This window comes from Triticum urartu, chromosome 2A (genome assembly GCF_056163025.1).
Source record: "Triticum urartu cultivar PI428250 chromosome 2A, HENAU_Tu73, whole genome shotgun sequence".
Classification (NCBI taxonomy): Eukaryota; Viridiplantae; Streptophyta; class Magnoliopsida; order Poales; family Poaceae; genus Triticum; species Triticum urartu.
This window is the reverse complement of record NC_141874.1, coordinates 546,366,380-546,435,154: the sequence shown is the minus strand read 5'-3', so window position 1 is coordinate 546,435,154 and position 68,775 is coordinate 546,366,380. Positions and strand designations below refer to the sequence as shown.

At 45.5% G+C, this 68,775-nt stretch overlaps 1 protein-coding gene and 3 long non-coding RNA genes across 5 annotated transcripts; 2 read left to right on the top strand and 2 right to left on the bottom strand.

The window, feature by feature from the left end:
• The first annotated feature begins 2,147 nt into the window (after positions 1–2,147).
• Positions 2,148–2,910, top strand: LOC147985828 (uncharacterized). The gene is made up of 2 exons (XR_015616916.1): positions 2,148–2,509; positions 2,616–2,910. It is a non-coding gene; the product is annotated as an uncharacterized LOC147985828 (long non-coding RNA).
• Positions 2,911–9,375: 6,465 nt separating this feature from the next.
• LOC147985827 (uncharacterized) lies at positions 9,376–10,928 on the bottom strand. The gene has a single exon (XM_087544333.1). The coding sequence runs from the start codon at positions 10,706–10,708 to the stop codon at positions 9,719–9,721; it is 990 nt and encodes a 329-aa protein (XP_087400459.1). The 5' UTR covers positions 10,709–10,928; the 3' UTR covers positions 9,376–9,718.
• Positions 10,929–11,322: 394 nt separating this feature from the next.
• Positions 11,323–16,369, top strand: LOC125541796 (uncharacterized). 2 transcript variants are annotated; one of them, XR_015616915.1, is made up of 7 exons: positions 11,323–11,977; positions 12,201–12,351; positions 12,450–12,528; positions 12,936–13,194; positions 13,692–14,354; positions 15,225–15,333; positions 16,097–16,369. It is a non-coding gene; the product is annotated as an uncharacterized LOC125541796 (long non-coding RNA). The 2 variants fall into 2 exon arrangements; XR_007297660.2 differs by having other exon boundaries at positions 15,225–16,369.
• A 3,111-nt stretch (positions 16,370–19,480) lies between these two features.
• LOC147985826 (uncharacterized) lies at positions 19,481–25,043 on the bottom strand. The gene is made up of 2 exons (XR_015616914.1): positions 23,678–25,043; positions 19,481–19,776 (listed from the first exon to the last, which is right to left on the bottom strand). It is a non-coding gene; the product is annotated as an uncharacterized LOC147985826 (long non-coding RNA).
• Positions 25,044–68,775: the final 43,732 nt, after the last annotated feature.

Genomic DNA, 68,775 nt, shown 5'->3' with positions numbered 1-68,775 from the left:
TAACGTGTACAATATGTAGTATCGTAAAATACCAGCAAATGAAAAATAATTAAATGGAAAATACAAAATTAAATGAAAAAGAAATCATAAACCCAAAAAACCCCCAACCTTTTAATACCGGTTGGTGACACCAACCGGTACTAAAGGGCTCCCTGCCCCCGAAGCTGGCTCGTGCCACGTGGTTGCCCTTTAGCACCGGTTCGTGCTGAACCGGTACTAAAGGGGGGGGGCTTTAGTGCCTACACTTTAGCACCGGTTACCAAACCGGCACTAAAGGGCCTTACGAATCGGTGCTATTGCCCGATTCTGCACTAGTGGAGTGAGATCAGACCCATGTGTGTACATGTGTACTTGGCGCGGTCATTGGAGACCCATGTGTGTACATGAGTGAGATCAAATTTTGTAACCTGTTGGATCCAATATGTCAGCCTCTCAACACATGAACCAGATTGTTAGACTAAATGTTTCTTTGCCTTATTCTCATGGTTGGTTGTTGAGCTAGCCTCGTTCTTATCCACGGCAAGATAGCATTGGCAAGTTGTGTGCATACTCTCTCTCTCTCTCTCTCTCTCTCTCTCTCTCTCTCTCTCTCTTCTCTGATTTATTGTTTATGTGCTTACCCCCTCGTAGATGAATCCAAGTGTACGTTGTTGAGTACTCGATATAATCCCATATGGTATCAGTTTGATTTGTGTTAGTAGTTGTGTGTGTATTGTCTGTGATGTACTTACTCAAGCATGCACTGTTGAGTACTCGATACAATCACATATGATATTTACACCATACGATGTTAGTGTCATACCAACCACTTCTTCCTCGGTCGCGGCTAATCAAAGACCCGGGAGGAGGGCTGGACAACCATCCTAGATACGATTAGACATAACCAGAGAGGCCTTGCCTTCTTCACTGAGACGACGATCTGATCCTCAATTCGTCGTCTTCGACTTCTTCTGGCTCTGGTAGGCGACTTCTTGGTTGTTGTGTCAACAACATTACCCTGGATCTGAAGGTGCTATGGAGATCCAAAGGCGGAATCGAGCTTTGCTCCCGACAAGTACAGAAGAAAGATGACGTTGATATATACAGAAGAACCTGTGTTTTTCTTGTAAGGATACTTTCATAAGGGTTCTACATTTTTCACATGTGACCATGGTCTTCTCGAAAAGAAGTTGTAATCCAAATACAATTTAGCGATTTGCCTTGCAAGTATTACAAAAAATATGTGTACTTCTTTTTAGTGGGCACAAGAGGAAGACCTGGATAACACGAGGCCTTCAAAGAGAGAAAGAAGTAACAGCTCCCGGTGCCCCTACACCCTCATGAACAGTAAATTCGTAAAAAAAATGAAAAAATCTGAAACTTCCAGGAACCAAAGATGATCACAGATTTGATGTTCTTGCAAATTTTCAGCAACAAATAACCTTCGTGGAGCCCTCACAAAAAAATCACCGCTCAAAAATGTACATAAACTTTAGGATTTTTTAGCTAAAACTTTGCAAGATCATCAAAAGTTTGATCATGTTTGATGTCCCAAAGTTTCATATTTTTTGATTTTTTTTAAATTTGTTTTGAATTTACTGTTCATAGAGGATGTAGGGGCACCCGGGTACTGAAAATAATCTTGTCTCCCTTTAAAATGCCCTAAATAAATAAATAAAGAGTAATGCTAGAGTCATGGATAGGTTTTTACAGGTTTTACGGTTGGCGTTAGGTGGCATTTTCTGGTTGGATTATGGAGGGAGGAGGGGGCCATCCGTGTGAAATTCAGGGGGGAGGTAATTAGTCTTAAATGTTCCCGTAAAAGCTCTGTTACTCTATGTAGACGTAGGATTATCGCTAAATAAAACCTTCTAGACTAGCCAAACCCCATCACCACCATCCATATCCAGCATCCACTAAGATCACCGTCACATCATGGGGGAGGGAGACCCCTGGAAAGAAGATGAAAAGCCCAAGAAATCAAGAGAGTCATTCCACACCATGTGATGCTAGGAGCGCCTCCCTTTCCTCCTCCTCCTCCCCCAACTTCCAAGAAGCAATCATGCTGCCTCGAGCACCTTGGGCCCTTCGCCATCATCACCACCACCTCCTCCTCTTTCCTCCGGCACCTACTTCCAAGAAGGAGAGGCCGGGGGAGCTATAGTTCATGAGGAAAGAGAATCTGCAGGTGTACGAGGGGGGCGGAGGAGACAGAAGATAAAAGGGGTCAGAGGTGAGGTGTTAGCTAGAGATATGGTGCATGATGATGATCTAGGTTTTGGGGTTATTCTAGTGCTCATGTGAGTCAAGAAGCCATTATCAGATCAGATCGATGCACCCGATCTCCTTCTAGCCTCCTCCTCCCTCCTCTCCTTCTTCCTCCAGAGCTGCGCTGCCTCTTCTTCGTACGCCACGCCGCCATGGCCATGGGGAATCAAGCGACTTGGTCCGAATCGACGTCCGTGTTATTTTCACAGGAACTATTACCTGCTTATGCAAGACAAGACGTGAGCTGCTGCTGGTTGCTAAAGTATGTCATGCCGCGTTATGTTATGTGCTACATCAGTCCTTTATTATATGATCTTATCGATCGATCTGTCCCCTATTTATCATGTGTATTCGTTCAAACACCACAGGTTTATCTATCCCTGCTTGTTTCGATCACTCTTTGGAGATCTGATGCGTTTGTATGTTCTTCGTTGGTTTTGTGGATCTCCTTGCGATGTTCTTATAGGTACTTCTGGGTCGATTAATACTTAATTTGTTTCTGGTGCTTGCTTCTTGATCCAAGCAATTGATGGCTAGCATCAATCGTTCTTCCTCCTTTTTTGAGTATTATGTACAGTATGATTTGGTTGCATATACTAGCAGGAAGAACATGAAATACCTCCATATATACCACCTGCTTAATGGAGAGCATAGATCTGTTCATACGTGCATGTCTAATTGTCTATACAAGTACACAACCATGCATTAATTAAAGCTCAACAATGCACGACAAAAGACCTGGCCTGTGAGGCCAGTCAATCAGGATCCTTTGGCCGCCTCAAATGATCTCTTGGGCATCGCATCTATGAGTACGAGTCTAGCAGCTAGCTAGCGCGCAGCTGCGCGCCAACTGTGTCATGATAGCTTGTTGGCCAATAGCTGAGGTAGTCAGTCTAGCTTCACATGCATGCTACTACCACCCCTTTCTTTTCCAATGCAATCCTTTGTAGGATTTGCAACAACTTCCGATGTGAGCATTTAACAGCTGCAGGTGTATCATAATATTTACATTATATAGGATTTTCTTGGGGAAAATACATTATATAGGGTTAGTAGAGTACTACCTCCGTTTTAGTTTACAAGTCTTGCGCGTATATCTAGGTTGTCAATTTTATCACCCTAATATAAACTATATAACACAAAAATTATATCTTTTGAAAGTAGAAACTCCAAAGTTTATGTTGGTATATTTTTTGTAATATATGACTTGTATTAGGTTGGTCAAATTGATGACCTAGGGATACACGCACGCCCTGTAAACTGAAAGAGAGGTAGTAGAAAGTATATACGGAGTAAAAATATGCATGTGGTCTACATGTTTATTCTTAGATTCATTGTGGAATGAAGTTTCTAAACATGTATTTTATGGTATACAAGCTTGTTACTTAAACTGAGTACCTAAAATCCGTGTCCGAGTTACAAACCCGGACTTAGGGAGTAGAAGTTCTCGATAGAGTGATGCGAGTATTCGGAGCTAAATTTTCATCTATTTAATCAAGCTAGAGATGTCCACACACTGAAATGATACATTTATAAATTTCCTAAGTGCCTAAATATATTTTGGAGGGCATGCTCAAATATATTTGTTAAACAACTCACAACTGCAACGCAACCATCAATTTTGTCCGATACATGCTCGACCATACTAAATATATGCAACATGCAAAGGCCCACAAACTGACTCATCTCTAATCGTATGGGTGTTCGACTGAAATATGTCGTACCTATAGCATTGTTTCTTTTAGCAAATACCTATAGCATTGTTGCAACTGCTCTTTCAAATACGAACCCAATGGTAGGTAGTAAACTGTGCCATATTACTCATAATTTCTTAGCCAAATACTCAAATTCACAGTCAAAGTTTGGTCCAAATTTTGAGGAGGGTTTGTGTACGTTTAATCAGGGGGAATGTTTGGCATGGCTTCATTAGTGTTTGACCCTTTTTTTTCCTTAGGTGCTTTGTGAACTCAGAAGGAGGGAGTAATTCTCATGATAGATTCCTAAACTATTTAGTCCAGAAATATGTGTGGTACTGAATAGATCACTGCCTTTAAGAAGTACTAGCAGGAATCAAAATTCAAAATAAAGTTTCCAAGTATTTAAACTGCACTACATGTTAGATATCCGTGATACCAACGATACCAGTAGTAGTTGAGTACTCGAGAAGAAGCGTTTGATGATGCACAAGTAAAAAACACAACATTTTTTTTAGATTATGCCTTACTTGCTTAGAGAGAGAAAGAAGAGAATGAGAGATGATGCATTATAACTTTCCAAGGAACAAATCTTTTTCATGAGGTTAGAGATAATGCCCTATCATGTGACTGTTGTTGGGCTTGGTGCAATACTGCAATTATGAATTAGTCGAAATTTACCCTTAAGCTCTGAGTCCTTTGTTTTCCTCCAAAGTATATTTTTGTCCAGAGGAGCCTCAACAATACACAAACCTTGACGTATCACTTTCTTTCTTGGCGTAAGTACACTTTGTATGGTCTATTTTTGTCTTGATTTACAACAAGAGTACATCATTTCACAGTGCATGACAGTACCTAGTCAATCGGTGTGAACATTGGAATATTTTTCATCTCCTTCAAACTGGCTACATACATTAATTTGATTCTATGTAATCAATGTTATTTTTCAGTTGCTATGTAGGGAAAGTTGTGGCTACACCAGACACACTGCACCCATGATGATTAGTAAAAAATAAAAAATAAAAAATAAATTGAAACGCCGTGGCTTCGATTATGACCAAATTTTGTAGGCTCTTGCAACATTTGGATAACAGCCGACGAGCTCCATATAAACAAAACAAAAAAAAGTGCTCAATAGTGCACAAAAGTTTGAGCACCAGTTTTGTTATTTTCTGCATGGAGCTCCTCGGATGTCATTTCGCCATCAAATTATGTAAGCACATACAACATTTGGTCATAATATAAGTCATAAAGTTCCATAATTTTTAATTTTGTTTGCTTTTTTACTGTTCATCATGGGTGCAGTGTGTCTGGATGTAGAACAACCACACTCATGCTATGTAACCACCCCTTGGCTCTTGGTGACTTTCCGGCTCCCCACTAATCCCATATTATGAGACTATTCAAAAAAGTGTACTTATCCTAATCTAAAACCATAAAGATTCAATTGGTGATGATGGTATGCCTGTCATCCACAACAATATTTAGAAAATAAATAAGCACAAGCCTAGAGAAATTCAAAGGGGCATTCAGATGTGGGGGCAAGCACCTGCCCAGCCATGCCTGGCCGCATGGTTGCTTCGTGATCCACAAAACCAATGGATTTCGCATGATGGCACATCAAGTTTTCAATTTTAGTTTCTGAAACTTGATGATTTTGGCATTCGTTCGTATTAAGTTTCGGCGGTTGAAACTTGATGAAGTTTTAAAAACTTGTCGAAACATATGCAAACTTGGCAAACTAGGGCAAAGACTAACCAACGGCCGTAAGCGTTGTAAGCTGGTAATAGAAGGACTTAGAGTGACAAAGCTATAGTTAATTAGCTACTTTTGTTTGATTTCCATGGCTCTTTTTTTAACTTGCTTTCATCTGTGAAACGCCATTCTAACTCGTTGTTTGCATATTTCGGTATTTAACATATTTTGGAGTAATTAATGTATGCTATATTTATGGTTAAAGTGCGAAAATTGCTTTTGGAGGACGAGCTCCATGGAGGCCTCCATTTGCAATTTTCAAAATTCATATTCCAAGTTTCAATTTTCAATTTTCTTTTGAAATAATACATATCACATCCTTGTCTACACTATACAAATTTTTTTCAGATTTTTTTGAAACAGAAAATTTTGAATTTTAAAATTTTCAAACATTTTGGCCTCCATGGAGGCCGAGCTCCAAAACGCCCCACTTGTCAAAGTGATGGTTTTAAATCTTAATGTGCGTGGATGCATTATAAATTAGATCAGATGGAGTATTTCCGTCGATGCAAATAGGTTCCTTGTTTTTCCCTAAAAAAGAAAGAGGTTCCTTGTTCATGATGAATTTTATTTTTTTTCGCGAGAACAGTTCGGTTTCTTTCTGAACTTTGGGTACTCTTATTAATTCCACTCGTTGGTGTACTCGTGCATTGCGGTTCAGTGCATGCAAGACACACTTGTTGGATCTCAAATCCCAGAAGGTACTACCATCATCTTGTTTCATTGATTGGAACTGACCGATTATCATAGTACCAGTACCTTGCCCAGTTTTAATGTGAAGAGAACATCGCCTATGGTCATCATGGAGCACGGGTCCAGGGTCAGGATGACCTGGTCTGATATGATCCGATCAGGTCGGGGTAGGCCAGCCTTGTCGCCTCCCCACTTTTCTGTTTGTCGTAAATAGATGAAGTCATTGGATTCTCTGCATTTACTCATACCGTTCCTTGCACCAGCTTACATCCGTGATTAGCGTGCACACGGGAAAGCAAAACAGTTGCTTGTTCACGTACTCCCTACATGATGGTAGTTCATCTCGGATGGATGGGCCGTACGTATGCGCTGCTTACGGACAAGCTTGCATTACGAAATGATCAGGCAGGCAGCTGTTCAGGCAAAAAAAAAAAGCGAAACAAGAAACAGCAGCCCAGACAGCACGTACGCCGGGCACGTCGTGACCGTGACCGGCGGGACGGGATCGAGGAACAGCAGGACGCCGCCCCACGAAGAACACGTCGTCTTGTGACTGATTGTGAGGCTCTCCGCGTGGGTATCGGACGGGACGTACAGTTGAGACCACCCACCGACCCCGCGGCGCTCCCACGGAAATTTACTGCCCTACCCGGACGGCCGAGACGATGCCCGCCGGCTTGGTGTCGGTGTGTCGGATCAGCGGGCTATACCTGCACTGCATGGCCGCTCTCCTACGGACGGATAGCGGTAGCAGCCTAGTAGGATCAGTCTCTCCCTCACCAAGAGCCGCCGGATCGATGGACACGCTGCCTACTGCCTACTGCTATCATAGCACCGGTACCTTGCGGAGTGCGCGGTGTGGTTCGCGTGCCAGACTACCAGTCATTCCTCCCAATCCACAGTGCGGTGTGCCAAGTCGCGCACCTGCAGTTCGACATTTTTATTTTTATTTTGAACACAAGGACAAGGAAGGACATCAAGTGCCACTATTTCATTCAACTCATAGACAATGCACAGCATGAGTTACATAGCCCTGAACCTGAAAGTTGAGAAAAAGATTGCATAAAAGGGCAAGATATATTGGCACGAGAAGAATGAGAACAACTAAAGACAGGTTCAACTCTTGAATTAGAGGTGAATGAACATCATGAGTAGAGGCTTGAATCAGAATTGTCGTTGGGGATGAGGATGTGATTTGTGAACTCCGATTCCAGTAGCTGGATTGGATTGCCTCCATACCCAGGAACATTTCTTCTTTTGCCAAGAAGCATCAGAATATATTTTGGTGCCTGTAATAACCAAGTCTGATCTGAGGGTGGAGCCTTGTTGAACTTGTTCTTGTCCTTGAGAGAGGATGGCTGTAGATTGCTCCTTTGAAGAAGGCAGCTGACTTTTAGGATTTTCTTGGTGGGGATCTTTTTTTTTCGAAACGGGAGCAAAAGTTTTGCCTCATCGATTAATTAAGAAGAAGAGAATTGCCCAGTTAATTTATGAAAAACTGAGCGAAAACCAATTGGTGGGGATCTTGCATATCTTGGACAGAGGCAATGGCAAGCATCGAGTTTTTCCTGCAAAAAAGAACATCATTTCTTGATTTCCACAAACACCACAAAAAGGTGAATATAATAGGAATAGAGGCTTGCCGATGGTTCGTGTTAATTAGATCCCGAATAATATCAAGAACAAAATTATGATTTTTTCGAAAAGGGGGGACTCCCCGGCCTCTGAAAAAACAAAATTATGATTGAGAGCAAGAATATCAGATTTAATATACCAAGGGCGCCTGAACCAAGAGGCTCTAGCAAAGTTGCAGAGATAGAAAAGGTGTATATCATCCTCATCTGAATCACATCTAGATGATGTAGAAGAAATATGAGAGGAAAAATCTGCCAGCTCTAAGACCAGTAGGGAGAGCATGCCTAAGTAAATGCCGAGCAAAAGTTTTGACCCTTGGACCCATGAATTTGTGCTTCCAGACCTGCTGCATAATATCTTGGGTTGATTGATTTACCTGCCTCGGTTGATTTGCCTGCACAGCATGAATTTGTTGTGAATACAACAAGTGCTCTTTGAATTGCATTTACCAGAAGGAGTGAGCTTCCTGCAAAGGATAGCAAAGGATATCCCTGTGATCACCAAGTACTACAGGAGTAGCAATAATAGCCGAAGCGGTAGGTTCCTGAAAAAGGTTAGTGACAGAATTATAAGTATGTATCCAGTTTACTGGCAATTACCTACAGAAAACCTTTCATCTCATAACTACTAGATGTACTATGATAAGCAAAGTGCAGCAGCGAGCAGGATTCATGTCTGTTGGAGATGATGCCTCCAGTTTCTAACTCTTCTGTATAGATTTCTAACTGATCAACTGTTCGCATAAGCCATGTGTAACATCACAATACTCCCTCCTGTCCTTTTTACTCTGCATATTAGGTTTGTCCGAAGTCAATTTCATCCAACTTTGACTAAGTTTATATAAAAAATTATAGACATTCACATATAACAACACCAATATCATTAGATTCATCTTGGAATATATTTTCATATTATATTTATTATATATTATAGATGCTAATAATTTCTAATATAAATTTAGTCAAACTTAGCAAAGTTTGACTTTCGGCAAATCCAATGTGCAGAGTAAAAAGGACCGGAGGGAGTATAAAATAAAGACCAAGTTTGTGGTGACCATGCAACAAATGGCAGTTCTACCGAATAAGCATTGAACTTGTAAGAAATCCAGTAAACTTTTTTTAGCTGTTGCTCACGCTGAATCATCCAGTAAAGAAATGGATGATTCAGTGTTGCTCACTCTACTCAGTATTAACAACGCTAACCATGCAACAAATGGCAGTTCTACCGAATAAGCATTGAACTTGTAAGAAATCCAGTAAACATTGTTTCACTGTAGCTCACGCTGAATCATCCAGTAAAGAAATGGATGATTCAGTGTCGCTCACTCTACTCAGTATTAACAACATTTCCGTAATCTGAAGTTACCACTGTCCTGTAGACAGATACCATTCTAATATATACTCGTATATAACAAACGAGTACAAAGGAGTAGAAATGATCTCAACGACAACGAACACACATTGCATACGAACGCAAGGGACCAGGATTGGTCATATCTTACACAAGTTCAGAGAGAGCTCAAATGATCTAAAGCAAAAGCTCTGCCTAGCATAGAACTTTGATTGAACTACTCATCCTTGCACTGCAAACAAATCATTGTTCAAAGATCTGATGGCGCCACTGGTGTAGCATAATCCACACTTGTTCTGTTCTCTGAAGGATCCCAACCCCCAAGCAGCAAATGAACAAGCACTTTATGTGCAAAGTGATGAGTCCTCGCCATCTGATTCCAGCTTCCACCATGGCTTTCCGTTTGCACTTCCCGCCAGCTCTTCTGAACCATCACCATCGCCGTCCTCCTCAAACACCACATCTTCCTCGTCGTCATCTTCATACCTCCACTCCAGCCTCTTAAGCACGTCCCTGTCGCGCCATTTCCCGGACATGGACGGCGCTGCCTTCCTGGCCTTTCCGGCGATCACCTCTGCCCAGGTGAAGCCTGTGTCTGACCACCTTGCCAGCCCTGACTCGCCGCCGACCACCACCGACCGCACGCCCTTCTCTTTCGCCAGTCGCAGCAGAGGGGAGAGCTCCTCCCGCCCCGAGACCAGCATCAGGCACCCCACGGACCCATCGTCGAGCACCTCTTGGGCGCGATCCCGGAGGGCGGTCGACGGGTACCTGGAGAGCTCGGCGTGGACTCCGGCTCGGCGCAGCTCGTCGGCTGGAGAGCCCGGGTTCACTCCGGCGGTGAGCTCGCGGGCGGCCCTGGTGTACTTGGAGAGCTTGAGAGACAGGGACGCGGCGAGGCGCACGCGGCGGTCCCCGCGGGAGGACTCGATTCGTTCGAGCCGCTTGGCGTGCTCGCGGGTGTGGATGGTGTCGAAGTGGCGGAGCAGCGCGTCGCGGGCGCGGAATTTGCGGCCGCAGACGCGGCAGAGATTGGTGGCGTCGGCGGACGGATCGGGGTCGGGGAGCCGGTGGCAGGGGTGGAGGAACGCGGCGGAGAAACGGAGGCGGCCGAAGGAGGAGGCGGCGAGGTGGAGGCGGACGGCGGAGTCGTAGAGGGGGAGCTTGGAGGGCGGGCGGGAGGCGGCCAGGTCCCAGAGGACGGCCACGGGGGTGGTAGGGGCGCGGGTTGCCGGAGTGGAGGTGGTGGTGGAGAGGCGGTGCGAGGGCGATGGGAGGACTCGAAGGGTTGAGGCGAGGAGGCGTCGCCGGAGATTGTAGAGCGGCCGGGACATGGGAAAGGGGAATCACACTGGGAGAAGGGAGTTTTATCAGCTTGAGGCGCACCGCCCGGGATCAAGGAGGGCGGCGCTGGCCTTGTGCGGGATGAGAAGAGGACGCGACGGGGAAGAAAGGAGAAGGGCTAGCATCTACAGCGGAAATCTCAAACCCGCCTCATACGCTCGATCATGTTTTTTTTATCTACTACTTCTATAAAAAAAAAAGAGGGCGGAGAACCACTCATCCTATTCATCGAAACCTGCAATCCGATGGTCTACATCCCTCCAGCCTACTAAACGTGTTTTATACTTTAATTACCCACCATGCCATCATTAACGAAATTGGCCACTTACGAAACATAATCCCCTCGCTAATGAAACGACTTAAGCCCCACGCTCGCGAAACAGACTCCCCGCCACGCTCGGGAACTGCACGCCCCCACGCTCGAGCCCACCACGCTCGGGAACCGCTGCGCCCCCGCCTCCCCATTCTCACCGTCAGTCGCCCCACCCCGCCCGCACCGGTCGCCCCACCCCGCCCGCACCGGTCGCCTCCCACCGCTCAGCGCCGCCGGTCGACAGGCTCCGCACCCGCCGCTAGCCCCCGCCCCGCCCGCTCAGCGCCGCCCCCGCCCGCACCAGCCGTCTCCCGCTGCTCAGCGCCGCTACTCGAGGATGCTTTGTCGGCTTCCCGCAGTTGCCATCGACATCAAGCCTGGAGGGAACGAGCTCCTCTTGGCTCCCATCTGCCTCGCCTTCGCGACCACGGTCCTCCGCTCCGCTCGCCCTCCGTCGCCGGCCGCCGATCCTCTCCTCGGACGCCGCCCCGTCGTTCCTCTTCTGCTTCCCCGCGAGTGTGAGCAGCCCCCGTCGGTTCTCCTCTTCTGCCCCAAGAAGGCGGGAGAGCGTGAGCATCCCGCCGCCGCTGCCAGCCGGCCTTCATCTGCTGCCCCACAGAAGGACGTAAGCGTGGGGTGGGGCGTTCTTTGAAATCCTTTAATTGGGTTACTGAGATTTAGTATTTCTAATCTTCTTCAGTCTTTCGAATAATCAATTGCTGAGATCTTGATCTTGATGTTGCATTTTTCTTGTTTTATTTAAGATTGGTTTTAGATGTAGAGTTGGGTTCATTTTGGATGTGAATGTTGGTTTTTAGATTACTCAATGGTTCATTGCAGAATGGTTTTGGTTGTTGGTGCAGGAAGCTTTGCATCAATGTTGGACCCCCATTCAAGGTCATGTTCATCCCGGAAGAGTGGAGGCAGATTGTGTTATTTGCACAAGGTATACACAGTATACGTCTCTAACATCATGTCAGTTGATTAAACAAGAGAAAAACTTCTGTTGTTTTGTGAAAGTACAGTCGTATGTCTTATAACATTGTATTCCGCTGTAATCCTTGGTGCAGAATGCCAATTTTATGCCATCGAGATCATCAACCTTCCGATGGATCTGAGAAAGACACCACCAATTGCTTGTCTGAACTTGTGTTGTTCATTGTTTGTAGGTTTCCCAATCTCTCCTGAAGCTTATCCTTTTTGATAGAATCGATCAATTAGCCCGTCTCAAGGTCTTCCCAGATATGCGGCCCTGTTGGAACAAATGGAGTTGGAAAATCCACATCACTTAAAGTCTTAGCTGGCAAGCTGAAACCTCATGTGGGATGATTCAAATTATATCTTCTAAAAGAAGATATTCCCTATATTGTGACCTGCTCAAGATAGTCTTATTTAGCTTTGCACTATTTTTTGTGCAGAATCCGGCAAGAGATCATTACATACTTCTAGGGTTCTGAGCTTCAGAATTATTTTACATGTATATTGGAAGACCTGAAGGTAATGCACCGCTACCTTAGATACTTCTTTGGACAATTTTCTAATTTGGCAGGTTTAATTCAAGACTACAATTTTCTAATTTTCTAATTTGGACAATGTATGTGCCCCTTAGAAGACGACTTTATAAAATTCATATGTAGCACTATTTTTTTCTGTGATGCATAGCCAGGACAACCTAACTATCTGATCTTTGGGATGCTACTTTTGTGCACATAGGCAACAAAAACCGGTAGCAACGACAGTGTTTGCTATGTAGATCAATACCTCCTACATATGCATTGTTTCCTGTTATGATCAATTCTTGCTACACCTACATTGGAACCTATGATGCATTGCGAGACCTGGAACGGCTTCAATTTTGTCTTTTTTTTTGTTTCAGAGTTGTTTAATCCAGCAATGAAACGCAGGTCATCGCCCATTCTATTCGCAGCATCGGCACACACTGCCGCTGTTGACCATCATTATTCGGTCGTAATCCCGACGTCCTCCTCCTGTTGTGCCCTTGGCTTATTGCCTCGAGGTGCCACCCAAATGCGCGTGGCTGCAAAACTGTTTCATCATGGTCAGGCGCAGGTAGATGACAACAAGCTGCAGAACAATGAGCAGCTCGACAGAGGAGTACCGACGCAACACTCGCCATAGGGAATTGGGAAGGTACAGAGTTGGGTACGTAATCTTCCTCGGTCGTCACTTTTTTTTAAACTATCTTCGCCATAGAATGATTCTTGATGGCACTACTTCTCATTTATGTTTCCTTTTCAGCATAATCATATCCCAGTGTGTTGTATATTCTTTTCTTCAATGAGGGTCTGTTGCATGACCAATTCATTTCGACCTTCTATCTGATTGCCAGTCTGGTGACAACTTTCTGATAATTTGTATGTCTTTTGGACTGGTTATTAGTTTCTGAAATTAAGGTACTGTGATTTGGGAGGAATAGATGCGTATGGACTGTTGTTACATTGCAGGAGAGTGAATTGTGATCATTTTCCTATTGTGTATACTCTGTTCTACGTAATCAGATTTTCCTTTAGCCTCTTAAAGATATTTCTCCACTTCTTTCTCATTGGTTTGTTTGCAGCCTGATTATATGTTGTATGTGCTCTCCCATTAATGTCTCAGGCCTATTAATCCATATATTAATTGTTCCTGAATTTCTGCAGGCTCCCCTGATCACTATATTTATTGGGAAGCTTGGTACAAGACAATCTTAGTTTGGGCTATGATGCAACAATAGGTATGTGCTTTTTAACCGTGTTTTGGGTGTTCATTTTTAAGTGCAGTACAAATGTCATGTTTCATATTTCTCCAACAGCGTAATAATATTTAGAGGTTCGGTAGTTAACTCTTGCATATAGGTACTCTCATATACATGTTTCTATCCTTTTACCTATTTTTGTTTGCCATTTGTTTACGCGGGCGCTTGCTAATTTTACAAGTTATCTATTGTATATTGCCATGATGCTTTTGATGCCAAAATCATGTTTTTTGCTGCTCATGTTGGCACTGTCCTCCCCATTCTTCAGGTAAAGTTTTAGTTCTAAGCTCCGATGTTCTATACAAATGGCAGATTTCAAAAATAATGAAGTATGATGTGCATGTTTCATGGATTATAACAACATCTTGGTTCTTTATTTTAGGTTCAAGCTGAGTGAACAGTATTTTTGATCCAAGTGACTGGTTTTAGCTTGTCAACTTGACATATGTATGCATGAATCCCACTTTTCACATCCTTTGACTCTGTGGGTCATTTTAGAACCTCCGATGTGTTTTTATTTGCAGTATACAGCGTCGACGAGCAGAAAAACACTTTTGCGTTGCACAAGGTATCTTATCTCTGAAGCTAAAAATAAAGAACCAAGATGTTGTTGCTGCCTTCATCCTCCTTAACATCCGTACAACAACAAGCACGACAACCTAACTTGCCTCTCTTTGTTTGTACTCCCTCCATCCAGAAATACTTGTCGGAAAAATGGATGTATCTAGAACTATTTTAGTTTTAGATACATCCATTTTTATCAATTCTAGGACAAGTATTTTCGGACGGAGGGAGTATTTCATAGGGGAAAGTAGTGGCTGCACCCACCTTCCGTGCACCCACGCAAGAAAACATAGCAAAAAAATAAAAAAAAATCTGAAACTTTGTGGGAATGATCATCAACAAATGTTATGGGGGCTTGCAAAGTTTTGGTGGTCAAATAAAATTCGAGGAGCTCTCTCCAAAAAAGATAAAATTACAAAATCTGCTCAAACAGTGCACTTGCATTTTGACTAATTTTCAGTGAATTTGTTTTTTTGTAGAGAGCTCCTTGAATGTTATTTGAGCACCAAATTTTGCAAGGACCCATAACATTTGTTGATAATCATTCACACAAAGTTTCAGAATTTTTTGAAATGTTTTGGTATGTTTTATTGCGTGGGTGCACCGTGGGTGCACCGAGCCTGGGTGTAGAAAAACTACTCTCTATTTTATAGTGACATGCCAAACTGTAATTGTTGGAGATGCTACAGGCACTCCAGGTCCAACAACCCACATCGTATCTGAAATTGAATATTAAAAGTGGTTAACTTATGGCCTTGCTATTTGGAATCTTGAACAACTTCATTTGTTGCCGACTATAGAAATATACAATCTACTGATTTAGCCACATTTGCAGATCTTATATTATTACTGCTAACATTCTTTTGATAAATAGGTTTTGATTGCCAAAGCTGGACTTGACTGAGCAGATACATTGACGATGTTCATCAAGGGGTTGTTGGATATCTTGACCGGTTTGCAGTACTTGGAAGAAAACTTCCTAGGTAACGTTCAGTAGATAAATGATTTTAATGTTACATAGCACACTCCTCTCTGCATGTTCCATGCCAAGTGGAGCAAACCCTGTTTTACTGCTTTTGTGTGACTGTAGTTCGGAACAAGATTCCTTCAGTGGGTTCTACATTTTAAGTTTAATATGAGAAATGCTGTCAAATTATCAATATGCACTTATTATTGTAACTCAATGTGAATCGAGTTCTTTGTATTTCTTTGTGCTTGTTACTGGGTATTATTTGTTAAGACCACTCTAAGCAGAGAGAATCAAAACAAAGGATGGTAAGCTGAAACTTACTGCATTTGTTTTTGAAAAACTACCACTGTTTCCAGAACACACATAAACTATAGCTTTTTAGTAGCAAGATCCATTCTTATTCTCAGATTCTCAAATGCAGTAGTGCATGAAAATAGATTCCTAGCCATAGGGAAAAACTATGTTGTGAAGCCCAATAAAACTTGAGAAAACGGGTTAATGATGTGGTCCAAGCAAGCTTAAATAAGAGGTAAAGACGCCCAGATCCTGGGATTACCAAAGTTAACGTTTACGTGGCATTCTCATGTGCCAATGCTCGTGTGACCATGGAGTTAATTGTAAGACGTACTAGAGGTGAGTTCATTATAGCAGCGTCTCAGAGGTATGCAAATATTCCAAACTCTCTGGTTGCTGAAACACTTCTCTCCAGGATGTGATACGTACGACCTGTGAAGGAGGAAGAATGGCCTGATGTTACCTTTCAATATGATTGTCAGGTACTGGTGGAGATGTGGAACTAATGAAAACAGAACATATCAGACATTATGGGCCTCCTGTGTGAAATTGAGGAGCCGAGCCAAGCCTTTTGTTCCTTACGGTGTCTTCTATTCTTAGAGGCTGATTTCTGTGTGCAAAGCTGCCCCTGCAGGTTAGTGACCGGAGACTGTGGCATAATGCTGCTCCGGATCAACTTGCTTTTTGATGCAAACTGACAGTAATCATGAGGAAGAGAGATGAGCTCCTTTAATTGTGAAAAAAGTCCCTTTGATCTTTTGGTGTTAAGAGGATTGTACTTCACAATATTGGTTCAATGCCATTGATATTTTTATGTGAGATATCTGCTTTCCATTTTAGTGCTCATTCAGGTGTGTTTTGAGTATCTGCAACATGTGATGGAGTGTCAGGATTTTCATAATACACTATCAATGCCTAGGCCATTTGCAACTTTACATAAGCATTTGGTTAGCAACCTCATCTAAGAAGTATGTGTTGATCTACTATCCCTTGTTCTTTTCCTCAAATTTTAGTTATGAATTGCTTACACACCATAATATTCAAGACCAAATGTAGGATTATGTCTCCATGTACTAAGCATAATGCAAGGCTTTTTTCAATCATAACTAGATTTCTTATTCTCTTTCAACATATAGAATATTCAATAGATTAAATATATTATTGTCTCTATGCAGAAGGAGGACCGCAATGATGTCCCACTTTTGAAAAAAAACAACTTGAGTGACATCACAATATAGTGTATCCATTTAACTCATACTCTCTCCGACCCATAATACAAGATTTTGTAAGCTATTTTTTATTGCATATAGGTGTGAATCTTATTTGGTCAACGTTTGAGACATGCGTTGCACGTGCAAGCTTACTAGTCTAGACAAACGCCTCAAAGGGGCCTTAAACGCTTGGTCTGACCGGCATCCCATATATACAGTTCAAATATGGGATGAATATGGGGCACCCGGACGAGTCCGCCACGTCGGACGCGGTCCATGCTGGCCCACCCTATCCCACTTAGGCCTTGTACGATGCAAGGTGCTTAGAAAATAAAACAGACTTTTCTTAAACACCGGTGCTTATTTGTACAGGGTAGATGCTTAGAAAAAATCTGGTTTATTTTTCTAAGCACCTTGCATTGTACAAGGCCTTATATTCGTCCCCATCCTCTCGTCGGAGCAAACCTTAACCACTTCACTCAACTCCCCTCCCCTCCGCCACCCAAACTCGTCTCCGGCATGGCGGGCAGCGGATCGGACTCCGACTAGTCCGGATCCGTCGACTGGGGTGTCATTTCGTGTGGGTTGGAGGAGGCAATGGCAGTCTACATTGCACTCTGCCGCTTCCAGGAGGACACTACCCGACCGATGGACGGATCCACCCGTCGCGACGCCATAGCGTCGGCTCAACGGGCGCTCGGGTCCTCTGGTGATGGATCCTCGCGGTCCCAGCACCCGGAACACCTCTCCTTCCCCATCACCGGTCGGGCAGGCTATGAGTCCCGCTGAGAATGGGCGGCCTGCCATGAGAAGGAGAGGATAAGGGCCGCTGAGGCCTGTATCACGGCGAAAATGGTGGCAGCGGAGGCGCCTGATGCGGCCGCAGAGGAGGAAGCCATCTGTGTTGGGGAACGTAGCATGCAATTTCAAAAAAATTCCTACGATCACGCAAGATCTATCTAGGAGATGCATAGCAACGAGATGGGAAGAGTGTGTCCATGTACCCTCGTAGACCGAAAGCGGAAGCGTTAGGTTAACGCGGTTGATGTAGTCGAACGTCTTCACGATCCAAGTACCAAACGCACGGCACCTCTGTGTTCAGCACACGTTCAGCTCGATGACGTCCCTCGAACTCTTGATCCAGCAGAGGGTCGAGGGAGAGTTCTGACAGCATGACGGCGTCGTGACGGTGATGGCGGTGTGATCTGCGCAGGGCTTTTCCTAAGCACTACGACGCTATGACCAGAGGAGTAAACTGTGGAGGGGGGCATCGCGCACGGCTAAGAGAATTCTTGGTGTGCCTTTGGGGTGCCCCCCGCTCCCGTATATAAAGAAGGGGAGGAGGTGGTGGCCGGCCAGGGGTGGCGCGCCATGGGGGAGTCCTACTAGGACTCCACTCCTAGTAGGATTCGCCCCCCTTTCCTTCCAACGGAGAGGGGAAAGGGGAAAGGAGGGAGAAGGAGAAGGAAAAGGGGGGGGGGCGCCCCCTCCCCTTGTCCAATTCGGATTGGGCAAGGGGGGTGCCCCACCTCCCGTGGCCTGCCTCCTCTCTTCCACTATGGCCCATTAGGCCCATTAACTTTTCCGGGGGTTCCGGTAACCTCCCGGTACTCCAAAAAATCCCCGAACCTCTTCGGAACCATTCTGGTGTCCATATATAACCTTTCAATATATGAATCTTTACCCCTCGACCATCTCGAGACTCCTCGTCATGTCCGTGATCTCATCTGGGACTCCAAACAAACTTCGGTCACCAAAACACATAACTCATAATACAAATCGTCATCAAACGTTAAGCGTGCGGACCCTACGGGTTTGATAACTATGTAGACATGACCGAGACATATCTCCGGTCAATAACCAATAGCAGAACCTGGATGCTCATATTGGTTCCTACATATTCTACGAAGATCTTTATCGGTCAAACCGCATAACAACATACATCATTCCCTTTGTCATCGGTATGTTACTTGCCCGAGATTCGATTGTCGGTATCATCATACCTAGTTGAATCTCGTTGCCGGCAAGTCTCTTTACTAGTTCTGAAATGCATCATCCCGTAACTAACTCATTAGTCATATTGCTTGCAAGGCTTATAGTGATGTGCATTGCAGGGCCCAGAGATACCTCTCCGATACACGGAGTGACAAATCCTAATCTTGATCTATGCCAACCCAACAAACACTTTCGAAGACACCTGTAGAGCATCTTTATAATCACTCAGTTACATTGTGATGTTTGATAGCACACAAGGTGTTCATCCGGTATTCGGGAGTTGCATAATCTCATAGTTAGAGGAATATGTATAAGTCATGAAGAAAGCAATAGCAATAAAACTAAACGATCATAATGCCAAGCTAACGGATGGGTCTTGTCCATCACATCATTCTCTAATGATGTGACTCCGTTCATCAAATGACAACACATGTCTATGGTTAGGAAACTTAACCATCTTTGATTAACGAGCTAGTCAAGTAAAGGCATACTAGGGACACTCTGTTTGTCTATGTAGTCACACATGTACTAAGTTTCTGGTTAATACAATTCTAGCATGAATAATTGTGACGCCCTCGATTCAATCGTACACTAATCATACACGCAAATGTGTACGGTCAAGATCAAGGACTCACGGGAAGATATCACAACACAACTCTAGACACAAATTAAAATAATACAAGCTTTATATTACAAGCCAGGGGCCTCGAGGGCTCGAATACATAAGCTCGAATACACAAGAGTCAGCGGAAGCAACAATATCTGAGTACAGACATGAGTTAAACAAGTTTGCCTTAAGAAGGCTAGCACAAAAACAACATCGATCGAAAAGGCAAGGCCTCTTGCCTGGGAGCCTCCTAACTACTCCAAGTCGTCAGCGGCCGTCACGTAGTAGTAGGCACCCTCGGGGTAGCAGTAGTCTTCAGTGGTGTCGTCTGGCTCCTGGGATCCGTCATCTGGTCGCAACAATCGGGTATGGGGGAAAAGAGGTAGCAAAGCAGCCATGAGTACTCATCCAAAGTACTCGCAAGACTTACATCAGATCTAAACTAAGTATGCATCTGTATCAAAGGAAATGGGCTGTATCTGTGGACTAAACTGCAGAATGCCAGAAAGGAAGGGGAAATCCTAGTCCTATCGAAGACTAGCATCTTCAACATCTTCAGCGGTCTTGCAGCATTAGAAGAGTGCGGACTAGCAGAAGGTAAAGTAGTAGTAGTGTTATCAACCTTGGCCAGAGATCCTTTCTCGACTCCCTGCGAGAAAGCAATCCTAGAGCCATACTATCTATTTCTCATATCCATTTCTCATCTCAAGTATCCAGTTCTAGTTGTATCGATCGGGATACAACTCCAAGTGTCCGTTACCGTAGGACAGGCTATCGATAGATGTTTTCTTCCCTGCAGGGGTGCACCAACTTACCCACCACGCTCGATTAACTCCGGCCGGACACACTTTCCTGGGTCATGCCCAGCCTCGGCCAAACAATACGCCGCAACCCGACCTAGATTTAATAGAGAGGTCAGCACGCCGGACTAAACCTATGTCCCCAGGGGTCATGGGCCATCTCCCCGGAACTCCTGCACGTTGCGTACGCGGCGGGTGAGCAGACCTAGCAACCTCCTTTACAAAGGCAGGTGCTTATCAGTCCAACCCGGCGCACGCCGCTCAGTCGCTGACGTCTATTAAGCTTCGACTGATGCATACGACGTAGAACGCCCATACTATGCCCACGTGATAGTTAGTGCTATCAGGCCAGAGGCCCCTCGGATCAAATATCCAAATCGTAGTGGATTAGGAACGCACGGTAACAAGCAGAGACTCACGAAAGATGTGACCCCGTCGCCCCGTCTCGAGTACTTGCGGCAAGGGCTAAGAATGCCTGGCCACACCTCGTAAGTATCTCGCGGGCACCTTCCAGGTCAACCCGACTCCACATCACTCGCTATTAAGCTCACGCGGGTACCCCTCAGGGCTGACCCGTCTTTAGTAACATGGCTCAGTGTAAAGTCATAGTAACCATAGTAACTGTGTGTCTAACACCAAGGGGAAAACCCGAGGAATCACCCCCGGTGAGTTCCACTCGATGTTATCATCAAGGTGAACGTAAGAGGATCCACCCTCGAGGTTCACACTTGAGGGGTTGCACGACAGAGCCGTAACGGAAGTGGTTAAGGAGGAAATCATCCTCGATGACCTCGACCGTATAGCTACACTACAGAGATCTCATCAGGAGTGATGTAAGAGGTTCCACCCTCGGCACTCGATGGTAACTCTGCAGAGTCGTACAACTAGGGGGGTGATGTGCGGTGTCGGGGCCTGGACGTTGATCGAGTCATCGATGATGAAGCAGGGCAACAAGGACAAGGTGGGGTCACTGATGGATCTCTAATCAACCTATACTAAGCAGTTTAGGATAAGCAGGTAAGGTATGAAAGCAGGTAACAAAAACAGGCTATGCATCAGAGTAGGATCATACATAAAGCAGTAGCAGATCTAATGCAAGCATGAGAGTGATGTGGCCATGAGTAATGCTAGTGTTTTCAGTGATCATGAGGCTTTGGCACAGGTCAATGAATTAGAGGCCCGAGATCTGTACGTGCCAAGTTACATGAAGCTTAAAAACAAGGATGAGGAGGAGCTAATTAATGTGACATGTACGTGTGTGTATCAACCAGAATTGAGTGCTAAATATTTTACATGGGAATCGGGAGGAGATTTGTTTTACTTGAGCCAAGTACACGTCCATGCAAACCAAAGAAATAAGAATAACAAAGGTGTCCATGGCAGCTGCTACTACTACTTTGGGTGACCACGACCACCAGATCAATCAAGGTTGCAGGCACTAAGACGTCTCTTACGTGGAATAGCTTGTTTAAAGGAAGCTGGATGGGGGCCACCGGCTAGAAAAACTAAATTCACAAGCGCACAAATAGTACCAGAGTCAATCGTTATTTGTAGTAGGTCTTTTGGGTACATGCCAAGATATAAAAGGCAAATCAGTTTAAATCAAGTAGGAGTCCAGTGTGTTTGGAAATCTTGCGTGCGTGTAATTCTTGTTAGATGGGTCGGCTATACTAGTATAAATAGCTATAGTACGGTCAATGTATTGACAGGTTATATTTTGATAATAAACACGATGTATTTTTAGGGTAGACACCCGTATCGAGTTTTGGGGGAAGCTATCTAAAAATCCCTAAGTTTTGGAGGAAGCTTTAGAAAACCTTTTTGTTGCGATTTTTCTTCGTGGAAATTGTTTTGCGCGTGAGTGCCATCGTCGAGATTGGTTTTCTCGTGCTGAATCGTAAGGTTCAATCCCTCTATTTCGCGTACATCGCGTGCGCGGACAAGAGGTTACTACTGCTGAAGGTGGAGTGTCGTGAAATGTCGGACCGCAACAACGGATTGGATCTCGCCACGAGGTTTGGTCCTTATCAGAGAGGGAAAGAAATGGGTGATATCGAAATGCTCAGGGGGGGGGGGGGTTTCTTGCCTGGTCGCTCAGACGAGAAGGAGGGGTCGTCGGTCACAGGTGCATCAGCATCGTCACGGGGTCTACCGAAGAGAAGAGGAGGGGGGGAAGAAACAGTAAATACATAGCAAGCAAGTGCATAACAGGACAACAAGCAGAGCTAGACGTGTTCTAACGCGGTGCTACATGATATCGGTGAAAGGGGAGGTCAACCGGGATTGTTTTCCCGGTTCCGGACCTGTGTCAGACAAAGAACCAGAGGGGGAATGTTCCATGTTCAGCATGCTATAGGAATGTGACAGAGAACGGACCACATACTCGAAATCGTCTCGTCGTTCTGAGCAACTTTCATATAGAAAACATTTTCATCCGAGCTACGGTTTAATTTCTATGAATTTTCAAAGTTTAAACAATATCCTAGATTTATTATTAAACTAAAATAGGGTTATTGCACCAGCATGACGTCATCATGATGTCATCAGTCAGCTGAGTTTCAATGGGGCCCATCTGTCAATGTCACATATTTAAAAAGGGATGGTTAAATTAAGCTAACTAAGGGTGGGGCCCCACTGTCATGGAGTCCTCTTACTAACTAATTAGCTAATTAGTTAATTAGGCAAAATTAATTAAGTTAATTAACTATCTAATTAATTAATTAATTATTAATGTTTTTTTCAGGGCGTGGGCCCGCGTGTCCAGTGGCCCATGGCCTAAGCGGGTCCTGGGCGAGGCGAGGTGGGCGAACGGGCGCAGCCACGGGCGCCCGACGGGGTGAGCCCGGGCGCTGGCCGTGGCGATCGCCGGCGCGGCGAGCGGCCATGGCCGGCGCGGGAGGGGAGGGGCGGCGGAGCGGGTGGAGCCGGCGAGGTCCTGGCGGAGCGGCGCGGCATGGCGCCGGCGCGACCGAGCGCAGTGGCGGCGAAGCAGCGCAGCAGCAACAGCAGAAGGCAGGGGAGGAGCGACGCGGGGGGAGGAGCGGCGAGCGCGCGTGGGCGGCTGGAGCGGGCGGCGGCAGGGGCACGTCGGGAAGGTGGCCAGCCGGCGATGCGAGCGAGGCAGGAGGGGACGGGCACGGGTGGTGGTCGAGGCATGGGTAGCAGCTGCGCTAGCGGCGTCCAGTGGCGACGCAGGTAGCAGAAGTAGGAGCGCAGCGGCAGGAGCAGCTGCAGGTGACAGGGCATCGGGCGGTTACGGGCGCGCGCATCCAGTAGGCGCAGCGTGTGGGTGGCTGCAGGGGGCTGCGGGCGTGCGGGATGGCTGGGGTAGGCGCACGCAGGAGCGCGGGCGCGGCTACGGCGAGGTCCGGCCATGGCGGCCTCGGGTGGGCGTGGGTCTACAACGCCGATTCGAAGGGGAAAAAAGAGGGGATCGAGGGAGATGCTCACCACGGGGTAGAGGGTGCGCTCGGAAAGGCCGGGAAGGGCTTGACGGCGATGGTTTTGACGAAGGCGTCCGGCGTTCCGAGGTTGAAGAAGACGAGCGGGTGGTGATGCGGTGCGGCTCCTGTCGAACGGGTGCACGGAATCGACGCAGACGAGGACGGCGCAACTCCTGGATGTATTCCTGGGCGCCGGGGAGGTCGGTGGCCGCGACGGCGACGACAGCACAATGGCGATGGCGTCGGGTGGGTGTGGGGGAGAGCAAAGCGGCGCGAGAGGAGGGGAAGTGGGGAGGCGCTAGGGTTCGGCCAGGGGGTCGCGAGGGAGGTTTTGTAGGCGGGCAGGTGGGCGTGGATGACCGCCACGCACGGCCATCGCCGGCGGATGGGCGCCACATTCTCCTCTGCTCCTGTAGCGAGAAGGGAGAAGAGGTGAGGTGGGCTGGGCTGTTCACTGTGGACTAGAGCCCAGTCTGCCTAGCTCTTTCCTTTTTTATATTATTTATTTATTTGGCATTTACTTTTAGCAGCAAATGATTTTAGTTGTTACTGAAGCTTGGCACATAAATACCCAGTGTTATCCTAAGGCTACACAACAAGTTTTAGAGAATTCGAAAAAGTTAGACCAATTGTTTAAAATAAAAAAGGCTTAATTTGACAATCAAAAAAACCTAGGAATTTATTTATGAGTCAAATGATGTTGGTTTCTACATGATAATTCCTTGGTGAATATTTGCAACCCAGCCAACATTTTTGTTTTATTTTTGAAGAAAATAATAATTTGACATGCAATTTGAAAATGAATTTGAATTTGATTTGGAACAAAGTGATGATTAGCAAAATAATTGTGATGACTTGACAGTCGTTAACAGGAGTTTACTGTAGCATGATTATCAGGGTGTTACAATAATAAACATTTTTCATGATATAAGGAAATATAAATAACAACTTTATTATTGCCTCTAGGGCATATTTTCTTCAATCCGCGCTTGCATTGTGAAGAAACGGCGATGGAGGAACACGCGTGCCCTCGCCCGAGAGCATAATCGGGCGGTCCGTGCCATGGCCGGACTGTCATCGAAGGAGGAGAAGGAGGACAACGACGACGACGACGAGCAGATCCGGCTTGATCTGTACTGCGTCTTTGACCGGTACTTCCGCAAGAAGGACGACAAGGGCATCAGGAAGGGCACGGGCAGCCATGGATGAACTCCACCATAGCCAAACATGCCAAATTTTGGTAGTCCGATGGCATGTTTAGTGTAGTGTGATGGAGTAGCCAGACGATGCATGTGCGTCGACGTAGTTGCATGAGTTTGTATGGATTTGAGATATGGTAATTGAAGTGTCCAGATGTGGATTGCATTTTTTCAGGAGTAACCCCGGTCAGTACCCGCGGACACGCCCGGGCGCATCCATGGACGTTTGAGGGGCCAGATTTGCCAAGTCCAGCTGTAGATGCTCTAAGGGTGTAGTTTTGGTATTTTAATAACAATCCATGGTGGTGACTTTTTTGGGGTTTTTCTTTATCATTTATGTCACTGGTTGTGTCTTGCTATTCACTTTTGTCACTAGGAACTTCAACTGCTAAAAGATGCCATCACTTTGTTAGGCGCGTGCTAAAAAATGTCATTGGACACCATTATTGTCAGCTCAAATCTCATTTGCCATGTTATAATGACCAAAATACGTATAGACCAACATGTCAGCTCTCCCTCTATATCACTGCAATAAAATGTGGGTCCCACTTGACCCCAACAACGTTATTATTTTTCTATAAAATTATTCGCTTGTTTACTCCTGAAAAGTGGGTTCCACACTTTTCATTGTAAGATAGAGAGAGCTGACATGTGGGTATAGGGGTATTTTTGTTATATAACATGGCAAAGGAGTTTGACCTGACAATAACGATGTCTAATGGCATTTTTGAGCAAACATCTAATGGAACTATGGCATTTTTGACATATCTAATGCATTTTGAGCAAGCATCTCATGAAACGATGACATTTTTGAGAAGTTGTACCATTTTAATGGCAAAACTGAGTGTTAGAAGGGGGAGAGAGGATTGGTGGAATAGTTGTTGTATTGCTTGAGCCTGCTCGTGGGTATATATATAGGAGTACAATGACCAACTTGGAGTACAAGACAAGGCAGGAACAAATCCTAGTCTATCCTATACTTCCAAATATACATTATACTCAACATCCCCCCAGTCACAACGCAGACGGTGAGACTGGAGAAGAATCTGAAGGCAAGCCAATGGACACCCCCCACAGTCGTAACGGTCGATGCATCGCGGAGGCGTGGCTGGAGTGGAAACCGACGAGGTTGCTCAAGCAGGCGGTAGCCCTTTGTGCTGTTTGTCGATGTAGCCGAGAGCGTGGGTGGTGTAGCAGTGGTCGAGGTAGCTGTGCGAAGAATGTCGTGGTCGATGTCGAGTCGGGGTAGCTGGTGTCGAGGATGTCGTCGTGGAGCCGCAGGCGCAAGGTGGCGCCGAGTTAGCATGGGCGCAGTGGTGTCGAAGTAGTCACTACAAAAAAATACACTTCCCTGATGATACGTGTTTGTCACAGTAGGTCGCATTTTCTGTCATGCATGTACATCCATGACGATTTTATGACACAATCAAGATAGTCATACCTGTGCTGTCATAGAAGTGTTCCATGACATTACCAAAATTATCATCACGGAAGTGTCCACTTCCATGACGATAAATCCCGCGTCACAGAAGTGCTTTCGTCAAGGGTGACCGACACGTGGCATCCACCGTAACAGAACGCCGTTAAGCTATCGGGTCGGGTTTTGGATCCGATAACCCGTTAACAGCCCCGACCAATGGGGATTTTCCACGTGTAAAATCATCATTGGCTGGAGGAAACACGTGTCGGCTCATCGTTGGGACAGATGTCATCCACTCATTGGACAGAAGGCGCCTATGATACATCGACACGTGGCACGGCCCAACAGAGGCCCATTCCTGTGAAAAGGCCGGCCCGTTTGACTTGGTCAAAAGGTGGCGAGCCGGCCCATGTAAAGCCTGTTAACGGCCTGTTCGCATATAGCCCATTTACAGCCCGCTAACCCAAGGCCTGTTATGCCCTATCCGAATTAGGCCCAGTAGCATCATCTGGGCCACCCAATATGATTCCAGCCCGTTTTCACTTCTGGCTCATGTATGGCCCATGACGTCTTTCGGCCCATATGAGGCCCTATGTAACTCTTGGCCTATTAACGACCCGTGGTGAAACTGGCCCGTAATGAACAGTGTATCACTTTGCACCCATTAACGACCCGTGGTGAAACTGGCCCGTAATGAACAGTGTATCACTTTATACCCATTAATGGCCCGTTATTTCGTTGGGTCGTTTCCAGCCCATGTTATCTTTCGGCCTTCTCAGAGCCCATTTATTCTTGGGCTCATTTCCAGCATTCGTTTACTTACGGCCCGTTACTGTCATTTTCTGCTTGTGGGCCAAATTCAGCCTGTGGTTACAGTCGGCCCGTTTGTGGTCCGTTAATACATTGGGCCGTTTTCATAGCGTCATCAAATACGGCCTATTAACGATGTCGCGTTATGGTCGGCCCATGAACGGACGATTACAACTCTAGCCCGTGTACGGCCATAACGCGGCTTGTTATTGGCCCATGTTTGGCCAATCGATCATACTGCCCGTATAAGGCCCATTGATGATACGGCCCGTAGAAGGCCCATTTTTTCTACGACCCGTAGAAGGCCCATTGTTTCTACGGCCCGTAGAAGGCCCACTATTTCTACGGCCCGTAGGAGGCCCAGTGTCACTACAGTAAATATTAGCCCATGGTTATTGTGGCCTAGTTTTAAAAAATAGGTTATTGCAGCCACTAGCAAACAGCGGAAAAAGAACTGCAATGACTATAAGCAAACAAATAAACAAGACAACAAGGAAATAAATAAGCAAGCAACTTATGCTAGGCTATCACGGCTATCACATATATTACATCCACTAGGCATCAAAGTTCGCCACCAGTGCAAATAAATGCGCCGACAAAAGAATATACAAAACTGAGAGCACTTCAGAAGGCACTAGGCCTGGCTAGGTCGGGCCCCCCAAACAGCTGAAGAAGCTGAGTAGACCTTAGTTGTGTCAACGATAGATGCATCAACACTAGATTTAAGGCATGATGGTGCGCACGACAGTCCTCTGACATCTTCATTGCATCTTTGGCTTCAAGTCGGAGCTGAGCTGAAGCAAGCCTTTCCGCTTTAAGTTTAGACTGGAGAAGTCGAACTGATTGAGGCAGCGACTGCACAGAGGTTGTCTCACACCTGCTGGTGAGTAGCTTCAACTCACTGTCTTCATCAAGACAGGACCTTGGGGTCATCTCGCTGTCCTCAAGATGGTTTGGCTCACTATCTTCCCTAAAGTTCTGCCTGGCGTATGAGATACGAGTCTGGAAGAGAAACAAGGAGACACGTAACAGGTTTCACAATTATATAAGCAAATAAATGGAACTGTTCTTCATAAGGAACATGTTTTTACAACTACAATTTGAAACTGGTAGTTGTTGCAAACATCAAATTAGATGTAAACAACAAAGCAAACAGCAGTGGAGGAAATGATGCCTATCCAAATCTATAAGGCTTGAGAAGGATGAACTTACATTACATGTTAACACGGGCTGGACAAAGCCCTTCTCCATGTCGATGGAAGGATAATTCAATAAATTCCCCAAAGAAAATTCTTTATAAGCGTTGCCATTATTCTACATTTTGCAAAGAGTAAATATGAATCAAATAATATTGGAAGAAATAGAGGATAATGAAGCTCAGGTGCAGATTGATGATACATAATCAAATAGAAATTAATTAAGTACAGCATTACAAGGCAAAAGGGAGAGAGGTACTGACAAGAGCAATGCCGAGCCCATTATTGTTTTGAGATCGTATGATCCTTTGAGCAAGGAGATTCATCTGAAATTAGTTTTCATACAAGAGAGAAGGTAAGGCACAAGCAGAAATTTAGGAGTTCAAATTTTGAATTGATATCATAGACAGTACCTGACGCTGGGCTCCCAGCAGTTCTAATAGGGGTTTGGCCACTGGAGTAGGGGTAAAGTGTGGTACAGTTGGGCCTGTGTTTTCTGTGGCTGCTGATCTATCTGATTTAACAGGTATCACTACCTTTTCCAAATACCTAGTTTGTACTCCTTGAGGATCTGCACTCACCCTCTTACTTTTGGACATCTATTACGAAAGAACAACATTTGACTGGAAAAACATAGTGTGACGACACATGGAATAGGTACAGAAAATGGATAGGTATGGCATATACTCATATATGATGCTTAAACTAAGCAGATGGTGTAACAAAGTAGAAGTAATGCAAGAGGTCATATGCAAAATATGCGCGACCAATACAACTTTGCAAAGTTAGAGCAAGCACCTTGATGGGTGAATAAGATAGGCCATCCTCCACCATGCCAAGTTTTTTAGCCAGTGGATCGTTCTGCAATATTCCTCTCGTGCACCCATTCTCATATTCATTTTGATAATGTTCAATATCTGACATGCATGAAAACATAAAAACAAGTGGGATTTTCTTTGTAATGCAGAAGTGATTCTAATCCAATACTGCCTCCCTGTAAACCCCTTTATGCTATCTCTGCAATTCTTTTAAAAGACGCCATGCATGCTGTAATTTGTTGTGTGCATTAATATAATGTGGCCTACTACTCAAAATATGAGAGCTCCAGAAGTGATGACACTTCGCAGATGATAGCTTCAACATATAGTAAAGAAGAACAAGTCGACCTGACCTGACAGATTCAAAATATACTAAGGGAGAACAACTCGACCTGACCAGTCGACCGCAAGAGAAGAGTATCATCTTAAAGAAGAGTAGAAGAGCAAGCAAATTGAAGATATTACAAGTCTTTCAATACAATGTCGGTTGGCCAACCATGATGAACCAGAGCGCACAGAGAAATACTATTCTTTCCGGTCTCTCCATATGTGGCTCACATGCATTTCGAAACTAAAGTAGGAACATTTAGCTAACCAATTAAACATCTCTCAGTTTTACTAATATCAGCAATAATATCAGATATGAATTTGTACAACTAAGCTTGTTTAGCTCGATGGATGGAGCAGTGCTATTATGACACGGACCATGTAGGCTGATTGTGGTCGTCATAAAATGGGGAAAACATAAGCATGATGAGTACAGTGTTGACCGTGGCAGTGGGATGGCAGATCTGAAGCTGCAAACCGCGCAAAGGGTAGTTAGCAACCGATGTTTGCTTTGAAATAACAACTAAGATTTGGTATGGACAAGAAAGTACGGTCAACAAGTGACAAAGAAATGCAATTATGCTATCTTTCTATATGTCGCAACATGCATTTGGAAACTCAAGTGGGACCTTTAGCTAACCAATTAAATGTGTCGGTTAACTAATATCAGTATCATATCACAATCATATTTGAACAACTAAGCTCTCGAATTCTGAGTGTTGTGTTGTTTAGCTTGAAGGGTGGAGTAATGCTAGTATGATAGAAAGCACCTACGCAGATCATAGTAGAGTAGATAAAAGGGGAAAACCCTAAGCATCAAGAGAAAAATCAGGAAAGTGGAACTAGCTGGACCAGTGGGTGGCGCACATGCTTTTCGAAACGAATATAGGAACATTAGGTGACCAATTAAACGTTCTCTGTTTTAGTGATATAACCATCATATCAGATTCGTATTTCAACACGTAAGCTTTGGGTTGAGGTCTTGAGGAGCAGTGCTAGCACGACACGAAGCACCTACGATGATGGTAGTGAATATAAAGGGGGGAAACCATAAGCTTTACGAGTATAGTGCCCGTGTCATGGCGGACCTGAAGGTGCAAACCGGACAAAGCTACTTTGCAACCAATGTTTGCTTTCAACTAGCCACTACGATTTGGTACGGACAAGAAAAGTATAGTAAACAAATTACGATCTATTTTCCGGGTGAGATCAATAACTTAAGCACATATGGAAGAGTACCACCTCTCTTGCGACGCCGTGTAGGCCTATGCTGATACGTTGAGGGTGCTGCGAGTGCGATGGCTGTCGGCGGCAGGGAAGAAGACTTTAGACGGCAGACGGCCGTGTCGGGGGATATATCCTGTTGCCGTGGACGAGGCAGTCGTAGGAGCGACAACGGCAAGGTGGACGACGACGCCGATGAAGCGAGAGGAGGCGATGAAAGGATCCTGGTCCAGCGCCGTGGATGAGAGACGTCCATCTCTTGCAGTGGACGACGGGGTAGGGGTAGCGGCTCCGGCAAGGTGGAGGATGGGGTGGCGGATGGAGGAGGCTAGCCGCAGTGCGGAGGTTGTCGTGCCGCCGACGGTGTATGAATGGGGAAATGGAGGGGAGGGGGGATATCAAACTTTGGGACGCGCTTCTCTGAAATGGGGGAAAGTTACGAACTTATCCCCCATTTAAAATTTCGGACATCGCGTCGGTTGGGGATAGGACGGTAATCTCGCATCTCCCAAATATTTGCCGGTAACTATTTCGGGCGAAGAGAGGGTGTTTCGCCGCCCACGGTTGGCGCCCACGGTGTATGAATGGGGCTGACAGGTAGGGCGGTTGTGTTACGTCTGATGGAAGTTACACATCTGCCCCTATTTAAAATATTAGCCTACATCGATTTCGGACGAGGAGAGTTTGTTTTGCCACCCACCGTGTATGAATGGGGAAATGGAGGAAGAGACACATGTCTTTCGGACGAGCTTGAATCAAATGTGTTTTGCCGCCCATGTTTGGCGCCCACCGTGTCTGAATGGGCTCAGAGGCCGTCGTGTCACGTCTGATTGAAGTTACTAGTCTACCCCTATCGACAACAGTGTAAATCCGGTCGATAAGGATGTCAAGTGTCAGGGGTAGACAGTAATTTCCATCTCGCAAACACTTGCTTCGGGCAGCCCACAAATTATAGTGGGTGTTTAGCCGCTTCGTTCAAAACTTGGGAGAATTAGCATTCAAGTTTGCCCTGGGACCTGGCAAACTAAATTCAAATCCAATTTGTATTCGATTATGAATATCCACAGATAATTATACGTTTTGTTATTTATTTCTTCAAAACCACAACAAAGATTTATTCCACCTTTATATATGATTATGATTTAGAAATGCCGTGATCTTCGAATTCAGTAGGTTGGATACATTCTGAGTCAAACAGTTATTTCATCCAATATAATATGCTCACACGAAAAACAGTTCACCTTATGTCAATCATACAAGTACCGAGGATTACCTCGCCTAAAAATTTTGGATCATTACAACACATGGACAACAAAGGGGGTCTTGCAACATAATCCATTCAGAGACATGACACAACATGCAAGTACAATAATCTAATGACAATTTCAACTGGTATCTAAAGAAGAACCGGGATTACCTTGGGATTCAGATAGCAGAAACAGCAGGACCTCCTTCGTCTTCAAATGCAACATTCTTACTTCCTCCAATTCTTGGGTTGCTTGCATAATGCGTGCCACTAATTTCGTAATTTCCAGCCTCAAGATAAAGATTACCTCATTCATGGCAGCCACACCATCTCTTTCTGCCTCTAGTAGAGCCTCAAGCACTATAATATCTGTGCTCAGACTGCTCTCCGGTGGTGTTGCCTCTGAACTACTACCATCTGGTAACATGGATGGCGCACTGCTTCCACAAATAGATTCTGGGGTTGTACATTGTGTCCTCGTGTGAACGGCATCCTGAAAGGTTTCTGCTAGACATCAGTAAGAGATAGTTATCGTATGATCCAGGCAGTAAGCTTACATGGTAAACGACGGACAAATTATTGCCGAGCATGGCAAACTATATTTAAATGGTTCGAAGCAGCATCAGCCGAAAAGAAATTAAAATGGTAAGATGAAACTAGGGATGTAAGTGGAAAATAAACGACATCCGCCAGTCCCATCTAGTTAGTTTTTGCTACCTCCCTAGTTCATTTTCCTCAAAAAACAAAAACTCTTTTGAACTATCATACAACTAGTGGACTTTAATCGGGATTAAACGGGGCCCAGTTGACATCCCTAGTTGAAAGGGAGTGTACAACCGCTATATTTAAGTTGCCAAGGCATCTAAGCAGTTGAAATAATCTGAGAAAGCACTTAACAGTGTGGCCTCATATAAACTACAAAGACAGTCTTGTGATGAAGTTAAGAGGAAAAGTTAAGGACTCAAATGAAATAGGCATGCATTTCTTTATGATAGTACAACAGGCACTGCTGACATATTGGCCAACTCAGGTATAGCGTAACAACAAATAAGCATTCAAATCAAGCAATACAGCAAAGCAGACAACTGAACTATTTGTAATTCGGTAGGATTACATGTTGAGGGTACAAGCCAAGAAAGCAGCCCACTCGCATTACATTTCACATGTACTAAAACACACTGGCTTCCCATATGTTGCTGTGAAGCCTAGCTGCTGTTGCAATGTTCTTTGAAGATATCGTCAGCATCCCGTGGTTGCAAATCTAGTTGTTGTAGTTTATTCTGCACCATCTATTTAGGTAAAATTAATTTTAATCGCATGCACTGGTCCAAATTGATCATCAATGGTTCATCTGAACTAATGAAAGAAGGGTGTGTGCATACACGACAATATATCTGCTTCCCTCTATTTTTATGCTTGTTCGAGGTGCCAGCCCCAAAAGAACAAATATTTTGCTTGATGGGGTTGGCAGCTCCATAATTAATAGAAGCCTCAAATTAGTCATGCAACTTGGGAAGATCAACAACACACAAACAAGTAATGAACAGAGGCTCGGAGCAGTGATGTAATAGCTAGCATCAGAAAATGTAAGGTAAAACAAACAAAAAGCAGCGGAACCACATGCTAGTTTGCTGATGTGTAATTAAGCATAGAGAACATTAAGCAGTCTGATGGAACCAATAGGTGGCATCAGAACAAAACTAAAGCATATTAACTATATGTGCACTGGTATGTAATTTAGCACATGTAACATGTTCACTGCCAGAAGTATGGCCCTACAGGTGCAAGCAGAATAACGCGTCTCATGAAAAACTGAATGATGCCCTAAAGAAATTCAAAGGTGCGGTGCTTATGCTAGGAAAGTGAACGTTGGCACCAACCGTTGGATAATAGTACCCAATTCTCGGCGGCGTATGGGTATCGTTGTCATACTTGATAGCTAAGGATCATCGATGGTGCTCGTGTTGCGGTTGAGTTTGGGCCGGCTGTTGCCATCGCTGAAGCGGCTCCGGTGCTACGGTTGTGGCGCCTGTCGACATACAAGAAAGCTCATCTGTGGTAAGTGAACAGTTGCACGATAAAGAGAAAAACCGAAGGAGTACAAATCGAAATAACCTGATGAGGCTATGGCATCGGTAAAGCAGGGATGGTGGAGTTGAATATGGCGTCCGTGGAGCGGGTCCGGTGCAGTGGATGAAGGCTTCGGCGGGCGCGTTGTACAGTGCTTTCGGTGAGGCGGATCTGTTGCGGCGGATGAGGGCTTGTATGAAGGGCCAGCGAAGGGGCGGACGAGGGAGTCAGTGAAGGGCCTACGCTGTGGTGGACGAGGGCGCCGGTTAAGCAGATCCGGTGCGGTGGACCATGATGGCGGTCAAGGAGATCTGGAGCGGTGGACAAGCCAGTCGCTGAAGCGGCTCCGGTGAAGTGGTGAGTTGGCTGTTGGGGGTTCCAAGGTGCGGAAGGTAGATCCGGCGGGGTGTGAGGTCCATCGTTGCGGCGGAGGACTAGATTCGGCGGCTTGCCGTGGTTGGGGGGTCGGGGAGGGGAAGGGGAGGGGCTCTGGGGAAGAATGTTGGGGGCAAAGTGGGGAAAACAATGGAGTTACCAAAGCAACCCTTTTTCGTTCATGTGGCAGGGGTAAAACAGGAATATCACAGGGCTAAACTTTCGGGCGCGTGATATTTCGATGTGAGCGGGAAGTTTGAAAGCTTTTGGCGCCTAAAATTATAAGTATTCTGCTCTCGTACGGCCGACTATGATATCATGGCCGACAATTTGTTTGTTTTGCACGCAAAAAATGTGCAAGTTTTGAAAATCAATGTCTCCAACTCGAAACTTAGATTGTCCATTCAATTCAAATATGGATCATTGAGCTACTACAAGCAAATACCATCATACGGTCCAATTCAAATGAAATTCCAAATGTGTTTATCCTAAATATGATGACAAAAGCAAAAATGTGTATGTGTATGAATAAAGTGGATGATTATAAAGTTTGAACATGCTTGTATGTGTATATCTCTAGGTTTTATATATGAATTTGAAACCACGAAATCCCGGCTTAAAAAATGTACCTCCGTTTAAATAAATTACAAAAGCTAATGATGGAGTCGAATTCCAAAATTCCAATCTTAGGTTTGTAATTCTGGTACATCAAGGTATATCACGCATGTTCAAAAGTATCGTTATCTCATAGTACAAACTGTGAAACAAATTGATCAACCACGAGTGCACAATATCTCAATTATGCTAAAGTCCCTCAAATATAGACACCTCACTTTATCTAAAGTCAACCCCACCACCACACACACACACACATAGAGAAGTCGTTCTCTCCCCCAAACACCAACACACGAGTACATTAACACCCCTCTCTCTTGTAAAGTCCGGACCCCAACATAGGTCTCTATCACTTTGTCTCTCGGGCATGCACACATCTCTTCGCTCACTCTCGAGGTCTCCCGCTATCTCTCTTACCCAAGCACACGCACTATGTAGAGTGTATATTTCCCATACACACAAAACGTCGCCCCCAAACGTTTATCTCCCTAGTTATGTGGTTCTCGTGCACTCACCTCACACACCACCCCCACTGCAAACAAGCACACTTTGTCTCCTTGTGCACCACTCTCCTCTTTCTATATCTCCCACATGCGGACCCGCCCCAGCTCCTTCCCTGTATACATATATGTCGTGACTCTTTGCATAGCTCCCTAATGTATAATCGTTCTCGATTTCGCACATTGTTCTCTACACCATCTATTCTAGATCTGTCATGAAGTCCCTATCAAACACACGATGACTCACTTCCTTGCGTCTCCGTTCATAGGCCAATTTCGGACAACGTCAACATTGTCTCCCTATCTATACGCCATTTATGGACACAAACGACCCCTCTCTCCCCCTCTCTTCCTCTCTCCCTCCCTCTCTCTCTCTCCGTCTCTAGCTCTCTCTTTCTCTCGCTCTCACACCCCTCTCCCACACACACACTTGATGTCTCTTCCAAATAGTCTGCTCCCCCCCGCCCGCACCCGTGCTATCTCGCTACTACACATGTCACACCATTCCCCTTCCCTTATACTAGGTTTACATCATCAGTGGTCTCTCTACTCCACATACACTCTCTCCCTCTCACACACAAACGCGTGCACAAACACACACAAACACCCATTTATCTGGATCCTCATCTCTCCTCATGTCCGCATGTGTATCTCACACACTCACTCTCTAATTATGTATATGTGTCTCCACGTTGCACAACACAAAGCCCCATGTACATGTCTCTCTCTATCCTCCACACACATAGACACAAAGAATCTATTATCATTGCCTCAGTCTCTAACATATCACACACGCACACACACACACACACACACACACACACACTCTCTCTCTCTCTCTCGCAAACACGCTCAACAAGGGTTTCCCCATGAATAACTTACCGTCTATTCATCAACAGTCGTGGCAGTACGGCGAACACGAGACATGAAAAAGAATAAATCTACACGTGCTTAGACCACCTAGTATGACTACTAGGACTAGAGCAAGCCAAAAAGCGCGCCGCTGTCACCCCCTCCTTGTCGGCGATGGGAAAATCTTTGTTTTACACAGTCGAGAAGTCATTGTGCTAAGGCCCCACATGCCGAGGCGTTGAATAGAATGTAGATGCTAGTTTACGGAAGCAAGTATCGATAATACGTTTGTATCTCCATACTTATATTTCTTCTCTTATAAAAAACCGAGTTGGTGATGATGGTACATGTGCCATCTTGCAATATAGACCGTCCGATCTATATCTGACGGATGGAAATTAAACTAAAATATACCCGCACCCCTCTCCACATTTGCAGACAAGGCCTTCCCTCGTTGATGGCTATGGCTGCTTTGTGTTCGAGAAAGATCCCAGCTCTGTTGGGCCAGGCCTATTCAACTGGAGGCGGGTTTACAGCCTCGGCAACCATTCCTTGTTCCTCGGGCTCAATTATCCGATCATCCAACCAATCATCGATCATATCACTGGCGATGATTACTGTGCTATGCAACTTCCATTCGCGAGGGGGGGCTGTGTTTACACATCATACCATGGGTTTCATGAATCACCATATCCAGAGATTCGTCGACACAACTTGTTGCCAGATAATCTTCAGTGTGTGAAAGGCATCAAGCTTCCATGCGATGGATGGCTTTTGCAAACCCGACATGCGGCGATGTGGTTCATGCCAACAGCAAATATGCACAACTTGATTCGTGTTGATATTTAGACTGAGCCATGTATTCTGCTGCTGTAGCACGACCCTCTTTTGTTGGATATTATGTATTGTTGTTAGTTTGAAGCACTCCTCTGATTTTAAGGATAGATACCTTCCTGGGATCAAGTGCATCCTAACTCACCTGCGTAGGATGTACTGATAATGATGATGGAGATGCTGTGCAGAAGCTATATATATATATTCTGATCCTAGGATTAGAATAGTTATTTGGATCACAGCTCTCTATATAGGGCCCGATGGGGTTGTTCTTGAGATCCCTAACAGACAAAAGCTGGCCCATTATACACCTCCCGAATGGCCCATTCCACACACACGACCTTCTCCCGGTCACGATGCCTCCCACGATCCCTGGATCCCCGCCGACCAAGCCACTGTGCCGCCCCTCCCCGCCTCACCTCTCGGCCAGCCCCACGCCAACGGCCCTGCGCCTCCCCTCCCCGCCGGTCCCGCGTGCCTCCTGGATCATGTCGCCACCGGACACCCACGCCGCCGTCCTCCGTCCCAACCACTTCCGCCACTTACATCTGCCCCGACCAATTCAGCCGCCATCGTCCTCCCGCCGACCACCTCCACCACCGCTCTCCACCCCGACCACCTCTATCGCCGCCCTCAACCCCACCCACCTCCGTCCCCGCCCTGCGTCCCAGCCACCTCCGCCGCGCCTGCCCCAACCACCTCCTCCATGGCTGCCCTCCGTCCTGACACCCCCGCCACCAACCTCCGCTGTAGCGTGACCTTCCCTCCGCTCTAGCGCGGCCTGCCCTCTTCTCCGGCGCATCCTCCACAACCTTCCTTCTCTCTCCACGATGACGGCAACACAGGGAGCCATAGCTCGTCACCGCCCACTCCTCGTCATCTTTTGGCTAGAGATTTGTTTTGGTTGTTGCTATTTTGTTCAATTTCTTTCGGTTTCTTGCAAGATCTGTGTGTTGGGGCAATGAACTTTGCAAAAATTGTAGTTCACGCCATGCTTTTGCTTGAACCCATGCACCACTACTTCCGAAATCAGCTCTACTCGTTCAAGCTACAGGTTTGATGTTTGTTTCTCCAATATTGTTTGCAAATTCATTACTGTTGGTATGGATGCTTCTCTCCTGCTCATCTTAGTATGTTAAAAAAATAAGCATGAACGATTGGGTCTGTATCTCCATAAAAAGACAGCCCCTTTATGAGTATTGATTTGACAATTCATTTCATATGCTGTTAAAAAAATAACAATGTAGAATGTGAGGAACTGAGATCTACGTGCTAATGCGTGTGTTCATGCACTGGTGTGCGTGCGTCCGAGGATCTTTCTGAACTTCTTTATGTCTACAAACAGAGGACCATTCAGAAATCCTAATGTGTAGTATTCTTGTGTGTGTGTTTTGTCCTTCAGAGAATTTTCTTCAGGGGAATGGAGAGCACCCTCACCCTGACCCGATCTACAGCGCTGCCCTGAGTCCTCCCAACGCAGCCCCAAGACGTTCAACTACGCGGCCCCGGGCTGTTCAACGATGGAGCCGCCGGCCGTTCATGAACGCAACACAACCCTGGATCCTGCTGTCAGCTGAATCCGGTAAAGGGAGACTTCTTGTGAGAGCAATTCCCTCTTAATTTTTTCGTTCAAAGTTCTAATTTGCTAGCTACTTCAGCTTCAGCTAGCCTGTGTATGTGGCTACCAAGGTGGCATGCATTTAGTGCTACTTTATTTTCGTATCCATATGTCACCAACGGCACTACGAAGAGAAAGGTCAGCATCTGGCCCTCTAGAAGTTCAGTTTGTTGATTTTCTGAAGTTTTTAAAGTGCACTACAATCGTGTATATTTTTGCAGGGCCTTGTGAAGTTCAGTTTGTTTCACTTTCTGAAGTTCAGTTTCTTGATTTTCCGAAGTTCAGTTTGTTGATTTTCTGAAGAAAAAGGTTGCTTCACTTGCACTCCTCTATCTGGTCCTGTGTAGTGATCTCCTCGACTCCTAGGTTAGGCACAAACTGAGAATTGTAGGCATATTTTGAGTTTAAAATGTTTGAATCTACAGTACAGGATTAGATAACTTCTAGAAGGTCTATAGTTCATACCCCGATGTGATAGCAGCGAGCGGTCATAGGTCGTATGGCGTGCTCTTGGCTTGTTCTGTTGAGAAAAGTTCAGAAAACTAACTGAAGTCTTGGAACGGTCTAGCGGTGTTTGGCTGCGTCGGCCACCAGACTGCCAACGTCCACCACCTGACGGCAAGGAGCCAAGGTGTTGAGCTGTTGACGCTGGCACAACACCCCGACGCAAGCCGAGTCAATTGTAGCCAACGCAAGGAGAGATTAGTATAGTGGTTTGTAGTGTTCAAATCCATACATGGCGTTTTCTGGTGGAATTGGTCAACATGAAGGAGCTACGGGTTAATACTACAAGCGCTTCACTTAAATAGTCCTAGTTGTCCGCCAACTTTTAGTCATTCTCTTTTGCAAGAAGTGCTCATCTTTTTCCTATTGCATGACTAACTTTCAATGGTGATGGCTCTGATTTTTTTCGGAGATGTATGAGAACAAAGGTGCATGTGTGGTAGACAAAAGATTTCTTTGTACATATATATTGTGGTCATTTTGTTCTTTGGACTATGGATGTTTATGACATTGGATTGCTCTGGTTTTATTGAGCATATAAAAAAATATTGACACTAGATTGCTCTGGTTTTATACACATTTTTTTGCGTTTATCCTCTGAAAAAATTGGCCATTGTTGCAGGCCGGCTTCGCCAGATTCTTGAGTTCAGCCCTAAACAAGGAGCATTATATGTTGTTATCCAGTTTGCTCACTTGTTGGAATGAAAAAAATGGCTGAAGAAAATAAAAAACATGTAATTTCTTTGGATACACTAGAAGTTCGCATAGTAAAAATACAGAAAATCTTATTGCACAGAAAAATGTAAGAAGTTCATAAATATCAAATCAAGAAGTACAAATTAAAATAACGGAGCAATTTAATGTTTATAGAATATCAATCACATTTTCTAAAAAGATAAAACAAAGAAGTTTAGATAAAAAAGATTAGTTTGATGTGTTTATTTAAACCATTTTTTTTGTGCTCTACTGTAAAGCGCGGCTTACATTTTGGAAGCGCCGCGGCAGCCACCTCACATCGGCCCCAACTCCTCACCCGCCGCCGACACCCCCACCCTCCCTCCCTCCTCCCCCCCCGCGCGCGCGTCACCGGCAACCGCCACCTTGCCACGGCACACCTCCCTGCTACCGCCTCCTTCTAGGCGCGTCTCCGGCCTCGCCTCCTCCGGGCATGCCGCCATCCCCGCCACCCTGAAGACTATTATGTCGTATCGTGTCGCATTGCACCAAGTCTCGTTACAAACCCAAAGAAGGTCATCAAAAAAAGCATCTCAAACAATTTTATAAAAAAGAATTTCTCTATTAAAATAAAACTAGAACTTCAATTTTAAAAAACGGAGCGGCTCGATGTCTATAAAAAATCAGGATTTTTTCCGTTACTAAAAGAAATAAAACTAGGTAGTCCATATTAAAAAGATGAAGAAGTCCGATGATTATAGAAAACTCAGATTTTCCTCGTTATTAAAGAATGGAAACAAGAAGTTCAAACATTAAATAAGAAGAAGTTCAACTTTTAAAAATATAGCGCTTCAAAATTTCATTAAAAAATTAAGAAATAAAACTAGGAAGTCCATATTAAAAAGATGGAGAAGTCCGATGATTATAGAAAACTCAGATTTTCCTCACTATTAAAAAATGGAAACAAGAAGTTCAAAATTAAATAACAAGAAGTTCAACTTTTAAAAATAGAGCACTTCAAAATTCATAAAAAGATTAAGAAATAAACCAGGAAGTCCATATTAGAAAGATGGAGAAGTTCGATGATTATAGGAAACTCGGATTTTCCTCGTTATTAAAGAATGAAAACAAGAAGTTCAAAAATAAAAAACAAGAAGTTCAACTTTTAAAAATAGAGCGCTTGAAAATTTTATAAAAAAGATTAAGAAATAAAACCAGGAAGTCCATATTAAAAAGATGGAGAAGTTCGATGATTATAGAAAATTCAGATTTTCCTCGTAATTATGAATGGAAACAAGAAGTTTTAAAATAAAATAATAAGAAGTTCAACTTTTAAAAATAGAGCGTTTCAAAATTAATAAAAAAATGAATAAAAATTCAGATTAAAATTCATAAAAAACTCAAATATTTTCACGTAACCGAGAGAAGTACAGATTGATAGCTGACAGAAGTTCACGTACTACACGGTGTGCATTTTATATTAAAAAAAGCAAAGTCTAAAAGTTTTGTTGTTATGAGTTAAAAATTATTGTGAGAGAGGTTTGTACAACAAGAATATCATTTGTGTAACACTGATGAATGGATGAGAAAATTACAAACAAAAATATGTCACAAAAGTTCAACGTGAAAACAGTATGAAGTTCAACTACTACGCTGAATGAACTTCAAATGAAAAAACTTTTAAAATTGTCACGAGTATGAAAAAATGATCAATATGGGAAAGTTATGTGCTTACAGCAGCTTTCCACTGGTATATCACTTGCTCAATTCCGGTGAGTGGATGGAGAGTTACGAGCAGTGGATGGAGACCTACGAGCAAAAAAATCACGTGAAAAACAGAGTGAAGTTCAGGTAAACGCGCCGAGAAGTTCAGGTTCTTCACGCGGTGCATTTTCGAAGAATCTGTTTCACGATAAAGGCAGAACGCATGATCCCGCCGTTTTCGAAATTACTTCAAAACGGCTAGGAATCAGAGAAAACCATCAACATGAAAAAGTTTCGCATTTTCCGTAGCTTTTCAGCGGTATATTATTTGCCCCATTCCGATAAAGTTTGTAGAAATTACGGCGAAAATATGTTTTTCGCCATTTTCGAAACTGACTTAAAACCGTAAAGAATTGGGAGAAACAATACATACCAAAAAGTTTCGCATTTGTTCAAGCTTTCCAACGCCATATCATTTGCTGCATTCGGACGCACGGTTAAAAAATTAGCTCGAAAATACGAACTCGGTAGGACTTGGACCATTTTCTAAATTACTCTTAAACCATTCAAAATTAGAAAAAAACTTTCAATATGAAAAAGTAGCGCATTTTCATAAGCTTTCCAACGCCGTATCATATGCCTCCATTGGATTAGCCGTTTAGAAATGACATCGAAAAAACGAACTCAGCTGTTCGGTTTACAAAATTTTACGTTTTTTCAAATTACTCTTTAACCATAGGGAATTAGAGAAAACTTTGAACATGTGGAAGGAGCGGTTTTGCAGCAGCTTTCCAACGCCATATTATATGCCTCATTCCGATGAACAGTTTAGAAATGCGATCGAAAATACGATTCACGTTTTTTGTGCGAAGAAAAAATGGTTTTCAAAACTGCTCTTAAACCGCTTATATTTTGCCAAAAATTTAAGTTGGGTCATGATATTGGGGTCCATAGCTTTCCAACGGTATATCGCAAGCCCCATTTGGGCAATGTTGGCGGAAGTTCAACCTAGTTCACAGGGAAGTTCAACGTACTACTAGCGGGGCAGGTCAGGTTGTGATCAGAATATTATTCTGATCCCGTGATCAGAATAGTGTTTATGTGTGTGTGTGTGTGTATCAGTTAGGCTTCAAGTGCATACTTGTTAGTTAAACCTATGTATAAATTGTGACACTAAATACGACTAGTAAGTAGTACAGTAGCAGTACTAGTATACGTCGGTCAAATTATTCATTATGTCCACACATTGAATTGACGTGACAACACGCTGCGCATGAGGTGACACAAGAATCCCAGCGGCGTGTTCGGGTATTCTAGACTTCAGATTTGGAGTACCACTTATCTGTCGAAATCTTTCATCATTCACTTAAAACAGTCGATTGATCATACATTGAGTAGCATATAACTGGAATTACCGATGCAAGTCGAAGAAGGATTGGCCAGTGCTGCCGACTGGCGTCAAGTTCGATCCCACGGATCAGGAGCTGATCGAACACCTTGAGGCCAAAGTGAGTGCTGACAGCGTGAGATTTCAGCCTCTCATCGATTTGTTCATACCAACCATCGACAGAAAGCACGGCATATGCTACACCCAACCTGAGAAACTTCCAGGTAAGACACCGATCGGCCGTCTACTTGCACAAACATATTCCTTTGTTTATAGCTCTATTTTTCTTTTTAGACGCAGACCTGGTGAAGCAATTACAATTTGACAGTTAATAAAAAGTGAAACAAGTGACAGCAACATGCCAAAGATGTTATGAAAATGCCAACTAGGTACATTAAAACCTGTATTCCACAATACTGCAGGTATCACACTGAGTGGCCTAAGGAAGCATTTCTTCCAGCGCAATTCTAGGGCGTTCAAAAGGGGCACGTGGACGCGTCACAAGATACAGTCGGAGTGCGGCATGCACGCGATGTGGCACAAGACCGGCAATACCTTGCCGGTGATGGTCAATGGCCGGCAGACGGGCAGCAAAAAAGGTTCTGGTGCTGCACACCAACAAGAACTTCGACCAGCAGAGGACCAACTGGGTGATGCACCAGTACCACCTCGGGGACCTGGAGCAAGAGAAGGAGCGGGAGCTGGTCCTCTGCAAGATTTTCTACCAGACGAACACTAGGGCCAGGAGTAAAAAGATTATAAGTTAGTTTGGTATTGGTAGTTGTACTACCTTGTCGTCCGCAAGTTGGTATTGTTGTTAACAATATTTTGGTATGAACTTGCATTTGCTTCCAACCATCACGCCGAGGGTCGACGTGGATATAAAGCTAAATCATTTGTTTCGAAACGAATTTTCAGGCACCTAATTTTTATTTGATAGGTAGCATAAGCACCCGCCGTTCAAATTCCCAGTTCTCCAATTTTTTCGAAACAAGTGCATGCACTTATTATCACGATAAAAAAACAATATCCGTGCTGCATCCCAGTTATCAGTCTGTACTTGCAGAATTCTCTCGTTTATTGAGCACGTATATTGTTTTTTCAGGTCGAGCAAGTTTCAACTGGGCTGTAGACTGCCGAGGGTTGGTTTTGTTTTTAACAGGCCCAGCCCATGAGGACAACGGGGCACAAAGATCAGCAGGTATCTACTGGCCTCTGGCCCGCCAGCGTTAGTTATATTTTGTCTTACAACATCCGCAGGCAGTTTTTTTACTGAATCAAACACACAACCTAGTTCTATTATCCTCTTGAAACGCATGTCCCACATCCGTTTTCTAATCTCTACCTATAGTTTTACTAGTTCATATACACGTATCATTATATTGAAAACACATAAAATTCCCTTTTCATATTTACATCCTTATTTTTGTTGTTTTTTCCCACCCAACGCTAATTTTTTTACCACTGGTTTTCCCTTAAACCAACTCAATTGTCCCACGTCTTATTTGCTTACAAAAACAAAATGATTTTTTGGCAAATCAATAAGTTCTTAAAAAATGTTTATCATTTCGGGATTACAACAGTTCGGACTCCACCGAAATATGGAAAATAAGGTTGAACTTTTTGACCGTGGTCCTGGGCAGAAAATGGGCTGTAATAAATTACTTAAGAATTAGCAAATGGGCTGCAAATTATAAAAAATAGCAAATGGGCTTTATGTTGTCTGCCACAGATTTGGAGGCTGACTTGTGGGCCTACTAAGTTCATGCGTACACAAGGTTTCTCAAAAAAGAAACTTAGTCAACAATCGACTCTACCAGCGTCAGACCATTAGATGTCAATCTAATGGAAATCGTGCTTCTTCAGTCTCTGATCTTCCTGCCCCAGCCGCCCAAACCAGCACCGTCGGAATCGCCTGCTCCCGCCTCCCGTGGCCGGCAGTGCTACCGGGCAGGCCTCACGACCCCATCATACTCGCATCCCTGGCCTGTCTATCCCTCTACTCACCCACACCTCCTGTTATTTTCCGGCGACGGCAGCCGAACCAGTCAACCCTCGTACTCTCCACCGCGTGGGCAGCCACTGCCGTGTCTTCCCCGGCTCCGTGTCGTTCCCTTCGTAGGCCTCGCCGTCGTCCACCACCCTGGTGCTCTCGGCGCGGCGTGGTCAACGATGTCCATCCAACGATCGTAGTGCTTCTTCAACCTCTGGTCTTCTTGCCCCAGCTGCCCAAAGCAGCGCCAGTCGTGCCACATGCTCCTGCCTCCCGTGGCCGGCTGTGCTGCCGCGGAGGCCTCACCGTCCCCATACTACTCCCACCGTTGGCCAGGCCATCCCTCCACTCACCCACTCCCCCTGTTATTCTGCGGCGACGGCATCCTCACACCGCAGCTGAACCAGTGAACCCTCGTACTCCTCTCTGCGTGGGCATCCACTGCCGCGTCTTCCCCGGCTCCGCGTCGTCCCCTTCCTAGGCCTTGCCGTCATCCACTACCGTGGTGCTCTCAGCGCGGCGTGGTCAATGTGGTCAACGACCGACTTCCATCGGAAGAGTACTGTACGTGGAGAGGCCGACAACTGGGTCCACAGCAGCCGCAAGGAAGTGCCTCCTTATTACGTGCAAAATAATTATTCCTCCACCTGACAGCAGGGACCCACCGGACGGGCCAGCAGTATTTCGTAGAAAAAACGTTTCCCCCCTGACTGCTGGGACCCACCGGATGGGCCACCATATTTCGCGAAAAAAATGTTTGCCCCTGACTGCTGGGACCCACCGGACGGACCACCGTATTTCACGAAAAAAACGCCCCCCCGTTGTCAGCTCGGACCCACCGGAAGTGCCTCCTTATTACGCATAGAAAAATGAATACTCCCCTGCTAGCTGGGACCCACCATGCTGGGAGGCTGACTTGTGGGCCTACTAAGTTGACGAGGACGGAGGGCTTTGTCAACTTAGTCAATATGAACGATTCTAGCTCTAGTGACCGTATGATGTCCATCCAACGCCCGCGGTGCTTCTTGAATCTCTGCTCTTCCTGCTCCAGCCGCTCAAACAAGCGCCGGCGGGACTGTCTGCTCCCTCCTCCCCACGGCCGGCTCTGCTGCCGCGCAGGCCTCACCGCCCCACCGTACTCCCATCGCTGGCCTAGCCACCCCTCTACTCACCCACACCTGCTATTATTCTCCGGCGACGGCAGACGAACCAGTAAACCCTCGTACAGTCGTACTCCCCTCCGCGTGGGAAACAACTACGGAATCTTCCCTGCCTCCATGTCGTTCCCTTCCTAGGCCTCACCGTCATCCACCGCCCTGGTTCTCTCGACGTGGCCTGGTCAACGTGGTCAACAACCGACATGCATCTAAAGTGGACTGTACGTGGAGAGGCCAACAGCTGGGTCCACAGCCGCATGTAAGGAAATGCCTCCTTATTACGCGCAAAATAATGATTCCTCCACCTGACATCAGGGACCCACCAAAAGGGCCTCTGTATTTCGCGAAAAAACGTTACCGCCGCTGACAGCTCGGACCCACCAGCTATATCTTCGCACGCAAGGAAGTGCCTCCTTATTACGCACAAAAAAAATGAATACTCCCCCTGTTAGCTGGGACCCAGTATAGTGGCAGGCTGACTTGTGGGCCTACTAAGTTGACAGGGACGGAGGGCTTTGTCAACTTAGTCAATATGCATGTTTCTAGCTGTAGTGACCATACGATGTCCATCCAACGGCCGTAGTGCTTCTTCAACCTCTGGTCTTCTTGCTCCAGCCGCCCAAACCAGCGCTGGTCATGCCTCGTGCTCCTGCCTCCTGTGGCCGGCTGCGATGCGGCGGAGGCCTCACCGCCCCCTACTACTCCCACCACTGGCCAGGCCATCCCTCTACTCACCCACACCCCCTGTTATTCTACGGCGACGGCAGCCTCACACCGCAGCGAACCAGTGAACCCTCGTACTCCTCTACGCGTGGGCATCCACTGCCGCGTCTTCCCCGGCTCCGCGTCGTCCCCTTCCTAGGCCTCGCCGTCGTCCACCGCCCTGGTGCTCTCGGTGCGGCGTGGTCAACGTGGTCAAGGAACGGCTTCCATTGGACGTGGGCTGTACGTGGAGAGGCTGACAGCTGGGTCCACGGCCGCAGCAAGGAAGTGCCTCCTTATTATGTGCAAAATAATTATTCCTCCACCTGACAGCGGGGACCCACCAGACGGGCCACCGTATTTCGTGAAAAAAACGTTTCCCCTTTGACTGCTGGGACCCACCAGCTACACCTTCGCACGCAACGAAGTGCGTCCGGGCAGAAAACAAAACGATTCTCCCCCCTGACAGCTGGGACCCACCAGCTACATCTTCGCACGCAAGGAAGTTCCTGACAGTTGGGACCCACCTGGTCGAAGTGTACATAGCGTTGTCATTCTGGTCGCGAACGTGTACGTGCACACTGGTCGATGTAGAGGCGCGCATATCTCGTAGTAGAGGCACGCACGTGTCGTAGTAGAGGCACGCACGTAGCATGTACACGCACGTACAACGGCCAGGGTGCAAGAAAGAAAATACGGCCACGTATGTGTACATACGGGCGGGGTCTCGAACGCCTACTCGCGCATACGTACGGCCAGGGCTCGTGTACATGGTTGGGTCGGAACGGAGAAACAACGTTGTCGTCGTTTTCATGGGGAGGCAACGGAATGCGTCGTGTTCATGGGGAGGCAACGGAATGCGTCGTGTTCATGGGGAGGTAACGGAATGCGTCGTGTTCATCGGGAGGCAACAGAACGGGTGGGAGCCAACCGGCTGGGTCGGAATGGAATGCCTGGTCGTGTTCATCGGGAGGGCTTGGACGGAACAGGCAATGGAAACGAGGCCTGGCGTACCGCAGAACGGAGGAACAGACCTCCTATGGTCGAAACGGGGGTCCTGTTGATCGGGAGGGGTGTGGCGTACCGCAAAACGGAGGAAACGGACCTCCTACGGTCGAAACGGGGGTCTTGTTGATCGGGAGGGGTGTGGCGTACCGCAAAACGGATGAAACGGACCTCCTACGATCGAAACGGGGGTCCTGTTCATCGGGAGGGGTGTGGCATACCGCAAAACGAGACTCCATGGGATACTATTCATCTCCACCGTCGACCTCCTCCAGCCTCCACGGGCTACCGTCGACCTCCTCCAGCCTCCACGGGCTCATGTTCATCCAGCCTCCACCGCGCGCTACTCCACCGGCTACTGTTCAACCACCCCTCCACGGGCACCCCTCCACCGTCTACTGTTCATCCAGCCCTCCACACCACGGGGTCCTGTTCAACCACCCCTCCACGGGCACCCTCCACTGTCTACTGTTCATCCAGCCCTCCACACCACGGGGTCCTGTTCATCCAGAGGCAACGCCACCGCTCACATTTCATCCACCCCCAGCAACGTGGGCCCCACGAGGGTGGAGGGCGCGCCTGGGGGGGGGGGGGGGTAGGCGCGCCCCCTACCTCATGCCCTCCTGGTTGCTTTCTTAACATAGGGTCCAAGTCCTCTGGATCATGTTCGTTGCAAAAATCACGTTCCCGAAGGTTTCATTCTGTTTGGACTCCGTTTGATATTCTTTTTCTGCGAAACCCTAAAATAGGCAAAAAACATCAATTCTGGGCCGGGCCTCCGGTTAATAGGTTAGTCCCAAAAATAATATAAAAGTGTATAATAAAGCCCAATAATGTCCAAAACAGAATATAATATAGCATGGAACAATAAAAAATTATAGATACGTTGGAGACGTATCAAGCATCCCCAAGCTTAATTCCTGCTCGTCCTCGAGTAGGTAAATGATAAAAACAGAATTTTTGATGTGGAATGCTACTTGGCATAATTTCAATGTACTCTTAATTGTGGTATGAATATTCAAATCTGAAAGATTCAAGACAAAAGTTCAATATTGACATAGAAATAATAATACTTCAAGCATACTAACTAAGCAATTATGTCTCTTCAAAATAACATGGCCAAAGGAAGTTATCCCTACAAAATCATATAGTCTGGCTATGCTCCATCTTCATCACACAAAGTATTTAAATCATGCACAACCCCGATGATAAGCCAAGCAATTGTTTCATACTTTTAGTGTTCTCAAACTTTTTCAATCTTCACGCAACACATGAGCGTGAGCCATGGACATAGCACTATATGTGGAATAGAATGGTGGTTGTGGAGAAGACACAAGGGAGAAGATAGTCTCACATCAACTAGGCGTATCAACGGGCTAGGGAGATGCCCATTAATAGATATCAATGTGAGTGAGTAGGGATGGCCATGCAACGGATGCACTTAGAGCTATAAGTATATGAAAGCTCAACAAAAAGAACTAAGTGGGTGTGCATCCAACTCGCTTGCTCAGGAAGACCTAGGGCATTTTGAGGAAGCCCATTATTGGAATATACAAGCCAAGTTCTATAATGAAAAATTCACACCAGTATATGAAAGTGATAACATAGGAGACTCTCAATCATGAAGATCATGGTGCTACTTTGAAGCACAAGTGTGGAAAAAGGATAGTAGTATTGTCCCTTTTTATATATATATTTTTGGGCCTTCCTTTTTTGGCCTTTCTCTTTTTTGGGCCAATACTCTATGAATGATGATCATCACACTTCTATTTATTTACAACTCAATGATTACAACTTGATACTAGAACAAAGTATGACTCTATATGAATGCCTCCGACAGTATACCGGGATAGCAATGATGCATGAGTGACTTGTACGCAAGAATTATGAACGGTGGCTTTGCCACAACTCAAATGTCAACTACATGATCATGCAAAGCAATATGACAATGATGGAGCGTGTCATAGTAAATGGAACAGTGGAAAGTTGCATTGCAATATATCTCGGAATGGGTATGGAAATGCCATGATAGGTAGGTATGGTGGCTGTTTTGAGGAAGGTATATGGTGGGTGTATGATACCGGTGAAAGGTGCACGGTATTCGAGAGGCTACCAATGGTGGAAGGGTGAGAGTGCGTATAATCCATGGACTCAACATTAGTCATAAAGAACTCATATACTTATTGCAAAAATCTATTAGTCATCGAAGCAAAGTACTACGCGCATGCTCCTAGGGGGATAGATTGGTAGGAAAAGACCATCGCTCGTCCCCGACCGCCACTCATAAGGAAGACAATAAATAAATAAATCATGCTCCAACTTCTTCACATAACAGTTCACCATATGTGCATGCTACGGGAATCACAAACTTCAACACAAGCATTTCTCAAATTCACAACTACTCAACTAGCACGACTCTAATATCACCATCTCCATATCTCAAAACAATTATCAAGTATCAAACTTCTCATAGTATTCAACACACTCATAAGATTTTTTTATTAATCTTCAATGCCTAACATAATTAAAGCAAATTAGCACGCTGTTTTGTAGGACTCTCAAAATAATCTAAGTGAAGCATGAGAGAACAATAGTTTCTATAAAACAAATCCACCACCGTGCCCTAAAAGATATAAGTGAAGCACTAGAGCAAAAACTATATAACTCAAAAGATATAAGTGAAGCACATAGAGTATTCTAACAATTTTCGAATCATGTGTGTGTCTCTCAAAAGGTGTGTACAGAAAGGATGATTGTGTAAAACTAACAAATAAAGACTCAAATAATACAATATGCTCCAAGCAAAACACATATCATTTGGTAAATAAAAATATAGCTCCAAGTAAAGTTACCGATGGATAGACGAAAGAGGGGATGCCTTCTGGGGCATCCCCAACCTTTGGCTTTTAGGTGTCCTTAGATTTTCTTGGGGTGCCATGGGCATCACCAAGCTTAGACTCTTGCCACTCCTTGTTCCATAATTCATCAAATCTTTACCCAAAACTTGAAAACTTCACAACACAAAACATAAAGTAGAAAATCTCGTGAGCTCCGTTAGCGAAAAAAACAAAACACCACTTCATGGTACTGTAATGAACTCATTATTTATTTATATTTGTGTTAAACTTACTGTATTCCAACTTCTCTATGGTTTATAAACTATTTTACTAGCCATAGATTCATCAAAATAAGCAAACAACGCACGAAAAACAGACTCTGTCAAAAACAGAACAGTCTGTAGTAATCTGTAACTAACGCAAGTTCTGGAACCCAAAAAATTATAAAATAAATTGCTGGACGTGAGGAATTTATCTATTAATCATATGCAAAAATAATTAACTAAATATCACTTTCCAAATAAAAATGGCAGTAATTCTCGTGAGCGCTAAAGTTTCTGTTTTTTACAGCAAGATCAAAAAGACTTTCCCCAAGTCTTCCCAACGGTTCTACTTGGCACAAACACTAATTAAACACAAAAAACACAACCAAAACAGAGGATAGATAAATTATTTATTAATAAACAGGAGAAAAAAGCAAGGAATAAAAATAAAATCGGGTTGCCTCCCAACAAGCGCTATCGTTTAATGCCCCTTGCTAGGCATAAGATTTCAACGATGCTCACAAGAAAGATAAGAATTGAAGCATAAAGAGAGCATCATAAAACACGTGGAAAACACATCTAATTCTAACATACTTCCTATGCATAGGCATCTTATAGGCAAACACAAATTATCAAGGCAAGCAAAAACTAGCATATGCAAGGAAGCGGAAAGAAACAATAGCAATCTCAACATAATGAGAGGTAATTTAGTAACATGAAAATTTCTACCACCATATTTACCTATCATAATAATTGCATGTGGGATCATAAGAAAATTCAACAAAATAGCTATCACATAAAATATTTTCAACACGATCAACATGCATGCAAAGTTGACACTCTCCCAAATAGTGGGATTAACATTAACTAAAGTCATGACCTCTCCAAACCCACTTTTATCAAAAACTTCATGAGATTGAACATTCTCCAAATATGTGGGATCTAAAGTTGACACTCTTCCAAACCCACTTTCAATAATATTGCAAACACTATTATCAATCTCATATTCATCATGGGGCTTAAATAAATTTTCAAGATCAAAAGAAGAATCACCCCAATCATGATCATTGCAAAAAATAGTAGTCATAGCAAAACTAGAATCCCCAAGCTTGAGGTTTTTCATATCATTAACACAATTGATATTAAGAGAATTTATAATAACATCATTTCAATCATGCTTTTCATCGAAGGAACTATTAAGTATGGGTGCAATAGCAATGATCTCATGTTTAACATAAGGAACTATAGCAAATTCATCTTCATAAATATTGGCATCACGACCACAAGAATATCAAGCATCATGTTCATCAAGGGATATTTCAATCAAATCATCAGAATCATAATTATCTATAGATTCATGCATATCATTATTTTCTTCCGAAGCAACGGTCATTCTTTCAATAAATTCTTTGACATAGACATTATGAGCATAGTTTTCATAGCAATATTTAAGTATGTCAAAATTTTCAGATTCATAGAGAGTAATATCGTATTTTTCAATCAAAGAAGCAACTTCATAAGCACCCTTAAAAGCAACAAATTCTTCAATTCGCTCGATATCGTAGTAACTATAAACACCCTTTGCATAAGAAGATAATATTTCAATATCATTAAACTCACATAGGTAGGGGAGGTGTTTTTTAGGGTTCTTAGAGCAACAAGTAAAATCACAAATTTCACAAAGATTCCAAGCATAACACAACAATCTGTTTATTTGATTCCATAAGAGTCTCCCTTTTTCAGACAAACGGTGATGCACAAAATGAGCATGCTCATCTAAAGATTTCCCATCAACTAGGCTATTTGGGGTATCAGCACGAGCGCATAAGGATCGAAGATGATCTAAGTAGAACACTTTAAGTGGATCCATATCAATAGATTTTTAGCAAGCAAAGATGCAAGCAAATAGAAGGCACATGGAACCACAAACAAGGATACATACGGGAAGAAGGCAAACAGAAAAGAGGGCAAATAAAACAGCAAGGGTGAAGTGGGGGAGAGGAAAACGAGAGGCAAATGGCAAATAATGTAATGCGGGAGATAAGGGTTTGTGATGGGTACTTGGTATGTTGACTTTTGCGTAGATTCCCCGGAAACGACGCCAGAAATCCTTCTTGCTATCTCTTGAGCACTGCGTTGGATTTCCCTTGAAGAGGAAAGGGTGATGCAGCAAAGTAGCGTAAGTATTTCCCTCAGTTTTTCAGAACCAAAGTATCAATCTAGTAGGAGGCCACGCACGAGTCCCTCGCACCTACACAAACAAATAAAATCCTCGCAACCAACGAAATAAAGGGGTTGTCAATCCCTTCACGGTCACTTACGAAAGTGAGATCTGATAGACATGATAAGATAATATTTTTGGTATTTTTATGATAAAGATGCAAAGTAAAGAAAGAAAAATAAACGGAAAAGGAAATTGCTTGTTGAAGGAAAATTAATATGATGGAAAATAGACCCGGGGGGGCATAGGTTTCACTAGTGGCTTCTCTCGAGAGCATAAGTATTACGGTGGGTAAACAAATTACTATTGAGCAATTGACAGAATTGAGCATAGTTATGAGAATATCTAGATATGATCATGTATATAGGAATCACGTCCGAGACAAGTAGACCGACTCCTGCCTGCATCTACTACTATTACTCCACACATCGGCCGCTATCCAGCATGCATCTAGAGTATTAAGTTCAAAAGAACAGAGTAACGCTTTAAGAAAAATGACATGATGTAGAGGGATAAACTCATGCAATATGAAATAAACCCCATCTTGTTATCCCCGATGGCAACAATACAATACGTGCCTTGCTGCCCCTACTGTCACTGGGAAAGGACACCGCAAGATTGAACCCAAAGCTAAGCACTTCCCCATTGCAAGAAAGATCAATCTAGTAGGCCAACCAAACTGATAATTCGAAGAGACTTGCAAAGATAACCAATCATACATAAAAGAATTCAGAGAAGATTCAAATATTGTTCATAGATAAACTTGATCATAAACCCACAATTAATTTGTCTCAACAAACACACCGCAAAATAAGATTACATCGAATAGATCTCCACAAGAGAGGGGGAGAACTTTGTATTGAGATCCAAAAAGAGAGAAGAAGCCATCTAGCTAATAACTATGGACCCGAAGGTCTAAAGTAAACTACTCACACTTCATTGGAGAGGCTATGGTGTTGATGTAGAAGCCCTCCGTGATCGATGCCCCCTCCGGCAGAGCTCCGGAAAAGGCCCCAAGAAGGAATCTCACGGGTACAGAAAGTTACGACGGTGGAATTAGGGTTTGGCTCCGTATCTGGTAGTTTGGGGGTACGTATGTATATATAGGAGGAAGGAGTACGTCGGTGGAGCAACGTGGGCCCCATGAGGGTGGAGGGCGCGCTTGGGAGGGGGGGGGGAGTAGGCGCGCCCGCCCTACCTCGTGCCCTCCTGGTTGCTTTCTTGACGTAGGGCCCAAGTCCTCTGGATCATGTTCGTTCCGAAAATCACGTTCCCGAAGGTTTCATTCCGTTTGGACTCCGTTTGGTATTCTTTTTCTATGAAACTGTGAAATAGGCAAAAAACAGCAATTCTGGGCTGGGCCTCCAATTAATAGGTTAGTCCCATAAATAATATAAAAGTGTATAATAAAGCCCAATAATGTCCAAAACAGGATATAATATAGCATGGAACAATAAAAAATTGTAGATACATTGGAGACGTATCAGCTCCTACATATTCTATAAAGATCTTTATCGGTGAAACCGCATACAACATATGTTGTTCCCTTTGTCATCGGTATGTTACTTGCCTAAGATTCAATCATCTGTATCTCAATACCTAGTTCAATCTCGTTACCGGAAAGTCTCTTTACTCGTTTCGTAATGCATTATCCCGCAACTAACTCATTAGTCACATTGCTTGCAAGTCTTATAGTGATGTGCATTACCGAGAGGGCCCAGAGATACCTCTCCGATACACAGAGTGACAAATCCTAATCTCGATCTCTGCCAACTCAACAAACACCATCGGAGACACCTGTACAACATCTTTATAGTCACCCAGTTACGTTGTGACGTTTGATAGCACACTAATTGTTCCTCCGGTATTCGGGAGTTGCATAATCTCATAGTCATAGGAACATGTATAAGTCATGGAGAAAGCAATAGCAATAAACTAAATGATCATAGTGCTAAGCTAACGGATGGGTCAAGTCAATCACATCATTCCGTAATGATGTGATCCCGTTCATCAAATGACAACTCTTGTCCATGGGTAGGAAACTTAACCATCTTTGATTAATGAGCTAGTCAAGTAGAGGCATACTAGTGACACTCTGTTTGTCTATGTATTCACACATGTACTAAGTTTCCAGTTAATACAATTCTAGCATGAATAATAAACATTTATCAAGATATAAGGAAATATAAATAACAACTTTATTATTGCCTCTAGGGCATATTTCCTTCAGTCTCCCACTTGCACTAGAGTCAATAATCTAGACAACATTGTAATGATTCTAACACCCATGGAGTCTTGGTGCTGATCATGTTTTGCTCGTGAGAGAGGCTTAGTCAATGGGTCTGCAATATTCAGATTTGTATGTATCTTGCAAATCTCTATGTCTCCCTCTTTGACTTGGTCGCGGATGGAATTGAAGCGTCTCTTGATGTGCTTGGTTCTCTTGTGAAATCTGGATTCCTTTGCCAAGGCAATTGCACCAGTATTGTCACAAAAGATTTTCATTGGACCCAATGCACTAGGTATGACACCTAGATCGGATATGAACTCCTTCATCTAGACTCCTTCATTTGCTGCTTCCGAAGCAGCTATGTACTCCGCTTCACATGTAGATCCCGCCACTACGCTCTGCTTGGAACTGCACCAACTGACAGCTCCGTCATTCAATAAAAATGCGTATCCGGTTTGTGAGTTAGAGTCATCCGGATCAGTGTCAAATCTTGCACCAACGTAACCGTTTACGACGAGCTCTTTGTCACCTCCATAAACGAGAAGCATATCCTTAGTCCTTTTCAGGTATTTCATGATGTTCTTGACCGATGTCCAGTGATCCACTCCTGGATTACTTTGGTACCTCCCTACCAAACTTATAGCAAGGCACACATCAGATCTAGTACACAACATTGCATACATGATAGAACCTATGGTTGAAGCATAGGGAATGACTTTCATTTTCTCTCTATCTTCTGCAGTGGCTGGGCATAGTCTGACTCAACTTCACACCTTGTAACACAGGCAAGAACCCTTTCTTTGCTTGATCCATTTTGAACTTCTTCAAAACTTTATCAAGGTATGTGCTTTGTGAAAGTCCAATTAAGCCTCTTGATCTATCTCTATAGATCTTGATGCCCAATATATAAGCAGCTTCATCGAGGTCTTTCATTGAAAAATTCTTATTCAAGTATCCTTTTATGCTATTCAGAAATTCAGTATCATTTCTGATCAACAATATGTCATCTACATATAATATCAGAAATGCTACAGAGCTCCCACTCACTTTCTTGTATATACAGGCTTCTCCAAAAGTCTGTATAAAACCATATGCTTTGATCACACTATCAAAGCGTACATTCCAACTCCGAGAGGCTTGCACCAGTCCATAAATGGATTGCTGGAGCTTGCACACTTTGTTAGCACCTTTTTGATCGACAAAACCTTCTGGTTGCATCATATACAACTCTTATTTAAGATATCCATTAAGGAATGCGGTTTTGACATCCATTTGCCAAATTTCATAATCATAAAATGCAGCAATTGCTAACATGATTCGAACGGACTTAAGCATCGCTACGGGTGAGAAGGTCTCATCGTAGTCGACTCCTTGAACTTGTCGAAAATCTTTTGCAACAAGTCGAGCTTTGTAGACAGTAACATTACCGTCAGCGTCAGTCTTCTTCTTGAAGATCCATTTATTCTCTATGGCTTGCCGATTATTGGGCAAGTCAACCAAAGTCCACACTTTGTTCTCATACATGGATCCCATCTCGGATTTCATGGCCTCAAGCCATTTTGCGGAACCCGGGCTCATCATCGCTTCCTTATAGTTTGTAGGTTCGTCATGGTCAAGTAACATGGCCTCCAGAACAGGATTACCGTACCACTCTGGTGCGGATCTTACTCTGGTTGACCTACGAGGTTCAGTAGTAACTTGATCAGAAGTTTCATGATCATCATTATTAGCGTCCTCACTTACTAGTGTCGGAATCACTGGAACTAATTTCTGTGATGAACTACTTTCCAATAAGGGAGAAGGTACAATTACCTCATCAAGTTCTACTTTCCTCCCACTCACTTCTTTCGAGAGTAACTCCTTCTCTAGAAAGGATCCATTCTTAGCAACGAATATCTTGCCTTTGGATCTGTGATAGAAGGTGTACCCAACAGTCTCCTTTGGGTATCCTATGAAGACACATTTCTCTGATTTGGGTTCGAGCTTATCAGGTTGAAGCTTTTTCACATAAGCATCGCAGCCCCAAACTTTAAGAAACGACAATTTTGGTTTCTTGCCAAACCACAGTTCATAAGGTGTCTGAGGGAGTCCTGGATGAAGGGGTCCTCGGGCGTCCGGCCTGTGTGACATGGGCCGGACTAATGGGCTATGAAGATACAAGATAGAAGACTCTCTCCCATGTCCGGAGGGGACTCTCCTTGGCGTGGATGGCAAGCCTGGCGTTCGGATATGAAGATTTCTTTCTCTGTAACCGACTTTGTACAACCCTAGTCCCCTCCGGTGTCTATATAAACCAGAGGGTTTAGTCCGTAGAGGCAATCATAATCATGTAGGCTAGACTTCTAGGGTTTAGCCATTACGATCTCATGGTAGATCAACTCTTGTAACCCTCATACTCATCAATGTCAATCAATCAGGACGTAGGGTATCACCTCCATCAAGAGGGCCTGAACCTGGGTAAACATCGTGTCCCCTGTCTCCTATTACCATCGATCTTAGACGCACAGTTCGGGACCCCCTACCCAAGATCCGCCGGTTTTGACACCAACATTGGGGCTTTCACTAAGAGTTCCTCTATGACGTCGAAGACAAGATTGACGGCTCGCCTTGTTATCAAGGATAGTATCACCTCCGGAGGAGCCCTGGCCCCAGGCCAAACCCTCCGGCTGGGCGGCTTTACCATGACCGCCCGTACGGCCGTTAAGCCGATGATGACTTCTCGGGTCATCGAAAATCTCCTCCGTATTGTCTCCGAATACTCCAAACGGATGGATCCGACAGAGTTGTCATCTTTAAACGCACTCCTGGATCGCATCGCAGCCCTGGGGGTCGCTACAGACTACGATCGGATTAGGCTTAAACCCGATCAGAGAGAAATCAAATCTTTTGGGCTAGATTCCTCCTTGTGAAGGACAATATTAAAGATTGCTGCAACGAAGATGCGATCTCAATATTCTGCAATAATTGCACGGACGAAGGAATCCTCAGCGCCATCAACCGCTGCCGCGTATTACACTTCGCTGACTTGGCAACCATAGCACAGAAGTACTAGGCAATGGAAAGCACCTGGAAAACTCAGGCAGCTCGCTGGGAACCACCGGTTTCCACTCAACCCCTCATCCGGGCAAAAAGGATGCACCCTCGCGGGGTGCCCGACCCAATAGTAAAGAAATCTAAGCCATTACGGGGCGCGGAACCGTTCTGGAGGGATGGCTCGATAGGCCATGCAAAATACACACAACACCAGATACCATACCAACCCACAACCTTAGAGCATGTTGGATACTCCGGCAAGTGTCCAAGAGCGGCGAGGATATCCTCATCAAAAACACCTCTGAGCATCACTGTCGGTGTCAAAACCGACAGATCTCGGGTAGGGGGTCCCGAACTGTGCGTCTAGGCCGGATGGTAACAGGAGGCAAGGGACACGAAGTTTTACCCAGGTTCGGGCCCTCTTGATGGAGGTAAAACCCTACGTCCTGCTTGATTAATATTGATGATATGGGTAGTACAAGAGTAGATCTACCACGAGATCGGAGAGGCTAAACCCTAGAAGCTAGCCTATGGTATGATTGTTGTTCTATATGTTGTCCTACGGACTAAAACCCTCCGGTTTATATAGACACCGGAGAGGGCTAGGGTTACACAAAGTCGGTTACAATGGTAGGAGATCTACATATCCGTATCGCCAAGCTTGCCTTCCACGCCAAGGAAAGTCCCTTCCGGACACGGGACGAAGTCTTCAATCTTGTATCTTCATAGTCCAGGAGTCCGGCTGAAGGTATAGTCCGGCCATCCGGACACCCCCTAATCCAGGACTCCCTCAGTAGCCCCTGAACCAGGCTTCAATGACGACGAGTCTGACACGCATATTGTCTTCGGCATTGCAAGGCGGGTTCCTCCTCCAAGTACTTCATAGAATATTTTGAACACAAAGATAGTGTCCGGCTCTACAAAATAAGTTTCCACGTATTGCCATAGAGAGAATAATATTTACACAAATCTAATCTGCTGACGTATTCCGTAGTGTGACATTGCACCACGGCCAAGCCTTTATTCGAATTGTTTTATTGTCCCACCTCAGCGCGTCATGCGAGGCGGTTTCCTTGGCACATCTTGTTAAAGCAGAGACCGTGTCCCCTTATTCCGGGATTCTCATCAATATGGGCGTGGGTAACCCAACCGCTTCTAGGACTCCTAGACTATAGGCAAGTCCAAACGGCCATGGAGAGGACGCTTGATATTCACCCTCTTTATAAAGGGACAAGGCTTTTATTTTTTCCCTCCCGTGCTCAATCAAATCCTTCCCCCACCTCAAGCTCAAACACCCAAAGTTCAGGTCAGGTGCTCCGAACCTTCAATCATGTCCGGATCTAGCCTTCAAGGCCGATGGGTGCCTTCCTCCGTCATGGAAGAAGACATCACAAAGTTGAGGGAGGCCAGATATCTGACCGCTGAGGTTTTGCATTGGCTGCCTGCCCGAGGGCAGGCCGTCCCCTCCCCCGAACCCAACGAGAAAGTCGTGTTCGTCTCCCACTTACTCCGAGGTCTAGGCCTTGCTCCGGATCCTTTCGTCAGGGGTTTGATGTTTTATTACGGGCTAGATTTCCATGATCTAGCTCCGAACTCCTTTCTTCGTATCACGACATTTATTGTCGTGTGTGAGGCCTTCCTCCGGGTTACCCCTCACTTTGGCCTGTGGCTCAAGACCTTTGAAGTAAATCCGAAGATGATCGAGGGGCAACATGCAGCGTGTGGAGGTGCCTCAATATGCAAGATGACGGGAGCTCCATGGCCCAAAGGTTCCATTCCAGAGGTGTCTGAATTGTGGCAACAGGAGTGGTTCTACATCACGGCTCCTAGAAGTGCCAAGTGGGTGGCCGCCCCTGTTTTCCGCTTGGGCCCTCCACCACAACTGATGTCATGGATCAGCAGAGGTCTGAGCTGGGGTCCAGCCAAGGACGTGCCTATACTGCAAAGCCACATTCGAGATCTCTTTAATGGAGATTTTAGTTTGGTTTGTGGCAATACAAGTTATGCTGGTTCGTCAAGTCCAGCCTTGCAAATGCCGGCCCCTTCGCTTGTGGGAGATCAATCCCGAGGGACCACGTGTCATTCAAAATTTCCTCGGCCTGACGTACAAGGATATGTACAAGTCATTCTTCGGACCTCAGGTAGAGTGTCCGGAAATCACCGAGGACGTGGGCCTGAGTAGTAACCGCGCCGCCGAACAGGTAAGGAATCTTCCAGCCGAACATACTATCTCTCATTTGTTACGAAGTTATTTCTGAGAGTTCGCTTGTTGACCAGGATTGGCTAACAAAGGCGAAGTTGATTCGGTGTTCGGCCCCCCTCCCTGAGGGTCTGGACAATCCGGTATTGGAAAAGATGCTCCAGGTCGCACCTTGCCCGGAGCCCTTGAAGGAAGATACTGGGGAGGATAATACGGGCGGACGCGGGCCCCCAACGCTGCCCATTCTAACCGAGGGAGCGAGCGTCTCCATGAAGGAAGACGACCGGAGGAGGAAAAGGACTGCGCCCAGGGATTCGGAAGCCGAAGCTTCCAAACGGGAGAAGAAGTCTCCCACAGAGGGTCCTACCTTGGGGGGTGCTTTTGCCGCACAAAGTCCGCGGGGGGATCAATTCTCCAGTGAGTCGTAAGTGACCCGAAATACTTTAATAGTACAGGTATGCCATCTTTTTCTTCTGAGAAAATAACCACCGCATATATCTTTGCAGTTCGGGATCTTCTTCCAAAGATGATGGAGAGCGAAACGCCCCCTTCGGACTCCTCCACTCCGGAAGCGGGAGACCCCAAAGTGTTGTCGCAGAGGGCCTCTCCGATTCCGGTGAGGCCAGAAGATAATCCCATTGACCCCCGAAGCTCCCAGTGTCCGGCTCCCGAAGAGAGCGGACAAAAGAGTCCGGCACCGTCTGGTGTGTGATCGGATGTTCTGAGGGAGTTGGTGGGGCGAGCGGCCATCTCAGATGAACACCGTGTGCTGATGAATACGGTGATGGAGAGAATCTCGTCCGCGGAAAGCCGATTGCATGAAGCTTTTATGAGTCTACTGACAGGCTTTGAGGTACGTAAAATAATGTATGATAGTCCTGCACATGCTAGGTGTGCCCTGTGTAGATAGTAGCCCCTGATACTCTGGTTGTCGTCGGAAACGACGATGAACAGAGGATCATATTCCCAGGTAATAACCATACTGCCTCTATGTGCAGGTGATGGAAGCTCCGGTGGCTAGCCGGACTAGCGAGTTTGCCCATTTAAAACGGCAGTTGGATGCGGCAGACGCCGACATCGAGCTTGTTAACAAAAGGCTTGACGAGGCACAGGGTAGGTGTCATTATCTGGTAAATGCCACATAGTAAGAGCAGCATGATGCCAGCATCTTTTAATATGTTGTGACTGCAGATGGAGCTGCCACTGTTGAAGCCTTGCGGGCAGAACTTGCCCGAGCCAAGGAACAAGCGAGGTTTGGTAACGCAACTGCTTTGAAGGCGGCCGAAGAGTTGAAAGCCGAGAAGGCCGCGCATGGCGAGAGCCAAGATAAGATGGCCAAGATGGCCATAGAATTAAAAGCCGCCGCCGACCTTTGCCGGGTTCTTGAAAAGGAAAACCTAGCGAAGGCATCGGACCTTGAGAAGGCTGCTGCGACGAGAAAAGACATCCGCTCTGCTATGAGGGCGAAGAAGGAGGAGCTGCGGGAAGCCGGGGATATTGTAGCTGGGAAATCCTTTATGTTGCGGAGGAAGTTCGGAGATCCACGGTATGCCTCTATGGATCGGCTGTGGAGTTCGGAGGATGTGTATATGGATTTGGCGGCGAGCGCTGCCAATGCGGCCATGTACTTCCAGGGTCAGACGGACCGTGAAGTGGACCAGCTGTTTTGGACAAAATTCCATTCTCCCGAGCGTCCGTTTTCATTGACTGACCAATTATCCGAATGGGCCGAACTGAATAGATTGTCCGGACTCGCCATGAGGTCTGTTGTGGATCAGCTATGGCCGGAAAGGCCAAAACCGAACAGCTATTTCAGCTTGGTGCAGCAGTTCCTTGACGTGGTGCCGCACATTAATGCGATGAAGAGGTCGGCGTGCATAGAGGGCTCACGAATGACCTTTGCCCGTGTTAAAGCATACTGGGCGGAGATGGATGCTACCACTATTGCAGCACGGGATTCGGCCATAGGTCGAATGGCTGTTGAGCACTACTTTAAAGAAGTTCTTGAGGGTGCTCGTTTGATAGAGACCTAGTGCTCAAAAAATATTATGGTTGAGTGATATGTAATCTCATTGTAAGCGAAATGCTTTTATAAATTTTTATAAGGCTATTTTTATACTTTTGCCTGAAAGTAATATGATGCCTCCTGGGCGGCCGTTTATGTATACATGTGTATAACCTAAAAGATTGCAGCCGTCGGCTTCAACCCCCATGCATATAATGCGGAGGTGCTCGTAAAAAACATGCGTTCACACTTAACCCAACGTCTTGGTCCTATTAAGGAGGTGATAGTGGAGCGAGCGAGGCAACCGGACTATAATGCTTTAGCACTTTCACTTAGCCATAGGAGTTTGACAGTGGGGCTACTAGATAGCCCCTGGTGGCTCCGCACTCTCCCGATACCGGGGTGCGATACATGCCTGGCCGGAAAACGGCCCTTCATTAAGGCGGAGGAATTCTAACATTCCAACAGGTCATCGAGTGGTTGAGCAGTCTCACGCTATATCATGACAGTCACTTTTCGGCTTTCTCTACTGAGGTGCTCGTCTGGATGAACCAGGGCACAATTGCAGTAGTTCTCCTGGTGCTACCTTAGCCGGTAAAGTGGAACGTAAGGCACCAAAACACAGGAGCCGGGCAAACCCAACATTTGACCAAAGATAATGATTCGGAGCTGATGCATATAGGGCCAAACTCGCGACGCCGAACACTCCCTAAGGTCTTCCGTCTTTGTGGTATAAACCGGGCCTAAATAATGGCCTTTGTAAGAAGCCCCTTTTGTCCAGGTACGTGCATTGTTCTGGCGTGGACACATGCCAAGACGTCAGCATCCTTCTCAACGGTGGATATGTATCAACAAGAGACAGTAAAAAAGGTTTACGCAGGGTCTTAATCTAAAAAGAATCCTTGGAGCGGGTCCCTGCTGCACGTCTGCGCCTGTGTCGCTGTTGTGCCATATCCTGGACGGGTGTAGCACGATGATCGTCTGTAAAAGAGAGGAATTTAGGTGAAAAAGTTGTCATGCAAAAAGATAGTTTTTAAAGAAACCATGTATAATTCAAGATGAGAAGAAATTGCCACTTGTCTGCGCGCGTTGAGCCCCTTGTATTGACAAATAGGGGTGTGACCATTTATTCAGTATAAATAGCGGCGCCGGACTTGATTAGTTGTGTCTGAGGTCTTGACGACCTATTGGATGCTTTCGCTGGTCCGGGCACCTTTAGTGTGCAGCTGCCAAGGCAGCCGCACTCTCTTCGGCGCGCAGAGATCGCTTGATATTTCCGTTCACTGAAATGATGCCACGTGGACCGGGCATCTTGAGTGTGAGGGAGGCGTAGTGTGGTATTGCATTAAAGCGAGCAAAAGCTTCACGTCCGAGCAGTGCTTGATAGCCACTTTGGAACAGAGCGATGTGGAAGATTAAATGCTCGCGGCAGAAGTTATCGGGGGAGTCGAATATAACTTGTAGTAGGAGGGAGCCCGTACAATGAGCCCCTGGGCCTGGCGTTACTCCTTTAAAGGTAGTATTGCTATGGCGAATTTTTGTTGGGTCTAACCCCATCCCGCGGATTGTATCCTGAAATATTAGGTTTAGATTGCTGCCACCGTCCATCAAGACTCATGTGAAGTGATATCCGCCAATTATTGGGTCTAATACCAGGGCAGCCCATCCTGCGTGTCGGATACTTGCTGAGTAATCACGATGGTCGAAAGTGATCGGTTGAGATGACCAGTGGCAGGACTTCGCGGTGACAGGCACTTGGGTATATTTTCCTGGGAGTGCCGCGTTGTTTTTTCCCTTGATCACGTGTAACACATTTACTGTTTTGACTTCTAGTGGAAATTTCTTTTGTTCCCCAGTGTCTTGCTTGGGAGGTTCGTCCTCATCTTCACTTGGTGTATCCTCCCCCTTATGTACGGCGTTGAGCTTGCCGGACCTCTTGAAGACCCAACATTCTCTGTGGGTATGATTAGCAGGTTTACCAGGGGTACTATGGATCTGACATACTTGGTCCAGAATTTTGTTGAGGCTGGACAGTTCATCCCTGGTGCCTTTAGAGGGCGGCTTTTGACCTGGCCGAGAGCTTTTGAATCCGGCGTTTACTGCCGTGCCCTTCGTGCTGTCTTCTTTATTCCGGCGTTTGTTATTGCTGTTGCGCCGTGATTTCCCGTTTCCATCTTTAACTTCAGATGTACTGGGGTCGCTGGTGCTGCATCTGGCTAGCCAACTCCTCACCTGCGCAAAAGCGGGTCATGAGGCTTGTTAATGCGGCCATCGTTCTCGGCTTATTTTGGCCGAGGTGTCTAGCGAGCCATTCGTCACGGATGCTATGCTTAAAAGCTGTCAAGGCTTCGGCGTCCGGACAATCGACAATCTGGTTCTTTTTAGTAAGAAACCTGTTCCAAAGCTTTCGGGCTGACTCTCAGGGCTGTTGAGTTATATGACTCAAATCGTCCGCATCCGGACATAAGTCCCTTGAAAATTTGCCCGAAAGGCGTCTTCGAGCTCTTCCCAACTTCCAATGGAGCTTTCGGGGAGGCCTTTAAGCCAGTGACGAGCTGGCCCTTTGAGCTTGATGGGTAAGTACTTGATGGCGTGGAGATCATCTCCTCGAGCCATATGGATATGAAGGATGCCTCAATCCAGACCCCAGGGTCTGTTGTTCCGTCGTATGTCTCTATGTTTACGGGTTTGAATCCCTCTGGAAATTCATGGTCCATGTAACGCCCCAGATATACTTTCCATATTTGTATCCCACTCTTGCCGTTCCGGCGCTAAGTTATATTTATTTCTCGGGTTCGGGTCTTTGTCTTCGTGTGTTGTTTTTCTTTTTCGTGCATCTCTTATCATGTCATCTCGTGCATTGCATTTGCATACATGTTCATCTCATGCATTCGAGCATCTTCCCCGTTGTGCGTTTTGCATTCCGGCGCTTCGTTCTCCACCGGTGGCCATTTCTAGCTTTCTTTCGTGTGTGGGGTTCAAAAATTTCCGGATTGGACCGAGACTTGTCATGCGGCCTTGGTTTACTACCGGTAGACCGCCCGTCAAGTTTCGGGTCATTTGGACTTCGTTTGATACTCCAACGGTTAACCGAGGGACCGAAAAGGCCTCGTGTGTGTTGCAGCCCAACATCCCCCAAATTTGTCCCAAAACCCACCAAACTCTGCTCCATGTCCTAGAGCGTTCGATCACGATCGCGTGGGCGAAAACCGCACCTCATTTGGACTCTCCTAGCTCCACTTATGCCTATTTAAACACTCCCCATTTCGGATCTCGTCTTCCTCCCCGTCCTCCTCCTAAAAAAACAGATCTCCCCGCGCCGACGGACGTGTCCGGCCCGCACCGGACAACGTCCGCCCGCCGCCGCCATCCAACCCGCCGCCGCCACGTGTCCCCGCGGGACCAGTTCGCCGCCGCCACCGACGCGGGCCCGAGGCCCAGCGCCGGCCCCCGAGGCCCGATCCGCCGCCGCCCTTCGTCCCGCGCCCCGCCGCCGTCCTCTTCCCGGCCGGCCGCCGGCGCCGCCGCGCCCCGCCACCGCTCGCCGCTCCGGCCGCCGGCCTCCTCGCCGCCCCGCGCCGCCGAGGGCGCCGCCGAGCGCCGCCGAGGGCGCCGCCGAGCGCTGCCGCCCTCGCCCGCCACTCCGGCGACCGACTCCGGTCGGCCCGGCCTCCTCCGACCTCCCCGGCGCCGCCTCGCGTCTCCCTCCGGTGAGCTCCGGCGAGAGCCCGGCGGACCTCGAATCCCGCGCCGGCGTGAACAGTGTTTTGGATCCAGATCTGGATCTCGGGTTGACTTCTCTCCCCCTAACCCTAGTTTTTCGTGCTATGTTTGACTGCTCGTATCTCCGCATCCGTAACTCCGATTTGGGCATATAATATATCAAAATCTTCGTCTCGACATGTATATCATTTCATTCCATTGCATAATTTGCATTTGAGGTCATCTTGTTACCCAAAATGCTGTTAGAAGGAGGCTTCGTGAGTTAAATTGCAGATCCGTTAGTTCATCATGCACTTTTGTCATTTTTGCCATGTTTAATTCGTGCATGATATGCCTATGCCCCTTTGGGATGAATTGTTAAGCATTTTGTCTTCTTTCCAGAGGTGCCACCCATGCATTTTTAGGATGTGTGTGTTGTCTTGTGCAAGCTTGCGAAGAGAGGTACCTGAGATTGCTGATTTCAGGGACTTAGTGATTTTCACTAAGTCTGGGATATTTTAGTTCATGATGCTATATGTCCAGCTTGTTTCCTAGTGGTCCGTGCCTCTTTTGAGGATGATCAGTAAGGGAGTTTTGATATTCATGTTATGATCTATCCATCCATGTCTTTGTTTGCATATGTGGAGTGCTCTAGGTTGACTCAATCGAGCTCAACTTTTGCTTCATTGTTAATCTGGGCAGATCGTCAACTTGTTTGCGATTTTGCCGATGCTACCGTTAGTGTTCCATGCATTCTAAGCCTTTGTTCTTGCCATGTGTAGCTAGCATATTGTGCCTTCTTGCTGGTTATATGCTTTCCTTGCCATGACTTGCACCGTAGTGAGTGCATCGAGCTCGTTTACATGCCTTCGTGAGTTAAATTTCTGCATGTCTCAGTTTTCACTAAGTCTGAAAACTGATTGTGTTCGAGCTATGTTCGCGAGCTCGGTAGAGTATTTTGTGAACCCTTTTGGCCCCAGGTCACTTTGGGTGTTTTGTTAAGCTTGTTGAGTAGCTTCATGCCATGTTCTTACTTATCATGTTCAGGTTTTGTATCATGTTGTTTTGCTGCTCCGAAGAGGGCTTCGTGATCTGAAATTTCAGGCTAGTGTTAATTTCACTAAGTCTGGAATCTGTTTTGCATATTCATTTTTGCCATGCTTGTTTGAACCTCTTAATGGATGAATTTGCCTATGGCTCAGTGCTAGTGTTTTGTTAACCATCTTGTGTACATCACTGCCATGTATTTTGTTTTCATGTTTGGTGGCTGTAGCATGTTCATTTTGTTGCATTTAGGAGCCTACTTGCTGTATATCGCAGATCGGTTCGTTTCGTAAAACGCTCGCCATTTCCAAACCGTAGCTCCGATTCCTATGATCTTTATATCGTTTTTAGGTGATTTCTTCCCCTCTATCCAGTGGCCCACTTGGTCATCCAAGTTGAGGCCAGGTTCATGCATTTTATGTAACGTCTTGCATTTTGCATCCCGCATCGCATCCCGCATCGCATATCATCTTTGCATCTTATTGCTTGTCCTTGCACGTGGTTGATTGTATCCTTGTTGCTTGTTTGTGTTGTTTGGGTAGAGCCAGGAGAAGAGTTTGCTAATGAGGAGCCCGTTGAGTGTGCTTTTGAGGATCCAGTCAACTCTGACAACTGTGCAGGCAAGATGATCATACCCTCGAAATCACTACTATCTTTGCTATGCTAGTTTGCTCGCTCTTTTGCTTTGCCACTGCTACGATGCCTACCACTTGCTTGTCAGCCTCCCAATTGCATGATTGAACCTCTAACCTACCATTGTCCTAGCAAACCGTTGATTGGCTATGTTACCGCTTTGCTCAGCCCTTCTTATAGCGTTGTTAGTTGCAGGTGAAGATTGGAGCCGTTCCTTGTTGGAACATTTATTTACTTGTTGGGATATCATTATATTGCTATGTTATCTTAATGCATCTATATACTTGGTAAAGGGTGGAAGGCTCGGCCTCTCGCCTAGTGTTTTGTTCCACTCTTGTCGCCCTAGTTTCCGTCATATCGGTGTTATGTTCCCGGATTGTTGCGTCCCTTACGCGGTTGGGCTATAATGGGAACCCCTTGATAGTTCGCCTTGATTAAAGCTTTTCCAGCAATGCCCAACATTGGTTTTATCATTTGCCGCCTACCCCCTTTTCCTTTGGGTTTCCGGAGCCCGAGGGTCATCTTTATTTTAGCCCCCCACGGGCCAGTGCTCCTTTGAGTGTTGGTCCGAACTAGAGCCCTGTGCAGCGCCACCTCGGGGAAACTCAAGGGCTGGTTTTAGTTGTACGGATTGCTCATCTGAGTGTGCCCTGAGAAAGAGATATGTGCAGCTCCTATCGGGATTTGTCGGCACATTCGGGCGGTG

Bases quoted from the DNA above. Each gene is read 5' to 3' on its own strand.
- LOC147985827 (XM_087544333.1), bottom strand. From the start codon at position 10,708: ATGTCCCGGCCGCTCTACAATCTCCGGCGACGCCTCCTCGCCTCAACC.